Source organism: Beta vulgaris, chromosome 7 (genome assembly GCF_026745355.1).
Source record: "Beta vulgaris subsp. vulgaris cultivar EL10 chromosome 7, EL10.2, whole genome shotgun sequence".
In the NCBI taxonomy this organism is placed as follows: domain Eukaryota; kingdom Viridiplantae; phylum Streptophyta; class Magnoliopsida; order Caryophyllales; family Amaranthaceae; genus Beta; species Beta vulgaris.
In genome coordinates, this window is record NC_079208.1 from 5,946,973 (window position 1) to 6,015,266 (window position 68,294).

Below are 68,294 nucleotides of genomic sequence, written 5' to 3' on the forward strand. Positions count from 1 at the left end.
GCATAAAATTGTTAAATGAGCAAAATCATAAAATAAGTAAAACAAAAAATGAGCAAAAATATTATGAAATGATCAAAATCTTCATAAAATGAGGGAAATTGTGTGGTTCTCACGTCCAAGGCCTCAAGCCCTCAACTCTATTTGCTTCCATGGTATCTTATGTTTCAACCCATCAGTAACTTGGTCACTTGTGTCAACCAATGGGTAAGAATTCCATTATTACTCAATGGATATTGTACTTAGCCTCAACTTGTTAAGTTAACTAACAAAATTGGTCACTTGATCAAGCTGGATCGTTTTACCCTTCAAAAAGATGACAAGGCGCACTATGCGCGAGTTTGTTTGAATATAAGCATCTCCTCTCCGATCCCTCATTCCATCATTATAGAAAAGGAATAAGGGAACTGATGCAAATGCATAACAAGGCGTTCATTGATTGGTTTCATAAACGAGTAGTGAATGATGTGGATGAAAGTGTTCCTGAAACAGTCAATTCGTTAACATTTGGTCCTCGTAAAATTGTACACTCTTATGAGGGTTACAATATTAATGGGTATACGTTTTGAACAGAACGTCAAGATCTATGTCCATATTGCAATAAAATAGTGGTGTTTTACTTGTGGCGTCATCTACACAATACACAAGCTCGAAGGATAAGTCTCCCATACTTGCTGACACTAATTATTATGGGCGAATTCAAGAAATATGGGAGCTTGACTAATCCAATTTTCATATTTGCCTCTTTTATTGCAAGTGGATTGACAATAATCAATGTTGCGTAAAAAAGATGATCCTTGAGGAAGATTCCTTGCTGGCCACAGTAGTTGAGTATGGATACTTTAAAGGATAAAGTTCGAAATAATGTGCAACCAGAATGTAGTATAATTCAAGGGATTGTAGATGAAGAGGTCAATAATTTTGCGACTGAGTATTTTTCTAGTGTTGGTCCTGTTGGACTTTCGACATCTCAACACAAGGGCAGACTTGAGGGCAAGAGTACAATTGGTTCAAAATTAATCTCACCTTCTGTAAAGAAGAGTACACAAGCTCACTTATTTGTGTTACATCACGTAGCAGTTGTCCATCCTTATTTAAATGAATATATGGAGGAATTATGTGTAAGCGACCCTGGAAAAAGGAATAAGGGCACTGACGCAAATGCATAACAAGACGTTCATTGATTGGTTTTCATAAACGAGTAATGAATGATTTGGGTGAAAGTGTTCCTGAATTTGTCAAGTGGTTAGTATTTGGTCCTCGTGAAGTTGTAAACTCTTATGAAGCTTATGGGAGATTTCAAGAAATATGGGATCTTGACTACTCCACTTTTCATATTTGCCTCTTTTGTTGCAAGTGGGTTGACGATAATCGATGTTGCGTAAAAAAGATGATCCTTGCAGCTTCACTCTTGTGGACATTGGTCGTCTACGTCAAACTCAAGAGTCGTTTGTACTTGCATCACAAGTTAAGCAAGTATTCTATTTAACTAATCCTATTGATAATAAATGGTCAATTGTTATACCTGGCAAAAGGAGTATCCTCGACATTGTTGATGTTGAGGATGAGGGTGAGTGTGATGCATTTGAGGACATCTCAACTTTTACCTATCCTAAAAATAGTGTGGAAGATGATGTGGATATGTCGGAGAACTATATGCGTGTTGATCACATGGAAGGGATACACGTTGTTGAAACTACTAAGAAACGACAGAAGGTTAATAAATCATGAGACGTATACTCAAGTATGTCTAGTTTGGCAGATTTGCGTTAAATTCGTACTTCACGAGTCATTTAACTCCAAATTATTTTTGAACAGGGTAATATGAGGTAGCTAGTATGTAGATTTTTTAGGCTTGCGTTAGGTGTTGGTTGAATTTCAGGAACATAAATGTGATTTTAGGCTTATTTTGACCAATTCGCATCTAATTCGTATTTCTCAAGTCATTTAACTCCAAATTCTTTTTGAATATGATAATATGAGGTATAATGTAAGTTGCATGTAGATTATTAGGCTTGCATTTGGTGTTGGTTGGATACGGATGAGAGCACGGGTAGTGAACACACTACCGAGGATGAGTCATATGATAAGAGAAAGGAACGGGATAAAGGTGATCTCGATGATCGGGATATTGAGGGTGAGTACATTACTAGGCTTGAGGACTTGTCGGATGAATGCTGTCATGGGAAAGGATTATGTGCAAGACATACCTCGTCGTGAAGAACTAAATGCACAAAGTACAAGAGTTTCACGACAAATGGGTGGGAAACCATTGGCGACAAAAAAAAGAAAAGGAAGGGGACCTACAAAGTCACTAGGGAAACACATAACTATAACTTTGGAGTACGATAATATGGGCCGAACCTGTGGAAAGTGGCGTCGGACGTATGGCATGCATATTTGCCTTATCATGCGGAAATTCTCCATTGTGCAATCATGGAAAGAGGGACACGAGGGTTTGAAGAAGTTATAATGGGATGATACTATAGTAAGTTTAGTTTCTTAATTATTTTGATAAATATATGTGTAATATTAATGATCGCATATATATTACAACAATTGCGGAAACTAATTTGTGAAATGCTTTTTTTTGTAGAATCTTTTCAATATCGAAGATGATGAAGCCAATAAGAATCTAATTCTATCCGCTATTGCTGAGAGATTTAGAGATTTCAAGGCTCAGTTAGTGTCTGTGTGGATCATTAAGTGGAGGAAAGTAGTAGGTACAAAGAACAAGAAAATCTACAGTGGAGAAACGTCATCCGGATCTCAGGCTTCACTGGAAACATAATCTGAACCCTACAAATTACCATATCAAATATGGAAAAGTATCAAACCTAAAGAGTAGGAAGCATTTGTTGCCAAAAAAATTACCCATAAGCTATTGTAAGATTTTATTAATATTTACTACACTTAGCTCCAGTATTATTGTATAACACCGTATCTAACCTTTGTTTGTAATTGTGTGTTTTAGGCAAGACGTGAAAAAAGTAGCGCGAGTGCAAAAGTTATGAAGTATTATCATCATTTGGGTGCCCATTCGTACAATGAGGCCAGAGAGAAGTGGATGTTTGTCCATTACCCCCACAATGGGTTCGACAAAGGCAATATGGACTAGCTCTACTACCACAGTTACACCGGCTCGGCAACCAGATAGAGTCCTCGATTGGTGGTGTTCTATAAATGGGGTTGATACAAAAGGAAAAAGAGTCTTCTCTGATCCCGATATAGAAAAGATAGCCAACGCAATTGTAAGTACACACAAAAAAAAGGTCTTTTTTTGTATTCCAAATCATATTACCACATTTTTGTGTTGAATATGATAATATGAGCGAGGTAGAATGCATATATTTACAATAATCATGTGCCCTATCAACAAGCTCTATTACTCTAGAGTATAATCTTTTGTTTTTTCATCTTTTCCCATTTTTAAATATCAAACTCAAGCTGAAGCAATTGAAGGTTGATGGCAATCACTTTTTCAGTTCCTCAAAATTCATTTTTCAAGGTATCTTATGCTAGTTTTGCAGAAGTAGCATTCATTATAAGTGAAAATACTTTGCTCATGAGGTAACATTCTCCTATATATTTTTCTTCCCTATGTGGATGATCTAATAATCACAGGAAACAATTGATCTATGATAGCTACGTTAAAGCATGATATAATGAGTCAACTAGTTTTTAACCCCGGAATATGCCCCGGGTAATTATAATATTTATTTGTTAATATTTTACTCCCTCCGTTTCCTAAAGATCTTCCCTCTTTCCGTTTAAGGGCGTTTCCAAAAGATCTTCCCTCTTTTGCTTTATTTCTTATTTGGCAACACGAATTTCCCTATTTACCCTCTCATGTCACTATCATATGGTCCACCATTACATTATTAATTCAATTTTACTCCCTTTCTCTCTCCTACTTAACCCCTTTTTATTTGTTTATTTATCTTAACCCCTTTCTCTCTCCTACTTTAGTCACACCATGCCCCACACAACTTGATTTTCCTTGGTATCTGTAGGAACCAATAGTGGGAAGATCTTTAGGAAACGGAGGGAGTACTTTATAAATATTTTTTTTTAACCAGAAAATAAAAAACTAGGGTGGAACCCAAGAGATAGGCCACCCTAAAGCATCCTTTCGGATGATTACAGAAAAACTAGGATCCGGAGAATCAAACCAGCAAGTCAAATTTGAACAGGAATGGCCCCTATGGGCCAACCAATCCACCGCTGCATTCCCTTCCCTAACTCCGTGATTAATTTGAACCTCCGAGAAACGCTTTAGGTCCTCCTTTGCATCCAAAATAAGAGAGTGAATAGTCCAAGGAATTTTCCAAATTCGTTTAATAGCTTGGATAACACTAAGATTATCCCCTTCAATGATTAATTTCTCTAAACCCAAATTACAAGCTCCTCTAATGCCCTCCCTAAGAGCCCAAGCTTCTGCCACCAGAATCGAATGATTAGGGGAAATAGGACTAGCCCCACAAACCTTAATAGCCCCCAATTCATCCCTGATGATGAACCCTAAAGAGGCCGAGCCATCTTGCAACTTTGACCCATCAAAATTTAACTTACAGAACCCAGAAGGAGGAGCAGACCAAATAATGTCTTTTCTGGGAAGCTTACGAATCCGTGGAGGCATAAAAGCGGTTAGGAATGGCGACTTAACCCCATCATAGTCCCCAACAATTCTAGAATAAAAATTCCAAATCATGAGATTGGCCCCAGTGGGTGAGCACGGATCATTACGGAAAGAAACCTCATTCCTAGCATACCAGATAAACCACCAGGTTATGGCGATCTTTGCAATATCATCAAGCGAAACATAATTATTCATAGCACTAAGAAATTCAACAAACGAAAGATCCGTCGGCTTAGGAGGGAGAGCGGGCCAACCATGATTTGCAACAAGGAGTTCAAAGACATCAATACAGAAAGGGCATTCTATAAATAGGTGAATAAGATTTTCTGAATGATGGTTACAAAAAACACATTCAAGAGGTAAGAAAACATGACTAATCTCTAACCTTTTTTTGTGGGCAGACCATCATTACAAATCTTCCACAAGAAGAACTTAATCTTAGGGGGGATATGAAGATTCCAAATCCACGAGAACGGAATAGGAATGGGCCGAACCAAATCAATCCCATAACCCTGAATTAACTCGACCCCCGATTTAACAGAGTAACAACCATCAGGAGACAAGGCCCAGACAAGTTTATCTTCAATACCCTGTCTTGGTATAAAAATACCTCTAATAGAGGTGGAAACCTCCACAGGGACAAAATCCGTCAGACGACGATAATCCCATTGGTAATCTTGGTCAATAAAATGGGCTACAACCACAGACTCAGAGCCCCTGACCACTGGGCATATCGAGCTCAAAGGGTACTGAAAAGCCCAATTATCAAACCAAAACGAGATCTTCTCCCCATTTCCCACCACCCATCTCAAACCTTTCTTAAAAGTTTTTCTAAACTGCATCAGCTTTCGCCACTGCCATGATGCAGTGACCTTCACATTATGGTCAAACAGAGACGAATCTTTTAAATATTTTTTAGACACCAAATCGACCCACAGATTCCCCTGGCTAACCAGAATTTTCCAGAGAAGCTTGAATTGAAGTGCCATATTCATGACTTTAGCTTTCCTCAGCCCTAGACCACCCTCCCGCTTTGACTTACAAACTTTTTCCCATCCTATAAGATTAGGGGATTTAGAATCTGGAGATTTATTCCAAAAAAAATTCCGGTCACTATTTTCCAGGGAATTCAAAATATGCATAGGTAGAGAAAAGCACTGCATCTGATAATTAGCTTTAGTGGCTAGATTTGACTGAATCAGAACTGTCCGGCCAGCTTGAGAGAGAGAATTAGCTTTCCACTTAGACAACTGGCCTTGGACCTTTTCCTGAATTTCCCCAAACGTGTTATTAGTTACCTTACTATCAATAATAGGGCACCCCATATACTTACCTAGAGAACTAGCTTCACCCATCTGCATGACTTGAGCAAAGGCAGAAGCTATGACGGGATCAGTATTTGGAGAGCATTGATATGCTGATTTATTGTAATTAACTAACTGCCCAGACATTCGGCAATAAGTATCCAGAATCCCCCTTATTTCACGACAACTTTCAACTGAGGCTTTAGCAAAAATCATAGTGTTATCCGCGAAAGTCAAAAACGGGATTTTGACACCAGAATGACCTAACTTTACTCCTACAAGTTTTGGACCCTCAGTGCTAGCGCAAAATAACTGCCTAGCCAATAACTCTGCACACAAGATAAAGATATAAGGCGAAAGCGGGTCACCTTGACGGATACCCCTAGAAGGAGTGAAAATTTCACCTGGGATACCATTAACCAAAACAGAAAAAGAGACAGTAGAAATACATTCTTTCAACCAGTCAATCCAACGATCACAAAATCCTAACTTCTTAAATACTGCAAAAATAAAATTCCATTCTAATCTATCATAAGCCTTTTTCATGTCTAGCTTGATGGCTAACCATCCACTTGACCCAGACTTTTTCCTAAAAGAATGAAACACTTCATGGGCTAAGAGAATATTATCTTGGATTAATCTTTCAGGCACAAAAGCCCCCTGTAAAGGGTGGATGATCTTTCCTAATACCACTTTTAGGCGAGCAGCCATAATTTTGGCAATAATTTTATAAATAGTAGAGCACAGACTAATCGGACGAAAATGATTAGGAGAGGATGGAGCTTCCACCTTTGGGATAAGAGTTACAAAGGTATGATTTACCTCCTTTAATAACTTTCCCGAATAGAAAAAGGCTCGAACAGCTTTAAACACTGAATTACCAACTAATGACCAGTACTTTTGGAAGAAAAAGGTGGGTAGCCATCCGGACCTGGGGCCTTATCGGGACCTAGATCAAAAACAGCCTCTCTTACTTCATCATAACTTACCTCAGCACATAAGCGGACATTATCCTCATCAGATATAATAGGGGTAAGAAGACGAAGATCAATCTCTTCATCAAAGTTACAGCTAGGATTCGAAGAAAAACGGCTAGAGAAAGCAGAAGTAAAGCACAATTCCACTTGTTTCAGATTTGAGATGGTCACTCCTTGGTCATCTATAATAGAAGAAACAAAATTTCGATTCCTTCTAATAGAGGCACAAGCATGGTAATATTTAGAGTTGGAATCACTAAATTTCAAGTGAGTAGCCTTAGCTTTTGTCCGCCAATGCATTTCTTGAAATTCTAGCAGCTTAGTCTGTTTAGAAAGGAATTTATTTTGTCTAGCCACTAAAACAGGATTATTACAATATGCTAATAAACCATCTTGAATGACCCTCAACTTGGTTTTAACTGTTTTTAGTTGTCGAAAAATATTACCAAATCTAGTCATTGCCCAATTCTTAGCCTTACTCTTAAGAAGTTTGCTTTTTTTTGTAAGGCAAAACATATAGGACCCCTGGAACCTCGTAGTCCAAGCTTTCTTAATAATTACTTCAAAATCCTTTCTAGTTGTCCAAATTTTATCGAATCTAAACGGCGGAGATTTCCTACTTTGGACTATATTTAAATTAAGAGATACTTGACAATGATCTGATGAAGTGAACACATGGTGTTGTAATTTTGCATTAGGAAACAGATTTACAAATTCCAGATTAGCTACCCCTTTATCCAGTCTTTCGAAAATATTACCTGGTCCGTTTCTTTTTTTTTTCCAAGTAAACATTTGTCCAGAAAAAAGGTAACTCAATACAATCTAATTCCGCAAATAATCTATTCATATAATTCAAACGAGCAAAGGAAAAATCAGCTCCTCCAATTTTATCATTACTACTACTTAGTTCATTAAAATCGCCTAGAATGACATAAGGCCCTGATATCATACGAACAGTACTAATCAACTCCTCCCAAAATTGTAGCTTAATAATGTTATTAGGGGGAGCATAAATAAAAACAAGCTTAAAAGAACAGTTCATCTCCAGTAGATGCACATTACATACCATAAAACGATCAAATTTAGCATCAACTGAAAATAAAAAAGGATTACAGGGAACATCTTTCCAAAATACCCACATTCCTCCTGCCAACCCAAAAGATGGGAGGAAATCATGATGTTGAAACCCACAAAACCTAACAAAAGTCTCCAATGGAGGAGAAGAGGATTTGGTTTCACATAACATCATGATCTGTACATTATTTTTATTACAACTAAACTTGACTTCCTCCAAAGCAAGAGGTCTCTTACAACCTCTAATATTCCAAAAGCAGATATTCATAACATGGCAGGTGGAAGATAGGACAAGAGCTAAGTCCTACCCCTCTTCAGATTTGAAGTGGATGATTCTTCATCAGAATCCAACTTCCTTCTTTTAGATGAGCTTGAAGCAGAGATGTTTTCCTTGGTGCTAGCCCCTTCAACTCCCATCCCCTCAATCTGTTTAATGATTGAGGTCTCAGAATGGAGAGAGTGAAAAGAGCACTCCCGTTGAGAGACATAATCCCCCATCATATCATCATGAACATTATCTTACAGAATAAAAGTGTCATCAACAATACCAGATTGAACACCATCCTCAGCAAACAAACCATTTTCATTTTCTAAAAAATCCTCCCCATCAGATAAAAAACCACATTCTAATAGTTCAGAGGGATAAATTACCCTCAGAGGAACTGGGGACTCCACATCATCCTCATTGACAGAGGGAGGAAGGAGGGGCATAGCATCAATGGATGTCATCTTTACTGGATAAACCTGCTGAGCTACAGCAATATTATCACAAGCTAAAGAGGGAGGGATAACAGAAGAGACCACATTCTCACAATCATCATCAGAGGACTCCACTTCAATAATAGGGTGAGCTATCATCACCCCCTTACCTTTACCTGAAGGACTAGCCAGAGAGAGAGCTGCAACTTTAGGATGAGAAATACCCACAGATTCTTTGATGGACAAACCACCAGCACCACCAACATTTTTCTTACTAGTAAAAGTTTTTCCAGGAAATTTTTTCTTTACAACAGACTGTTTAGAAGGGGGTTTAGCATTGGAAAGAGGTCTCACAATGTGTCTAGGCCTAGCCTCTACCACTAAAGCTTGCTCAGCAGTGGTAAGGGGCTTTGCTAGCCTAGTAGCACTTTGAAGGAACTCAGCAAGCCACTGTTTCTTAGGATGTTTCATCAACATAACTTTAACTTCCTTTTGAGGAGGGGATAAAATTAAACAATCATCAATGGAATGATCTTCACATCCATAAAAGGAGCAACCAACAGATTAGTCCTCATACCAAATAACATAGCCACACTTAACACCACCAGCTCTAGAGACTTCAGCATACTCTAACAAAGGTTTAGTTATATCAACTCTTATACATGCACGTGCAAAACGTATTTTATGTTTGAGAATAGACCTTGAGTCTAGCTTAATCAAGGACCCAATATTATTAGAGGCCATAAGATTAGCAATTGAGTCAAAATTCAATAATTCAGCAGGAAAACGAGGAATCTTAACCCATAAATCCACATACTTAATATCTTCAACATAGGGGTCAAAATGGGGCTTCCAAGGATAAATAACAAAAAGCTCACCTTGTACATGCCATGGCCTTTCGGCCCACACAAGATATAAATCACCAGGATTAGCAAACTTGATCATAATCCAGTTATTTCCCATGTCCAAATACTCTACATCCCCCTTACAGAACTGCCATTCTGCTTTAGTTCGAAACATAATAGTTCTTAAATCAACAGCAGCACCCAACATCTTACCAACTAAGCATGTTTTAGTTAGGTCATCAATATCTTGTTTTACTTGAGAAAGCTCATCTAAAATGATAGATTCAGGAAAGGTAGAAGGACCCGGTGGGTCACTTACAAACTTAGCCTCAGAATTAAGGGACTGGACAGCACCTTTCTCAGCCACAAAATGGTCATCACAAGCCTTCATTTGGGGCTGATCAGACTCAGCTTGCAGCAGAACATCCTTAAACGATTGCATCCTCACACAGCAACACAGGAGAATAGAACAACTTATCAGGAATTTTTTCGACTGAGAAAAAGAAAGAGAGAAGAAAAACCAGCTAGAAAGAAAAACCAAGAACTGCTTCTCAATAATACTAGCTACTGGCCTTAAATACATGCAAAAGAAACCAGAGATCCAAAGGTTTAAGCTAAAAAACCATACCTGTATAGAGACTTTTCCAATCACATTAAATGCAAACTCTGGAATAATGGATAAAAATCCAATATTATCAAGAAACCAAATTGAAATCATAACAAACACTCCCACGCTACCGAAATCAATGATGACAATACCTCCAAAACCATAAAATAACCCAATTAATACAACAGAAGAGAACTGAACCATCACTTCACTCTCCTGACAAACCTTAGGCCTCAACCCTAATTTGAACTTAAAACCCCTAAAAATGAGCCACCTCAGCCACAAAATCTGACAATTAAGGAGAGATTGACTTAATCCAGCGAAAATCACTGCACTTACTACCTTAATAACACGCCATCGACTAACTTTTGGAAATCGCTGCTCATAATCACTCGCAGACCTATCCCTAATTAAATTGGGGTTAGGCTGGAACTTAACCATACGCAATAAATTAACCAAATCATCTGAAAGAAGGAGAACTGTAATGATGAAAAAATTCACCAGTACGAAAAACCTAACTGGGAATTGAATTGGGGCTAGGAGTTGGGGATTTTTCGATTTTCTAGGGTTTCTTGCGATACTTTTGAGCTGAGGCCTAAGGTTAGAGAGTCTCTCTCTAACTTTCTCTCTCATCGCTCTTGTATATTTCACTTATGAGTACTTTATAAATATAACACCAAACATTACTTGGTTTGGTGGTTAAGGCTTTAGTGTATAAGCTTGAGATCATGGGATCAAATCTTATAAGATTCATTTTCTATTTTTATTTTTTTATTGTATGTGTGTTTTCATAAATAAACACTCTAAGGGATATTTCTATGTGGTGTAGTTTCTTGCTTAATTACTTAATATGCATTTTTTTCCATTTTCAAATATATTAAGAAAAACTCAACATTTAAAAGGTACAAATATAATAATATAGACACTTAAAGCATAATTAAATGTTGCTTAAGATGGTAATTATGTCACATATAATATCAAGAGGTCACGGGTTCAATTCTTATTGGAAGCTAATTTTATTTTTCTTAATTGACATGATTTATGTACACATTGGGCAATTCTATGGAGTAATAGAGGTGTCACGTGACGTGTATATATTGTTACGCACGCCTTTTAATATATTTATATAGGTTTGAAATGACCAATCTTGGCTTAATGAACTACTTTCTTGACATGGAAATCAAGAAAACAGAAAAAGGGTCTTCAAATGTCAGAAGAAAAAGAACCTATGAATAATGAAACTTTCATTTCGTCACTTCCATTTCTTTAAAAATATTTAAGATAAAAAAAATAAAAATAAAAAACCTACCATACCCATGGTACCGATTCACCATAGGTAGCGTCCCCTTTTCCTCGGATCGTATCGGGAAACGTTGGTCCTTCCTAGATACTTTCTTAGGAAAATTCGACAAAACTCTCAATCGAGTATTGTTGAATCTTATTGGTGTCACATGTGAGTGTCTTATATTGGAGAGAGATGAGAAGCTAAACCACTTTATAAGTTTTGGAGTTACTCTTTCTAGTTTCTATCACCAATTGGTTTTAGGATGGAACTTCCTTGGGCTTGTAAGTGAGCTAAACTCTCCTCCTCCTTATTGGGATTTCATATAATCTGAAAATTAACAAGTATATTTTAGTACTGAATTGTATGTGGTATAATATAAACTTTTCCCTCCCAAAATACTTCCTCCGTATCACAATAAATGAAACATTTTCCTTATTTGAAATAATCACAATAAGTGAAACCAAGCTCCAAATGGTAAAAAAAAGTTCACTCTTGACTTTGCATCTTTGGATACGCCTGAAACCTTCAGGCAAGCTATTCCTTTTGCAGCTCATTCCCAGCCAGAATTTGACCTCCATCAAGCAAGCTTTTGCTAAAGTTGCATCCGCAAAATAAATGCAAATGACTTTCAACTGCATATTTCTTGTTATGTTCATCTCAATGCGTACTTTTTAAATATAATTTTTTCATAATTTTTACTAATACATGACTAAAGATATTAATGATTAAAGTAGTGCATCAGGGAACGTGAAACTACAAGTGCTGCATGGACTATGAAATATAGGAAGTGTATTAGAAAAACTATGTATTAGTGCTGTATAAATAGTCATTGAGATATATGAGAATACTTAAGCTTTTCTCAACTCTTTCATGGTATTAGAGCAGGAAGAATATACAACCTATTTTTTCGGCCTCCATACCTTCTTTCCATGGCAACCTCCACCATCCCGAATGCCGTTGAGCCTAGCCGTCCTCTCGTCGTTGTGACCCTCACCAATATCATCAAACTCACCACCACCAACTACCTCTCTTGGAAACTCCAACTCCAAGCAACCCTCATTGGCTATGGCCTCTTCCAATACCTTGATGGCTCTCACCCACGACCATCCACCACCACCACTTCCGCCACACCTAATCCCGCTGCCGTCACATGGGAACGCCAAGACAAACTGCTCTTTGGTGCTATCATCGGCACCCTAGACCCTACCATTGTACCCCTTGTCTCCCGCGCATCTACGTCCAAGGATGCTTGGGACATCTTAGCCCACACCTTCGCTCGCAACTCCCGTGGCCATGCCAAACTTCTCAAAGCCAAGTTCCGTAATATCACCAAGGGAACCAGTGATATTCCCGCCTACATGAACGCAATTCGTGTTTGTGCCGATCATCTTGCTCTTCTTGGAGATCCCGTTTCCCCCGAGGACCTCATTGAGCGGGTCCTCGATGGCCTTAATGACCCTGCCTTCACCTGCGTCGTTGACGCTGTCAATGCCCGTGATACCCTTATCACGTTTGACGAACTCCACGAGAAACTGTGGGTCCGTGAAGTCAATCTCACGAACACTGCCACCCCCGCATCCACTCCGCTGCCTGCCACTGCCCACTATACCACCACTCACTCCCCATCTCCTCTCGTGCCTCTACCAACCCTCGCCCCTCTTACTCCAAACCCTCCGGCCCCCCCCCAAACCAAAATCCACCAAACCCGGTGGCTACCAAGGCAAGTGCCAATGGTGCCACACACCTGGTCACTCTCTCTATCGATGTACCGCGTTCCAAGAACGCTTCCCAACTGCTCGACCCACTCTTCCCCCAACCACTCCATCCCCTTCTCCGCAAGCTCATACTGTTGTAGCACCCGCTACTGCCTCTTCGCCCACGTGGCTCCTCGACTCAGGTGCGTCGCATCATATCACTAATGATCTTTCCAACCTTGCACTCCACAATCCCTATGATGGTTCCGAAACCATCATAATTGGTAACGGTATGGGTCTCTCTATCTCTCATATAGGCTCATCTACTCTTTCTACTCCTACAAAGTCCTTAACTCTATCTAATGTACTTTGTGCTCCCACTATGACTCGCAACCTAATTTCTATTTCGCAACTTTGTCATGACAACAATTTGCTAATACAATTCTCTTATCATTCTTTTGTCATGAAGGATCAAACCACGGGGAAAATCATCTTCCAGGGAGCCCCTAATAATGGTGTTTATGAGCTCCCTTCATTCCAGCCAATTCATGCACTTGCTGCCTCCACTTCCTCTCCACTTGACTGGCACCATCGTCTTGGGCATCCGTCCTCAGCTATCCTTAAGCAAATAAACTCTCAGTTTCAACTTCATGTCTCTAGTATTCCTAGTTTTAATTGCAATGCTTGTCAATGTAATAAGAGTCATAAACTCCCCTTTTATCAATCAACTTTAGTTTCGACCTCTCCCCTTGAACTTGTTTACACTGATTTATGGACATCTCCTGTTCTTTCTATTGATGGCTTTAAATACTACGTAATTTTGTTGATCATTTTACCAAGTATATTTGGTTCTATCCCCTCAAACGAAAATCAGACACTGCCTCTATATTTATTCGTTATAAGTCTCTTGTGGAAAAATACTTTGACAAGCCAATTAAAACACTATACTCTGACAATGGGGGGGAATATGATGCTCTCTACAACTATCTCACCATTAATGGTGTCTCTCACTTAACATCTCCTCCTCATACTCCACAACACAACGGCTTTGCAGAACGCCGTCATCGCCACATTATTGAAACTGGGCTCTCCCTTCTTACCCACTCTCATCTCCCTCTCTCCTTTTGGTCCTATGCCTTCACCACTGCTTCTTATCTCATCAACCGACTACCAACCCCCACCCTAGCCGGCAAATCGCCTCATCATTGCCTCTTCGGCACCCCACCCAACTACCTTAAACTACGCAGATTTGGCTGCCTCAGCTATCCCTGGCTCAAACCTTACACCAAACATAAACTCGAACCCAAATCCCACCCTTGCATTTTCATTGGTTACTCTAAAACTCAGAGTGCGTATCATTGTTTAGACCCTCACACAAATCGCATCTACACATCTCGTCATGTTTGCTTTGTCGAGCATGACTTTCCCTACTCACGCCATCCCTCACCCTCCTCCTCTCTCGCTCCGCCTCATGATGCATGGTACGCACCTCCCCTCTCCCTTCCTATCCTCCAGCCTGCTACTTCCCCCTCCCCGCCAACTCTTACCCATCCTAACACCCCCCCTCCCTCCCCTACAGCCCGCACCCCTCCCTCTCATCCCTCCAGCGCCCCTTCACCTCCCACGCCTGCCCCTACTCTCTCACCCTCGTCATCCCCCGACCTGGGTGCCTCCCCTACCTCCCCCCTCCCCCCCGAGTCCCGGGGTATAATCACCCGCTTCATGAACAATATTCGCAAACCAAATCCTAAATACGCCTACTCCACCTCTCTACAAAACCGGCCTCATGAACCCACTACCGTCAAACAAGCCCTTCATGACCCCCTATGGAAACAAGCTATGGACGCCAAACTCACTGTTCTCCGTCATCTCGGCACATGGGACTTAGTCCCTCCCGATTCCACTCAAAACTTGGTTAAGTGCAAATGGATTTTTCGTATAAAATATTCCTCTACTGGCTCTATTGACAGGTACAAAGCGCGGCTTATTGCTAAAGGATTCCAACAATGTCCCGGCATTGACTATACAGAGACATTCAGCCCGGTTGTTCGTCCCGCCACCATCCGCACACTGCTTGCCCTTGCGGTTACTCGTGGTTGGCATCTACGGCAACTTGATATTAACAACGCTTTTTTGCAGGGCACACTTAGTGAGGATGTTTACATGGCTCAACCCCCTGGTTTTATTGACACTGCTTTTCCCACTCATGTGTGTAAACTCAAGAAGGCTATCTATGGCCTCAAACAGGCTCCCCGCGCCTGGTATACGACCCTCTCCACCTTCCTCCTTGGTTTGGGGTTCAAGCGCGCCATCTCCGACACGTCACTCTTCATTTTATCTACTACTCCACATCCTATTTATTTAATTGTATATGTTGACGACATCATCATCACCGGCCCCGATGCATCTACTCTTACTACTTTCATTCACACGTTGGCTAACAAGTTTGCTTTGAAGGATCTTGGCTCCCTGTCCTATTTTCTAGGTGTTGAAGTCATTCCTACAAAGGTTGGTCTCTTCCTCAATCAACGCCAATACATCATTGATTTACTCGACCGTCTCGGCATGGTTGATGCTAAACCAGCCCCCACGCCCATGGTTGTCTCACAGCCCCTCGTTCTCCACTCCGGCACTCCCTTAGAGGCTCCCAAAGACTACCGTGCCGCTCTTGGAGGTCTGCAATACCTCACGCTAACACGCCCCGACGTTGCTTATGCTGTCAATCGCCTCTCTCAATATATGCATCGTCCCACCACCACTCATTGGTTTGCGCTCAAACGTCTCATGAGGTATCTTTGTGGCACCCTTGACAAGGGCATCATGATTTATCGCGATTCCCCCCTGCGTCTTCACGCATTCTCGGATGCGGACTGGGCTGGTGACAGGGATGACTATGTATCTACCATGGGTCATGTCGTGTTTCTGGGTCGCACCCCACTTACATGGTGCTCCAAGAAGCAAACCTCTCTCGCTCGCTCCTCTACAGAGGCGGAGTATCGCGCTGTTGCTTCTACCACTGCTGAAATCATGTCTACACAAAATTTACTTTCTGTACTTGGCATCTCCTCCTCCACACCTCCTGTGATTTATTGTGACAGCTTAAGTGCCACTCATTTATGTGCTAACCCGGTTTTTCACTCCAAGATGAAGCACTTAGCTTTGGCCTTTCATTTTATTCGTGAACAGGTTCAGCGTGGCCACCTTCGTGTCACGCATGTTTCCACAGGTGATCAGCTCGCGGACTTTCTAACAAAGCCTCTCACACGTCCTCGTCTTGATGTTTTATTGTCCAAGATCGGACTTCATGATCGGTCGTCCGTCTTGCGGGGGCATATTAGTGATACACGGTAGACTTGGTCTACGTTATCCTTTTTGTTGTAACTACTAGATATTATCTCCTGTAATTATGCTAACTATATTCTTAAGGTTGTTATTCTGTAAACTTATCTTTTCTTGTTGTACTTATCTTTTCATACGTAGCTTACTATTAGTGCTGTATAAATAGTCATTGAGATATATGAGAATACTTAAGCTTTTCTCAACTCTTTCACTATGGTCAAAAGTAAATATTATAGATAATACTAAAGTCAAAGTGTTGCAATTATAAAAGACGAGAGCAATGTTTATCTACGAAAGGAAAATGTACAACTCTAGCTAAGACTCCAAGTGCATGATTAAAATTTCCTATAATTTTCTCTACTACTATAAATCAGTACAAGAGATTGCCCTGTTTCAACAACCTTTAAATGAGCTTTAGAGGAGTTAGCGTCACCACTTTATCGTGATCAACAAATATCTTACGAATTTGACACACAAGAGAACATACCTAACTCACCACCTCCATGCAAATCTTAACAACAACTTACCAAGTGGCTCTCATAAATCTGATAGGTGTCGTTTAAAAGTCATGAAAGTGAGCATAAAAAAAGGCAAGTGATGCTGATAACATTGCCTCGTCTAAATGCGATGTGAAAATGCGAATCTCAACATATTCCACATATGCCTTCATCATCAAATGAAACTTATGCATGATCTTATTGATGCGCGATCCATTTATAAATGTTAATATTACTGAGAACTACTTTTCGGGCGATCTGATATGCGATAATAGTTCGTGGTAATGGTAATAAAATTTATAGTCAATCTTATAAAATACGTGTTATGCCAATCAAATATTGTAAAGCTCGGGTATTTATTACCAATCCGAATTGGATTATAACGGAATTTCAATTTATACCATTACCATAATATCATATTGGAGAGGAAGATCAGTATTAGAAATTGATAGAAAAGCAAGGATATGGACTCGGGTGAGTAGAAAACATAAAATATCTATTTTAGTTCTATCATTAGCTATGGTTTCAAATGTTAGAGATGTTTTGAATAATGTCTTTTACCGAGAAATTTTCTTGTCTTTACTGACCACCACCCCTATATCACCCCTCCCTCCAATAAAATGAAACCCCTTATCCACGGCTAGCAACTCTTTATAAAATTACATACAAATTGGTGGTGAGTTATATATATTGTTCCGATTGTAGTACAGTTTGCGGTCTTGAGAAGATTTCGCCAAGAAGTGGAGTAGACGGCCGCTAGTGAATAGCTGTAAAGAAGCAAATGTAAACTACCCTCGATGCGGGGAAACTCCCTCCAATGCTCAAGTCAATATGTGTCTTGTTAAGGATTTAGAGAGAGATAAGAAAATAGTGTTGAGAGAATGTATCTGCAGAAAAGTACTAATGGACTATTTATAGAAGCATTATTCCTCTGACAGGATGTGTAATCCTTTTACATGTGTATGGCTGTAATACGTCTAACATAAGGGAAGATTCATCTATTTTGTTTTGTTCGGCGACCGCCAATAATGTTGTCGGACCATATTAATGAACTGACCTCAAGCATTGTTGATGACGTTTCCTCGGTCGCGTCCGGTATGACGTTCGCGGACCCTTCGGCAGATCCGCTAATGTACTTGAGTTATACCCATACATATATATTATCTCGACTCTTGAGTAGACTATATGTATGTTAAATCGAATTGTTGACGAATTAAATCAATGAGAAGTTACATAAAAGTCTCTCTTCCATTTGCTGCTTTACAAACACAAACTTTTCATGTTATCTATAGGAACACTATATATATACAAAAATAAGATGTATCTAACTGTTAGACGTTTATCATTCTTCTGTTTTGGAGTGCGAAGACAACCCAACAAATCAAGCACCGTGTTGAATCAATCATACCTCCCCACTTTTTTCCTGCCTTCAGGGCTTCAAGTGGTAGCATGCGCGTTCCTTGAACCTGTAACGTAAGGTTTGTGTCTAAGTATTATAAGAGAGACAAACAAGGAAGCAAACAGAAGAGGAAGGACCACACTACAGTCTACATACATAACATTACATGAATACATGGGGCACCACACCACACCACACCACAACCTAATTCTTTCTTCTTCTTTTTCTTTCTGTTAATCAATGCTTTTGATGTGCATCATAATTCATAGCATACAGCCAAATAAAGAGATGGAAAAGTCCAATGACCTAATTTTAACTTTATGTATGTGAGTTGTGACCTTATTTTTACCTTAGTAGCACTAGTGACCTTATTAAATCTGTGTGTGTTACCAATGCATGGAAAGTTGCATAACTTAACTGCAAAAGTAGGTTTTTTTAACTTTTTTTACTTGTTTGCTATCAAGTATTCAAGTTTTACCACTTCACGTCGGCTGACAGTTACGTGATAGTTACACTACTTTAGGGAATCAGGGGGCTTTTGTCATTATTGAATTTGAATTAATTAGAAAGGAAAAGTCCTTAACAATTCATTTTTATTTTATAACTTCACTATTTGTGGGTACAAATCTCTGTTCTTTTCCAATGGAGTAACTTTCAACACTATCACATTGTTGTAGGCACAAATATTTTGTGGATATTCAACTTGTTTAAATGCCTACTCCCTTTATCTAAATGCACTTGCTATAACATTTTCCATCATGGATGTTTTGTTTACTTGCTAAATTTCTTTATCGTAATTCAAAATATAAGAGATTCACGCTTTATGAAAATTTACTTTGACCACAAATATCCCTCATAATATGATAAAAAAAAAATTATAAAAATAATACCGTTGGATTCGTCCTGAAAAACACTATAATAACATCAATTTTTAAAAAATTTTATCCACATAAATTGAGAGTAATTAACAGTCAAAGTTCGACCTTGAACATCGTGCGTGTCTTATATTTTCCTTTATTTTTGTTAAGTTTCTACCTAGAACTCCTAGATATTTGTCAATTTACGATGCAATTATGATACCAACATCTTTTTGCATCTCTAAAATATTTGTGCCTACGACAATGTAGCAAGTAAATGTAAATAGAAAAAGTGTTTTCAAAACACTAACTTTTCATAATATTTACTACTCCCTCCATCCCATAATATAAGTCGACTCCCTCCGTCTCAAAATATAATTCTCATTTTCCTTTTTTCACGGTAATTTATGCAAGTAGAATATAAGAGGGATAATAAAGATTTTTTGTTTATTTAAATAAATGTTGTATGGGAAAAGATGATTTTAGGAGAGAGAATGGAGAATAATTGGTAAAAGAGCATTAATTGTAACATTTTGGTTGAATAAACAAAGGAAAAAACAAAATTCAAGAAGAAAATAAATGATGGGATACGGTTTTTCTAGACAAATTACGGAAAAATGTGGAAGTAAATATGAAAATGGGAACTATATTTTGGGAAACTCAAGATGGAAATGGGAATTATATTTTGGGACGGAGGGAGTATTTATTTATAAGGTGTCCTAAAATATACTCCCTCCGTCCCAAAATATAGTTCCCATTTCCATTTTGGGTGTCCCAAAATATAGTTCCCATTTCCATATTTAGTTCCACATTTTTCCGTAATTTGTCTAGAAAAACCGTGTCCCATCATTTATTTGCTTCTTGAATTTTGTTTTTTCTTTGTTTATTCAACTCAAGTGTTACAATTAATGCTTTTTCACCAATTATTCTCCATTCTCTCTCCTAAAATCATCTTTTCCCATACAACATTTATTTAAATAAACAAAAAATCTTTACTATTCCTCTTAGATTCTACTTGCATAAATTACCGTGAAAAAAAGGAAATGGGAACTATATTTTGGGACGGAGGGAGTAAGTCTTATTTCTATTATTAATCAATAAGTATGTCCAAAATACCCTCATAAAAATAATTGAATTTCCAAAATATTCTCATAATTTCATATGCACCATTATTAATGACAAAATGACACATTAAACCCAAAGCGTGGATTATAGACTAGAGTGCACAATGCTCATTGTGAACCCAAAAAGAACATAGAATTAATATAAAAGAACACAAACTTTTTTCAACAACTTTTCTACTTTAAAAAAGAACACACGGCTTAAAATTAAAGAACGTGTAAATCTATATTTATAAAAGAACAAAAATGTTATAATGAAAAGAACATATAGTAAATGAACATCTACACTTAAGGTAAAAGAACATATACCTTTTAAATTTAAATTTGAAAAAGGAATCTTTACTTGCAAAATTTAAGGAAATAAATAACAATAATTTTTTAAAATTATAGACTCTAAAAATAATAAAATGACGTAGTTTAGAAAAAGGTGCACCATGCTCTACATGCACTTGGGTGCATGTACTTATTTGCGCATTAAACCATGCAACATTAATGTTCACTTTTTATTTTTTATTAGAGAGATAAAAAACAATTAAATGTGTTTCCCAATAAAAATGAATCTTTGTTTCAAATAAAACAATAGTCCACTTTACCTTAATTCTTGTGTAAAAACAGATGCAGAACTTATATTATGGGATGGAGATAAAGATATTAATAGTCAAACTGACACATTAATAAACATGACAAGTTCAAAATTATAGAGGTAAAACAGAACAGAATGACTATAATTTAATCAAATAATTATTTTAAACATAGCGAGCCCTAACTCCTGAGTACTGCTCTCTCCTTCCTACACAAACATGCATAAATTCCTAACTGGATCTTTGAAAAAAATTGTAGGACCTTTTTCAAACTTACTCTATACTTCATACTCCCTCCGTCCCATAATATAGTGCTCACTTCTCATTTTTCACGAGAATTAAGAAAAATGGAAAGAGTTTTAGAATTTCACAAAAATATATACTTCCTCCGTTTCTAAATAAGTGCAACATAGAGAAGTGGCACACAGACCAATGCTCCTAGAGAGAGAAAGATGGGGACCACACTCAAAAAGAAGTTTAGGCAATTTAATTAAATAAAATATCTACCCTAATTACCAATAATTTTAAAGCCCAACCCCTTTCACTTGCCATACACCACAACAACGCCACCACCGACCATCGCGACCGCCACCACCGCCGCCACCACCACCACCAGCAGATAATTTCTTTCCCTCTCTGCCGCCTTTGCCCACCGGAAAGCACCGCATTTTCCCTCCCCACTCCCGAAACCAACACCTCCCCTTCGAAACCACCCCCGAAATCACCACCATCCCCTTCGAAACCACCCCCAAAACCACAACATCCCTTCGAAACCACCCCCAAAATCGCCATTTCAACTTCAGCAACCACCACCACCACCATCGGATGCGAAAATCGCGTCTGCAGAATTCGAATACTCCATAACAAGATGAGAAAAAGAAGAGAGAAGAAGAAGAAGGAGAAAACTAGATTCGCGAAGTCAGATCTAAAAATTTCGAACACTGTTTTTGCAAGAAACTACTGTTCTTCGTGGTTTAGAGAAGAGAGAAGAAGGAGAAGTGTAGATTCGCGAGGTAAAAAAAAAAGATCTCAAGAATCGAATGTAAATTTTTCTAGAAATTAGGGTTCTTCGTGGTTTAGGGTTTGAGATGCTATGTGTTGATGAATTAGGGTTCTTGTGGTTTGGGGAAAGTTCCAGATGAGATGAGATGGAGAGAGAGAGAGAGAGAGAGAGAGATATGATCAGATGAGATGAGGAGATAAAAAAAAAGGGAGGGAAGAGTTTGGGTAATTAATGTGGTTTATGTTGGTAGATGGGGAGTTAATTGAGTTGTTAAAGATATTAAGTAATGGCACTTTTGTAATTAAAATGAAAAAAAAATTCCAAAACAAGCTTGGTAGCACTTATTATGACATTTCCATTTTAGGGAAATGTTGCACTTATTTTGAAACGGAGGTAGTATTTAAGTAGATGTTTATTGGGTATTTTTGTCTTGGAACTAGTTTTTTCTTCTTTTTCCTTTAAAATAAAATGAAAGAGCAATAAATATTCCTTGGAATGGTGTAAAACAATAAATAGGGGCTCATATTTTAAAAGAAAGTAGGGGTATTTTGGAAAGTTTTATGTAGAAATGAAGGATAATTTAGTCCAAAACATAATGATAAAAAAGAAATAGGCACAACATTTTGGGACACCCAAAGAGGAATGCAAGCACTATGGCTATGTTTAGTTCACCTGAAATTTTTAGATCTGAACTTATCTGATCTGATCTGATCTGATCTGAACTTATTTTTTCTGATCTGATCTGATCTGGTCTGATATGAACTGATTTGATTACCAGATCTTATCTTTTAGATTTTTCTCAATATATAAGAAAAAATATAGTCATGTAGGGTATTGTTTGATTCGTCTCAATGAATACTTTATTAATATTTAATTATTATAATTTTTACTAATATGTAATGAAAGATATAATGATTTTTAAATATAAGCATGATCTGAACTGATCTAATCTGAACTGAACTTATTTTTTCTGATCTGATCTGATCTGATTAGATCTGAAATAAGCAAAAATAAGGTGAACTGAACATAGCCTATATTATGGGACGGAGGGAGTCTACAGCAACATACTTAGTACTGCAATATCAAATAACTATCAGAGCTTTGTAATGGGCCGAGTCTCAAAGACTGGATGAGTATTTCAGTGATGTATTTGAGGGTGGGTGATGGATTCCTCTCTACAGGGTGTGTCTAAACACTATAAAAACTTCCTTCGTCTAAGAAGGGATGCCTTGTTTTGAGTCTCGAATCCCTCTCTCTCCTGAGTTTTATTAATGAAAAGCCAAAGCTAAATTATCAAAAAAAAAAAAAAAAAAAACTATCAGAGCTTCGCCTAGTGGTAAAGAAAAAACATTTCAGCCTTAAGGTTAAAGGTTCGATCTTCACTAATGGTACTATGAAAGTAGATCTCCCTTACCATCCTCCACTCTCAAAAAAATATCTCACTGCAAGCTCAGACCGAATAAACCTACAAAAAATTTCAGTTTAGCAGGATCTTTCCTCTAACCATAGGATCCCTAGTGAAACAAAAAAATATCTCTATTATATAAGGGAAGGGGGGAGCAACGGTGTCCTCTTTTAAACTGACTATTTTGCCCTCCTTCCCTTTCTAAATTACAAAAGGAATCTCAATAAAAAAAATGGGGGTCAAACAAAGCCACCGGAAATTAATTTCAACAATCACTCAGAAATCACTTATATGAGGAAACTTTACAAATCACTCATAGAATTGAGAAAATCACGCAAATCACTCAAATGATCAGGAAACTTTACAAAAACTAAAAATTAACTTACAAACTAAAACTAATATACTAGGACGTCAATACATAGAAAAACATTCACAAAATTCACTTACAAATCATTGTTCTCAATAACCATTCACAATTACGTACTCACAAAAATTACCTATAAACACAAATCTGAGAAAAACATAAGATTTTGACGGTGATATCACACATTCGTCCATCGGCGATTTGCGAACTTTCAAACAGGTACATAATTATTTTAATCTTCAAAGTTATTTCACATTAGTCGACTGTTATGTAGTTGAAAAAATGGAGATAATAGGAATTAGTTGAGAAGGGCTTTTATATAATTAGACTTAAATTTGATTCATTTTCATATAAAATCTGAAAACAAGATGTGAATGAAATTTGATTCATTTATGACACTGATGAAAAAGTTACAAATTTAGTTTTTTAAAAAAAATTCCAATATAAATTTTTGTCCAAAACTTTTGCAAAATATCCATGTTCAGAAATAAATTTTGAAAAACAAAACAATATCAAACCTTTTTGTGAACAACTTTTGCAAAAATCCATTTTAAGAAAAAAAAATTTACATTAATTTGCGAAATCAGATTGTGTATGAAAATTTTAAAATATCATCTCACCTATATTGAAACTCAAAGTGTTAAAATTTAGAAAAGGAGAAAAATAAAAAAAAAATGAACATTTTATGCGAAATCAGATTTTGTATGAAAAACTTAAAATTTCATTTCAAATATAATTGAAACTCGAAGTGTTAAAATTTAGAAAAGGAGAAAAATTAAAATGACCATTTCATGGAAAATCAGACTGTGTATAAAAAATTTAAAATTTCATTTCAAATATAATTGAAACTCAAAGTGTGAACATTTAAAATGATGAAAATTTTTAAATATCAATTTGTGAAATCATAATTTAGAAGTTAGACAAGGAAAAAAAACTGAAATTGTCTTATACTTTTCGGTTACAATTTTGGGCTCATAGAGAAATTACTGAAATCCATATCAAAAATTATTATAAGTTACCAAAATGAATAAAACCAAAAAAAGAACATGACGATATTTAGTAAAGAACATCATACTGATTATAAAAGAACATGCGCAGAACATCATACTGATCATAAAAGAACATCCGCATATAAGACTTGAGAAACAAAAAACTATTCAAAATCACAAAAATGAATAACAACATAAAAAGAACATGAAAGAATCTTATTCACAAAATAGAGGTGAACATAAATACTAACTTGCATTTTCAGTTTGCTTACTACTTAGTATTAGGCCTAAAAATATCATCGCACGCATCGCGTGGACAAAAGGTTAGTATCAAATAACTCAAGGGTAAGATATTTCAGTACCTTCAATGGTTGCGAGGCGCGTAAAAAACTTCTATTATTAGGCGACAAGAGTTTTTATAGTATCCTTCACCTACCCGCTTCCTTCTAAGCTGCCAGCTTTGAAAATTTTTTAGTGCCAAAGGATTTAAGAGAAGCATAAGAGATTAGCCATCGAAGCAAAAGGTGAGGTTTAGAAGAAAATCTACTTTATAGTCCATTTTAGCTAGTTCTACAAAAAAAAAAAAAAAAAAAAAAAAAAAAGGCTTACTACAATTTTACCTTGTTTATGCCATATTACTATTTTATCTCAAAAAACATGTATAAGGACCATATTAATGTGGCTAAGGCACATAAGATTAGTTGATTTTCCAAGCTCGAATGTGCCTAAAAAAATCCATGCACTTTAATTTTCATCATAACCGTTTCTTTTTACTTGCAACGGTTTGACTTTTACACTATTCACCAACTCTACTTACTTTATGTTTAATGATTTATAATTAAGGAAAAACATATTCATGTGTTATCTTGTTAGATTCCTCTAAATGTATATTTTCCGAATATATACTTTTTATAATTTTTATTTATCGGTAATTAAACTTATTGATAGTTGAAATTATGCATTAACAAGTGTGAAAGTCAAACTGTTGCAAATAAAAAGAAACAGAGGGAGTATTAATAATTAAAGAAACACGTTGGGTTGCGTGAAAAAACAAACATTGAAAAAGTATTTATTTTAATATATTTATTGTAAAATTTCCAAAAATGACGAGTGTTTGCAATTATTTTAGCAATGTTCAATTGTTCATACACACCCCCTTAACAATTAGTAACTAGTATATTAACTATATGAGGAACCATGACAAGGAAACACCCTCTACTTTGAATGCGATAGTTTACCAAAATCCTTTTACCAAAGACTAAAACCATCTATGATATAGCCTCTTTACAAAGAAACATATAACTTCCAAATTAAAACAGCCCAAAAAAATATTTTCTGAAAAAAAAAATCATCTTTTCAGTGGCAATCTTCTGAACTTCTTTTCAGAAAAACTAATTTTGTTGAGATCTTGTAAAATAACAAAAGTGATTAGCCAACCTTCATCGACCCCAGGAAAAATAAACCAAAAATCAATTTACAATTTTGTGAATTCTCCAAGAAATTATCCTCCCTTGTTTTCACTATGTAGCTTAAAATGGGACAAAATTGCAATATTAACAATTTGATAACTCACTTCTAGAAAAAAAAACTAAATCAAACTAGTTTACAGACACCAACTGCATAAACCACTTATATGAAAATGTTTGTTAATGGCATAAAACACTAATAAACATATGGCAATATTCTCCAGGGCACAAGTTTACGATACTCAGCCCAAATGTCTTTGTACTTCTCTGCACATCGAGCTTCATCCCTTCTTTCTCTCCATATCAGCAATATAAGAAGATATGTAGGATAAAAGTAAGGGATAGGCGAGCTGCAAACACGAGACAACAAGTGAAAAGAGATAACAGGAGCACACACATTTGCATTACCTCGAAATTAAGAGCGTGAACATTACCTAATTCCACAAGGTAGACTGAAGGACAGTGCCAATAACAAGTCTCCTAGATAGTTACAGTGTCTAGCGATTCCCCTGTGATTTGCAAAGCAAGGAATTAGAGTATTGAATGAATCATTTTCACAGGAGCTTTTTTTTTGCTACTCTTTCCATCCCAACTTAGTTGCCACAAATGCTCTTGACACAAGATTCAATGACTGAAAAAGTAAAAGGAAAAATATGGATGGGTGACTGTGGGGTCAACTTTAGAGATATGATTGAGAAAGAGTTTGCCAAAAAGGATATATTGAAGCTAGATTGGGACTTCTTGTAATGGCATTGATTGCAACTAAATCGGGATGGAGGGAGTATTATCATGCATGCTTATGTATTGGCAACGGCTAATCTTCAATGCATGCGTTCTGTTCAAAATCTCTAATTTTTATACCGATATCATACAGTCCAGGTTGAACATGCAGTATATGCAGAAAACTCTGGCAATCTATCACCTACTGCTACTGTTGACAATGTACAAGATACACGAGAAAAATGCGAGACTCCTCACAAATTCTAGATGATGAACACTAATTGCACAGTGCAAGTGTTCCAATTTAGTTCTAGGCCATTGGCAGTAATCTATATAATGTGAGAAGCAAGAAGTTGGACAGGTCTGTACCAGGATTAGCTTCAGTAATCAAGTATTTTCTAACAATTCGCAATCAACAATTCACACAGATCCAACCCCATTCAACTAATGAGTTCTCAATCTCAAATATAATATGTTTCCTTCTTTTCTTGTATTGATATTCAACTAAAATTGAGTTGAATTTGCAATCAACAAAAACTTACCAATAGCCAGAAGCAAGCAATTTACCCCCAATGACCTTTGGAGGTTTGCCCCATATAGGTGCTTTGGGATTCTTCTTAAACACATGCTTCTGCTTGTTAGCGCCCCTAAAGATGCGGTACCTGTTCAGATTAGAGCATGAAATTACTGAGCATTTCAAAGCAAGCAAGGGGGACATTATCATATAATTTTTCCTGCTGAGGAAGCGAATTTATGAGGAAACATAAAGATAAGACAACATAATAGAAAATTGGTAACGAGAAAGCACAAGCAAAAAAAGACTTTACCCCATTAGGAAGCCAATGCAATTTGCCACAACTGCAGCAGTTGTTAGCTCCACATTGTTTCTCAGAAGCCACCAACCCTGTAACAAAAACAAATTAACATTCATGAGAGTTAAAATTGCATTTTCTAAATTCAGTAACTTACACTTGATGTTGCCATAAATAAAGAATTTCAACAAATAATGCATTAGTATGGTGAAGAGGTGAAGTTCACATAGTGAACGACAGTTGTGGTTCTTCACCTCATTTCCTTTTAAAAAAAACCTAATCTAAATAGCGGTAGCCTATTATTTAGGGACCAAAGGAGTATTACATATTTTCCATAGATTATTTTACTAAAATTATCTTTGAAAAAAGGGAACAGTGTTACCATCCCTCTCTCCTTCACAAACCTCCATGCCTCCCATATTGTTCTTTTTTTTTTTGTTTTGTTTTCAGCAGCCTATGTCTTATCGAAGGTTGAAAGAAAGAGCTCAGTCTTCTTTTACTTTTCAGTTGGTCTCTTCATTTTGTTTGATGTTTTATAGTCTATTTGTGAATGTAAGCCTTTGAGGAGAGTGAAAGAGAAGCTGTGCAGCACTTTGACAAGTTGGGGTTAATGGAAATGTCGTTGGATAGGTTCTAGGGTTGGAGGATGCTAAGGCAGATGAGATGGAAATATGATGGGTGGGATACCTAGGGTTGGTGATGATAGCTGGAGAGGCAGAAGCAAGGGAAATGAGGAGACATGTTACTTAAAACAGGAACACAGAAGGAGAGAGCAAGAGGACACAAAGAGGTCAACAAGCTAACGATCTTACATGGAGCGAGAGAAATGGAGGAAGAATTTTGGGGGGCTAGGATAGCCTAAAAAATCAATGCTGACTGATGAGAGTACAAGGATAGTAGATGGAAAATATGATGGTTCACAATGGGTGTTATCAACTTGTTATGGTTACTAATAAGGGACAGGGGAGAGAAATGGAGAACATTTCCTTTTGTTTGAAAACAAATTTCTAGATTTGAGGAGGAAAAGAGAAAGAATAGGTTTGCGCCACATGATCAATACTCTGACAGGTTTGCCAACAGCATCACTTCCCACAGGAGTCAAACATTTTCAAAGTTTCAGACATAGGGAGTATCACATAATCCAATAATTGGTTCTATCTTTGTTGGATTCTTTTTTCAATTTCCTCCCTTGGCAAATTCATTCCAACTCAGAGAAGAGTTACTGAAGGAATGAGAAAGAGAAGTGCCACAAAAGATTTCACATAATAAAAACGACAAATGACCAAATATACCTGGATGCTAAATGTGAAAGGAATCCACACAAGATCCCCAAACACCAACATAAAGCCCAATCTCTCCGCGATTATGTCCCAACTACAGAAAAGAGAAGATGAACAACTTAGAAATTTATTGTACTCCAATTATCTCCAAATCACAAGTCATAATCAAACAAAAGCAGAAAATTGTAATGAATAAAATGTGGGGAAATGAGTAACTAAAGTCCAGGTTACAAGTTTACATGCCCCCCAATAACACAATCTGAAAGAATCGTGCAACGCAAAATGAAGAAAGCACATATTTTACTGTAAAACAAAAAAAAATTAAGCTGCGGCATGCATGGTACTCAGTATACTCGGATATCCAATAATACTAATCCAAAAGTAAAGACCTGAATCTATTAATCTATATAAATAAATGTCGCATCTTCTTTTTCTCTCAGCTTTCTCACTCCTTTCTGGCTCGTACTTAAACTCTCTACTACTGCTTCTCCATTCAAAACCAGAAAAATTACTGCTTCCCTGTTCAATGATCAGGACTCAAGTGGGCAACTTACCTCTTCCTCTCTTCTCCGACTATGTCCCGCTGCTATCTAGGTTCATGCACTCTTAATGAACAGAACCAGTTTGTGAAGTGGTTCATCATCAACCTTTAGGAAATCAAGCAGCTCTAATAAACACTTCCAAGACTTTGCTCGAGGCAAATGATGTTTGTCTCCTTTTCTTAGACAGCAGGTGGTATTTTTTTATTTCATAATCGACCTCTGATTGTATAGGACCTAGGTAATATACTAGAACTAGTTTGCTTCAGTATTAGTCTATTACATATTGTAGATATTTATTAAGGAAAGGTTAACAAGACTACACATATTTTAGATTAAATTGAGTTCCAATCTTATACTTCCTCCGTTTGGAAATAGTTGCACCCTTTCGTGTTTTCAAGCTTACCGATGCATGATTTCAAACATTAATATCTTTAATTATTAATAAGTAAATATTATAAAAAGTCGATATTAATTAAATATACATCAAGACGAATTTAATAAGATCCCATATGACTATGTTTCTCCTAAAATATAAATCACCAAAGACAATCAAAGTCTAAGATGTGAATAGTGAACACTATACAAATGGTACAACTATTTCTAAACGGAGGAAGTATTTCTGATTAAGAATTGGATATCCAATCTTATATTCTGACTAAGAATTGGATATCCAATCTTATATTTTTGATATCTGGAAACCTGGATATCTAGATCAATATTTATAAATCCAATTTTTTCAGATATTTGACATTTTACTTCGGGTAGATATCCAGTTTAAACAGTCCCATGAGGGGCTCTTGAACCACTACCCCACTTCTGAGTTGTATTACACACAAACACTGAGGTAAGCTTATATAAGCAAAAGATTACTCTTTTTTGCTTTCGAATCAGGCTTCAGGATGAAATGATAAAGAAACTGCTAGCCATTTAGGAACAATAATATTAGCGAAATTAGGATTAAAAAAATTGGATTCAACTTCCCAAGATGTTGTTGAAGATTGTAGTTTCTCGATCAAAAAAAAAAAATAGACATAGAAACCCCACTTCTCAACCCCAGGGAAGGTGGAAGGAGAGAGTCAAGGTAAAAAAATATATATATATCCACCTCTTTAATTCATAAGACTCGATTCTCACAAGCCAATAGCTTCTAGGGCCTAAACATTACATGAGAACTTTAAAAGCACTATGAGAAGAAGATGTGCTTACGTGGAAGTCATGTATTCTTCATAAAAGAAGTAGTCCAGTATGTAAAACTGAAAGAACACATGAGACAACGGAATTAGCACCACTATCCAGTGAAATAGCAACAGTCTCAGCAGAGGGTCAGAAAGGAGTATTACAGAGCAAAATAACTGGTATAGAATCATCGAACGATTGAAATGGCCGTCTTGGATACTTCTAGCCAACAGTGAAAGGTTAATAAGTAACCATCCCAACATTCCAGCTCTCACGAAAAAGAATCTGCAAAGGAATGCTAAGGCATGAGACATGTTTATTTCAGCAAAGATGCTACATGCACGGTCACTAACTCACTGTCTGTATATGAATTCAGGTGTCAACTGTAACACACACCTCATCTCTGCATGTTTTGAGTAAGCATGACAAAATTATCTTTTGTTAAAACAAGTGGCACGCATTAAGGCTCATACAAAATAATATCAAAAAATTAATTAAAAAAAGCAAGGTGGAAGCAAAAGAAGCGAACAAATACGAAAAAGTATAAAAGTGAATAGTTTTCCCAAAGTTCAAGATAGTGAATTTGAAAGTCAAATAATTATTTGAGAGTTGAGAAGATGATGAAACCAAGATCCAATACTTTCAGGTGTGCAAGTTTTTTGGTCACAAACCATAGATCAAACCATAGATCAAACCAAAGAAAACAATGCCTCATACCAACATGTCAAAGAGTTTGTAAAGAAGTGAACTTTATTACTAATGTACAAATTGCAAAATACTAATGTACGACTTGCAAATACTATAACTTAATCAACAAAGAACATTTCAAGGGAGTGAAAAAGACATACTTAAGATCAATGCCCATAAAATGAGGATTTAGCTGTATCCCAAGCCACCTATTAAAGACCAGAAAGCCCAATAGCAAGAATGAGTGGACCAAATATTATGACCAAATACATAGTTAAAAATGGACTCATAGATACTTCATGGTTGAAAAGTCAAATCATAGTCTATGCTGAGAAATATCAGTCTTAATTTCAAGCACTCAAAGCACTCCAAACCCATTCATATGGAGCCAATATATTTATTGTTTTTGGCTTTGGATTAAAGTGGACTAAATAAACATCACTCATCAAACCATCTAACCTTCATATTTGTTGTGATGTAATATAACGTGATCACTTTCACATCAAGTGTCTATTGACATCCTCCCTATGATTCCAAGGATAAGGTTGCATCATGTTCTACCCCTTGCCCCATCAAGAGTAAGAACCTCTCTAAGAGCATGTACAATGGTTGGTGTCTCTCCAACTAGCTCTCCACACTCTCTCTCTCCTATTCTCTCTCTTCAAGCTACTCTCAAGAGCCATGTTTAAAAACACCCAACAACAATAAAACCCTTTAAAGAGCTCTCCATTCAACTTTTCATTATTTTGTGGTCCCCATGTCAATAAATGAACCTCATTTCAATATTATGATCAAAGTTATATAAATTAAGTTATTCATGTAAATCAAATATAATTACAAATTAACTTTTTCATAATTTAAGCAAAGTAGAATTTTTAAAAAACAATATAATTATGAGTGCTAATATTTAATTTTCATAAATTTGGCATGGAATGAAGAATTAACCTACAACATGAAAAACTAATTTTTAAATATCCAATATTAGGCTCATTTTATAGATAAAGGAAAATTATACTTGTTGGCATAATAATTATTACCATCTTTTTTATAATTTTTATAGAAAAGATCATTAAATGGTTGCATGAAGAAAAAAGAATTGAAGTAATTACAATAAAAAGTGGGTCCCACACATTGGAGAGCCATCTCTCCATCCCAAATGGTATCTCCCCCAAGAGCCCTTTGGCAAAGTGTCTCCATGAAGAGACACCCAAGACACACCCAAGAGCCCCATTGTTGGGTAAGAGGTGGCTCTCCATTTTCTCTCTCCTTGAAGAGCTAGTTGGAGAGCTAGTTGGAGAGCCCCATTGTACATACTCTAAGGGATTAGGTGATGTTGTCATGTTGATCTTGATGCATCATTTCACAACATATATTTAATTACGAACACGAACTGTCGAATTATGTTAACAACATAATGATTTCTTCCACTTTTCATCAATGAGCTAAACTTCTTTGAATTAACAGGGAAAAGAAGAATAAAAGGTACGGATTTTGGTAACAAAGGTGGTTATAGTGGACAAAAGCATGTGCAATGTGCCTAAGAGCAACCCCAGCAATTGTCCCCCTAGTAGGTTATGAGGAGAGAGAGTATAAAAGTAATATTAGTTTATTAGGGAGAGAAATTTTGGCCAAAAAACTGATACCAGCTCTTCATGATGGACCAAGAAAAAGAGGAGCAAAGAATGAATTGGAGGAGAGAGAAAATATGGTGGGGTAGCTGGAAGAGTGAGGAAGTAATAAAATAATTAATGACCATAAACTATAGGACAACCATTGATTGTGCTCTAAGGCCTTCTAGTAACATATCCCAAGGAAAGTGCCTCCACTGAGGCATCACAAGGCACACCTAGGACGCACTTCTCAAAACCAAAATATCGATCTTCAATGTCAAAGAATAACTTTTCAAAAGTCAATCATCATCTAATAAAATTCACAACACTACTTAATACCGATAGATTAGAGTTAGCTACATGACTTAAGAACTCAAGATCTTATCACCATTGGTCATCCACACAAACTCTTCATATTCTTTAGTCAAACACTATGTGCTCCTCCAAACCCAATTTTTTCATATAATTTCTAAGGCCCCCTATCCAAGTCGTATTTGGCGAATTGGCATCCAACTACTAATTCTAAAATCTCTAGTATCAACATTTCACATGTTTCTAGTTTGACCACTTAAGGTGTTCTCAAACATCCATCTGAGCATGTATATCTCTACTACTCCCATCTTCCTAATATAATCTTTCACTAATGTCCCGTTCTCATCCCCATATAATAACGCAGGTACAATAGTAGCCCTATAGAATTTTTTCCTAACCTTAGAGGTACACTATCGTCACACAAAATCTCGGTTGGTCTCTCCATTTAAGCCACCTTTATGTCCTATGAGTCACATCTTGATCTAATCCATTCCCCTGTAAGATCAACCCAAGGTACTTTAAACACTCACTAATGGGAAACTAATCATCTTTCGATGTTACTGCATCCTCGATTGACTCCCTCCCATAACTAAATTTCCACTTCATGTTTGTTACGACTTAGCCTTAATCCTCGAGATTCTAAGTTTGTATCCATCGCTCTAGTTTAGCAATAACCCCATCTCTAGTCCTAATTGACCAATTCTTTTCATGTCTCATTGGTCATAACATCTTTTCTTAGGAGAGTCTCGCTTCAGATTTCCCACAGATGGCTCTAGCAACTTTATATACCTTCATAAAGTATCTTCTTCTTTGAGTTGCCAAAAATACTAAACGTCTCTAAAATCTTGAACTCTTGTCACTCCATTATATTTCTCATCCTTTAACTCAAAAGGACAAAGAGAGTAATACGCTCAAAGAAAACTTTACAATAGGACAAATACAACACCAATAATATCCTCGTAGTAGTCAGTTGGACAAGAATACCAAATATATACAAACAATACTCCAAACTATTTTCTAAATGATGACATGAGAACCCAAGAATGACTTTTGGATTATGGGCCTTAAAAGCATATATTTTTTAAAACAAAGAGCAAGGTGTGCTGATGCAGAGATACTAACTTGTATAGTTGCTGAATGCAGATGAAGGAGTGATAGCATGTAGTATCAATTTAGGAATTCTGGCCAGTCTATAACAGTAACAAGAGACAGCTAGTTGATGCAGGCAATACTTTATGTCTATTAGGATTTATTGAAAAATGTCATGGAAGCAAGCCATTGCATTCTATAACTATATCATCTAACACAGCTTAAAGTAAAAGAGAAGAGTGGTATTGGGTACATGACTCATAAAGGTCTCCTTTTATATCATCATCCTATTTACTGAATTCACAACATAAGATTTGAGAGTTTATTGTTTACTTCATAGTTATGGTACAGAAAAAAGCAACATATAGAACCCCAAAGGTGCAATTGAGTTGTCTATCTCAAGTACCAGTCATGAATCAAATTTCCAGAGACATGGGGCTTCAGTGATGAACCTTTGTCACGCGAAGTGCTACCCACAATGTAAAGTAACAAAGTTACCTGAGATTTAAAACTACAGTATATAAGTAAATCATAGTATCAATCAAGACATCTGCAGGCGAAATGTTAATCAAACAAAACAGGATTCCATGAGCGATTGAAGAACTTCAATAAATAATAACCCCTATGTCCACTAAATTTTTTGAGTTTACATTTTTGGGGTCAGACTTTGAAACATATGACCATAAACTCTACAAATATATATGTAAACATACTATGGATCTTGTTATTTTCATCTTTATGAGTTTCTTCAATTATTTGGTAATACATAATTCAGGACAATAATGGTAAAATGTGCATTGGAGATCATGAAAAAGCACGCGGAAAAAATTGTAAATGGAGGGGGTAACAACTTTAAAGAATCCAGGTCATGTGTGATAACAGATGAATTAGTAATTATTACATCAACAAAGAACGCGTAATGCATAGAGCATGATATCATATCCTGGAAAGCACAACTTTGAACACCTGAGTTAGTCTATTACTTCAGTACAATTTGTTACTCCCTCCGTCCTGTAATGAATCAAAATACATGGAGCCCATAAACTAGATTAATGGCAGAAAATACAGATTATGGAAGTGAGAAAGATAATTAAGGGAAAACAAGCAAAGATATGATTGAATTGATGATTAATCACCGAATACAACCTAGCCACTCTTTCAAGAGGAATGGCACTCTCCCAAGCTAAAACTACTAATTTCTCACCAAAATTTTTAATATGCCTTCTTTCTCCCTACTTTCCTGTATTTATTTCCTACTCTCCCGTCTAACTAACATAGTCCCTTATTTTTGAAGCTAACCCTTAAAAAACTAATGTGCATAACTAAAAGGGCCCCTTCCCCTAGGCCAATCTATTAAACGTCCCTTATTATTCAACCTGTTTGTTTGCACAATTTCCAATGCACATCTTTGAACATTATAATAGTATGTAGGACTAGGGTACTTTAACACATATAGCAAAGAGATTCAAGAATCAGGCCCATGTAGCAGACTCGAAGTTGTGCAAGTGCAACATTAATGTCTTTAAGCACAAAGGTTCCACTCAAGATGAGCATATTGCAGATGAAATAATCAAGAATTTGAAAGGTCTTTTTTTTCTACCTCCTCCCTTTTTCTCGTCCTTTTTAGAAAAATATTGGGACTCAAATTGATATATTGCCTCAAAAGAGTCAAACTTGTTGGAATCTGCTTGGTCGACATTGTTAGGTCGAATGACCACACATATTTTGGATCTTGTCCTACTCTATCTCAAATGGATTTGTATATCAAAGGAAATAATATTATATAGACAATATCTTCACTCAAAATTACCTAGTCAAACAATGAAGCCAAAAGAAGTATCAACTAATAGAACTCGAAAGGGGTGGGAAAATCAATAATTATGGCGGACAAATTTAAGGATTAGCATGAGGAATTATATGGATATAAGTGCACACATATGGAAGCCTTCAACACACTTTTAGTTCGTCAAATGAAAGGCAGCACTTACAATGAAACTGAAAATGAAAGTCGCGGATAAAAGCTCAAGTCCTCTGTCTGCAATTGCCTGCATGTGAGCATTTTAGTCCAGTTACAACATGCAAGCCAAAATGAAACAAGCAACTAAAAATGCACACACAATCACACGCTCAAAGCTAGTCTTCATTGTTGCCGTTCTATTATTTACACACTCATTACATTATCTTGACAATACCTTCCCATGATAAACTAAATTTTCTCCTGACAACACGGCCTGCATCTATTAGGGCGTGCAAAGAGACCAACACCACAGGCCTCTAAGATCTTAAGAGGGACCCAAATTATGAAATTAATTGTTTAGTTTAGTAATATGATCACTGATCAGGTACTCTCATTTTGTAAAAGTTAAATTTATATGATAATCTTTTATTTTATAATTACGCATAATAATTTTAATTTAAGGGACTATGTCAATTATTAGCATAGGGCGTTTTCAAGACTTCCCTGATCACAACAAATACAGCTAAGAATTTCATAAGTCAAGATGGGCTATTATCAACTGGTAATGAAACCACAGTCATGGAGCTCTCATACAGAAAAATGTTCTCCAATAAAAACAGTTTAACAGTTCAACAAAAACCCAAATCAAATTACACCAAAAATTGAATCTTAAAATTGTAAATGCCAAAATCAAAAGAGATCACATACTGTGGGTGATACAAATCCAGCAGCAACTCCACCACCAAGAAGCAAAACCAACAAAGTAAGTGATAACAGGCCTAAAAACAACAACAACAATAATTTAATTTGATAATTACTTAACTGTGAAAAAACCAAATGTCATAGAATAAAAAGAAGACGAAAAAAAAAAGTAACCGTTGCATCGGTAATGGAGGCGAGTGCCATCGGCTAAAGTGACACCAGAAACAATCTTGCCAGGTAGAAGAGACCCAAAAATGGCCAAGTAACCAAAATATGAGAGCAATAAACCCACCTAAAATCTCCATAGAAATTATGACATTAGATCAAAAATGTATGTGTGAGAAACAAATGGGAATGTTGAAATTTGGGGTAAACTTACAGAGGTCCAAGAAGGGATGAAGAGGTGTAGATCCATTTTGTGACAAGTCCACCACTACGTCTGACAAGTGACAAGGAAGAGACTTAAGAGTTAAGAGAGAGAGACTGGGAATTGGGATGGACATAGGAGGCTTTTGCTGTTTCGCACGCGGCCATGTTCTTTTGGACTTCAGTTCAGTTTTAGTTTATTTCAATATCAGTTTCAATTCAGTTCAGTTTAGTGACACTCTGTAATTTAGTTCATTTTGGTTGAGGGTCTCTCAATTCAGAATAACAGGATTTTAAATGCACTTATCATATGTGTTTTTAGTTGTAAAAATATGTACAATAATTACTAATATAATTATTAGTTTTTATATGATATAATTATCTTTTATATAATTAGTTTTTGTATAATATAATTACCTTTTATATAATTAGTTTTTGTATAATATACTAAATTTTCTGATATAGTCAGTTTCGTATGAAATAGACGTTTTTTTCCAAATATAGACAGTTTTTGGGTAATAAAGTCCGTTTAAGGCCACAAAAATTTTATTGTGAACCCGATTTATCCGAAATATTACATATGAATATTTTAATAATTTCAAGAGTACAACCGATTGTAGCAAGTCTTCCCTGATTGTAGCAATATTTGTTTTTTGAAAGGCAATATTTTTAAAAAAATATGTCAAATATAGTTTTGTAAATATAGTAGTCTAATATACCTAAATGTAGTTCAGAAATTATTAGAATAGGCGGCCTAATTTTAACATAAAAGTAGACAAACCTAATACTTCTTCCGTTCTGTTTTAAATGAAACATTGGATGAAATGACACTATTCACTAATCAATTTTAAGTCCAATTTATCGCTATTATATAAAGAAAAACATAGTCAAATGGGATCTTGTTAGATTCGTCTCGATGTATACTATCAAATTATAACTTTTTTATATTTTTTACGTTTACACAACTAAAGATATTAATGACTAAAGAAGCGCGTTGGGTTGCGTGAAAAAGCAAACGTTTCATTTAAAATGGAACGGAGGAAGTATTGTATTTTTCTAACAAGCTCGTTCAATTTCCCTTTCTCTAACCTAACTATTCTAGATATCCCTTCTCTTCTCCTTTCTTTGTTTTCTTGATTCTCGAACTACACCTGACAATTTCAAAAAATAAATCGGTAGTGTTACGAAATAGATTAAACTAATCACTAAATAGATTAAACTAGTCACTAAATGGGTTAAAGAATATCATTATTGAATCGGCTAAACTAATGACTAAATAGATTACACTGGTCTCTAAATACATTAAACTGTGTTTGGATCCTCTAGAGTTGTAAAATAACTCAACAGGATAGATTTTGAGCAATATCAACCATTGAATAAAAAATCAATGACTTATATATTCTCTTTCTAAAATCCCCATATTTTTTCTCATCAAAATCCACCCCTTAATTTTTCCCTCCCACCAATATGAGCCCTTACGGTTCATATGCAACTCTACCTTGTAGAGTTTCACTAAAACTCTAGAGGATCTAGACTCATTAAACTAGTCACAATATAAAAAAAAAAAAAAAAAAATTGGTGGCATGTTCTTTTCTTAATATTGGATTTGGGTCGTGCCTAATTTTAAATTAAAAGTAGACGGTCTCTTACAAGACCAACTGAATATAATTTTGTATTTTGTAAATTAGGCGAGACAATATTATGTTGCTTAGAATTAGGAGTCATGCATGGTATTGTTATCATTTACAATATTAGGCATGAAACATGTTATTGGTTTTGTATATATTGACTTGCGAATAACAATCTTGAAGGAAAATATTCTATTAATAATACTAATACTGCATATCATTATTATTCTACTTGCTATTATTAATACTAGCATTTTTTTTGCACGCATCTGCTTGGATTTTTTTCGAGACAGAAGCTCGATTTTTTTCAAGATAAGTAAGAGCCAAAATTTGAACATTAGACATACGAAATATAATTGTTTTTAGTTGCAAAATTTGATTGGTTTAGTCTCTTTCACTTAAGTCTCTCACCTGTTTTTTTTTTTTTTTTTACTCTTCAAAGTTCAATTTAATGAACAAAATAGAAACTTTATTAAATTTATTTATGATTTCTAATATTATAATTTGTTTAGTTGATTTTTGAATTAAGTACATTACTTCATAAATCGTGAAGAAAGTGAACACTTTTATTTCAAGTCAAATTTTTGTAAATATTTTTGTGAGTACGTATTGATGTTGTAGTGTATTGGTTATAGTTTGTAAGTGAATTTTTTAGTTTTGTAAAGTTTTCTCATTTGAGTGATTTGTATAATGTAAATTATGCAATTCTATGATTTTAGTTGACTTGTAAGTGATTGTTATGATTTTATTTCCAGTCTTTTTATTTGAAGCCCCTTTTGATTTGTAAGTGAATTTTGTAATTTAGAAAGGAGAGATGGGGTAAAATAGTCTCTTCATTCGGGGACAAGATAGCTCCCCCTTCCCTTGTATAATAGAGATTACTCAATTCATAAGAGCATTAATATTATACATATTATTATTATTATTATTATTATTATTGTCATTATCATTATCATTATCATTATCAATAATGATAAAAATATTACTCTACATGTAATTATTAATAATACTCAATTCAGTTCAGACTTCAGACTTAGGGTGCTTTCTCTTCACCTTAATAAATTAAGTTTCAAGTTTAATAAGTTTAATTCAGTTCAGATAAGTTTCAATTTTGATTAGGGTAATAAGTTCCAATCAGGTCTAATAAGGTCCAATAAGTTTCAATCAGGTGCAATAAGTTTCAATTAGGTTTAATAAGGTTCAATGAGTTCCAATCAGGTGTAATAAGATCCAATAACCAAATAGTCAATGAACAATAAACATTTGTATTATTGTCTATTATTTTATTATTCATATCACTATTAGTTGATTATGTAATTATTAGAATTTCAATTAAAGTACCACAACAATTATATCTTATTATACTTGTATTATTGTCTATTATTTTTTAAATGTTTGTATTATTGTTCATTATTTTATTATTCATATTACTATTAGCCATTGTTGTTAAAATCCCGATCCTACGATTTTACGATCCTGGAGGACCTCACCGATCCCAATCCTACGTAGGATCTTAATTTTGTAGGATCTTTCGATCCTACCCAACCAAAAAAAATCACATGATATGATCTTAACACGATTCTACGATCCTACGACTCTATGATCAGATCCTAGCTACCGTATAAAAATCATAAAGTAATTTCACATATTATATTTCTCCTAATAGATTTTAGTCGCATGTTACTTTAATCTTATAGTATTGAAAAACTATCACCATAAAAAATTCATTATTAATATGTGTAAATTTTTAACATGAGGTTCTCACCATATTTTAGTATAATTATCTCTATTTCACCGAATTGTAGGATCTTATGATCCTACGACCCGATCCCACCGATTCGATTCTACCAACCCCTACGATCCAAAGTAGGATCCCGATAACAATGCTATTAGCTGATTATGTTATCATTAAAAAATTTAATCAAAATACCACAATGTATAATATTATCCTTGTATTATTTTACTATTCATATTACTGCTATTAACAAGATTATTAGATATGTTAATGGTGAAAATTGTATATATGCAAGTATATAAACAGTATATTTTTTTTGTTAAGTTGTTTATCATAAGAGCTAATTAATAATAATAATTTTTTTAAAGGGCATATTTTAATAATTATTATTTCATGATAAATGGGTAGTATTTACGTTAGATGTAATAAATAAGTTTTAATTACCAATAAGGTCTAGTAAAGTTTAATAAGTTTCAATTAGGTCTAATAAGGTCTAATAAGTTTCAATCAAGTCCAATAAGGTCTAATAAGTTTCGATCAGGTCCAATAAGGTCTAATAAGTTCCATTTAGGTCAATAAGTTTCAATCAGGTCCAGTAAGTTCCAATAAAGTTCAATCAAGTTCAGTAAGTTGAATCAGGTCCAATCAGGTCTGATAAGTTCAGTTTAGGTCCAATAAGTTCAGTCCACGTCCAATAAGTTCAGTTCATATAAGTTCAGGGTTATTCAGGTGAAGAGAACGCATTCTTATTCATTTCAGTTCAGACTTATGATGCATTCTCTTCACCTGAATAACCCTGAACTTACTTGAACTGAATTTGTTGGACCCGAACCGAACTTACTGGACCCGAGCTGAACTTATTAGACCTGATTGAACCTTTTTGAAACCTAGGCTATGTTTGGCAAAACTGACTGAAATGGAGCTGAAACTGATAAGGTGGCTGAAACTGATTAGGTAGCCGCTGAAATTGTTAAGGTACTGAAACTGATAAGCTAGCTGACTGTAGCTGAAATATCTTTTTAGACTTAAAAACATAAAAAGAAAATATCTTTTTAGGCTTAAAAAGATAAAAAGAAAATAATAATAAAAATAAAATTTCAGCACCTGATCTCAGAAGCTATATTTTACTCCAACTCAATTTCATTCAAATTTTGGACTTAAATCTTATTTAAGTTCCTCCACAAAACACCACTAATCATATAAGGTGACTTAAAATTGCAGCACCTTATCATTTAAGTCACCTGAAATGCTTCCCCAAACATAGCCTTATTAGATCTGATTGAAACTTATTGACCTGATTGGAACTTCTTAGACCTTATTGGACATATGATTGAAACTTATTAAACCTTATTGGAAATTAGTTGACCTTATTAGACAAAAAAATTGATGAGTTATAACATAAATATTACTCCTAACGTAAAATATTACCCCTCAAATTAAAATTTATTATAAAATATTATTATTAAAATTTATTATAAAATATTATTATTAATATTTATTATAAAATATTAATTATTAAAATTTTTCCTTTAAAAAAATTAATATTATTAATATCTCTTATGATAAACAATTTAACAAAATAAAATATACTATTTATATACTTGGCTCTACACAACTTTCACCACTAATATATCTAATAGTCTTGTTAATAGTAATATGAATAATAAAATAATATACCATAATACAAGTATAATACTATACATTGTGGTACTTTAATTTAAAAATTTAATAGTAGCATAATCATCCAATAGTAATATGAATAATAAAATAATAGACCATAATACAAACATTTAATAACATAATATACAATAATATAAGTATAATACGATATAATCATTGTGGTACTTTAATTAAAATTCTAATAATAACATAATCAATTAATAATGATATGAATAATAAAATAATGAACAATAATACAAATGTTTATTGATCATTGACTATTTGGATCTTATTGGACGTTATTGGACTTGATTAGACATAATGGAAACTTATTGCGCCTGGAAGTTATTGGACCTTATTATACTTGATTGAAACTTATTGCACCTGATTGGAGCTTATTGGACCTTATTAAAACTGATTAGAACTTATTACCCTGATTGAACTCGATTAAAACTTATCTGAAATGAATTGAACTTATCTAAACTGAACTGAACTTATTGAACCTGAAACTTAATTTATTAAGGTGAAGAGAACATATCCTTATTCATTTCAGTCTGATCAATTCAGTTCAGTTTAGTTTAGTTTTGTTCAGACCTATTCAGTCCAAAATAACATAGGCTTGATTTCTTCACTCCATAAGTGGAGTCTTGAATGCTCCATCAGCAATCAAATTCCCAACACATTCCCCTCCTCCGATCATCTCCCTTCATCAGAGCCCTACTTTTTGTCCTCCCATTTTTCAAACCATGATGAAATTCTGGGGTAATCTCTTTCTCTCTTTACATTCCGTTCCATATTTTTTCATTTGAATTTTATCAAATTGATCATATATTATTCGCTTATTATTCTTAGGCGTCGCATTCTAGCATCATAGGTTTTAGCGACATTAACAAAAGCTTCCTTTTTTCCCATCAATTACATGTCGATTTCTCTTTCCGTGGAAATACTTTCATTAGGGTTTTTTTTTTGTGTATTTGTTTTCTGTTTAGTGTTTATGGGAATTATGCAAAATCTGTACACATTTCCCCCCTTTTCCAGTTATTTACGTTTGTGAATTGTTGAAAATGCGAAATCCGTGTTCTGTTTAGCGGTGTTTTATTTCTGGTGTTTGGGATTTTGTGTTAGAGAAGCTTGAAACTGGAAGATGATGATATTCTTAAGGCTCTCTGAAATCAGTGATTATAGTATATTAATGTTGGGGTTTTTGGGTTTTTAAGCGGGTATTTGTTGATTGTGTGAACATGCATTGGTTTTTTAGGGCTCTTGGCTGGATGAAAATTATTTTCGCGGCTGCTTTTTGTTGATTACTTTCTGAGGACTAACTGACTAAGTATGGTGCTTGATCGAAATTTTATTTATGTTGTTACTGAAGATTTGGCCTGCATTTCCCTTTTAAGTTGCTTCGTTATGCTGTAGCTGAGGAACTTTCCCTTAACTTTCCCTTTCTTAACTTCTGTTTGTTTATGCTTTAACCATAGTATTCATGCTTGCATTTACTGTGGCAAACCTGAATATTATATATTTGTCGTTCGCCTCGTGGCCAACATGCAAGGCAAAGCCTTAGAAGGCCCCCTACGTCTTTCAATCAGGCTGGAATACTTTGCGGTTCGTGCAGCAGCATTCTTTCTTAAATTTTCCATCAGTGTCAGGCGCCATAAGGATACCCAAAGTCAAGTTTCATGTGTAATCTCTTGTGTCTATCTGTAGCATTGATGCTAGCTCAGGTTGGAGGAAGAAAGTGGTTGTCAAATTCTCAGAGGACTATAGCAAGCTTCTTGATCACTTATCACGATCGTTCATTTTGGCCTTGATTGTTACCAATTCTTTTCATCATTTTCTTTGTCCTCTTAAACTGTTGTACAATTCCATTCATTCTCTTGCATATTCTTTGCCTTTGTTTGTGTCTGATTTTAAAAAGGGTACTTCCATGTGGAGTTAGTTGGTAAAGTATTTCTTATATGGAGAAACTAAAAGGTGTCATAGCTCTTGTGTGAAATTAGGGGATTAAGAGATATGTAGTGAAGTATACAAAATTAAGTATTATTGTATTCTCTTTGGCCAGCATGTTGATCTGTCCCCGTTGTTAATTGGCATTTGTTGGACCCTAAACTTGTAGAAAACTGAAGCTAGACTGTGCCTTCTTTGCTGTTGGGACTATGTGGCTAAGAACATAAGTGGTGAATCATTTTTTATACTTATGAGTTATGACACTTCATAGGCTACTATTAGTATCTTGGTTTGGCGGTTAATTTGTTTTCCATCTCGGACAAGTTGATGTTAGGCATCATTCTAAATCTTCTGTAATTCCTAAATCTTCTGTAATTCCTGTGTTATACACTTATACTCCCTCAGTCGTCAAGTAATTGTCGTGTTTGACTTGTTGGGTCAAATTTATATATCTTTGACTATAAAATCTCACCAGTATAAATATCAAAATACAACAACTCAGCTCGGATTAGCTTCATCTTTATGTATAATTTCAATATATCCAAATTAAATAATTTTAACTAAGACTTTCTCCGTATTTTTATAATTGCATTATTTGGATTTGACTTTTGAGCACCATTCACATATTTATATGATATTTTTTTGTGATATACTTCCTTTGTTTCTTAATAGGTGCATCATATTGACTGGGTACACTTGCCGATGCACATCTTTGACCATTAGTATCTTCAATTATGTACTATTAAAAATTACAAGAAAATAATATTTTGAAAATATACATTGAGATTAACCGATCAACAATTACAATAATGACATTTATCTTTATAAATAAGTAATTATAGATGTTCAAAGTTGATATCCAAATAGTGTAAAATATCAATATGATGCATCTATGAAGAAATGGAGGAAGTATATTAAGTAAAGATATAGTTATGTGGGATCTTGTTAGACCTAAAATTTTTAAAATTGAATAATTAGGGATATTGACGGTCGAAATCGTGCATTGATATGAGTGTAACTTAAATGGTGCAATTAAAAGAAAACGGAGGAAGTATGTAATTAAAGATATTAATGCCTAATGGTCAAAATAGTGCATGGAGATTGTGAGAGTCAAACGGAACAATTATTTGAAGATAGAGAGAGTACTTAAAAGAGTATCTTTTTCACCTTCATCTTTACTTTAAGAAAATTCTTCCGGATTTCTGCTAAGAGAAGTTTAAATTTTTTTGGAGGAGTACGAAGTCCAATTAACTATAAGCATTAGCTTAGCTAGGAGAATCGGACCTCGGTTATATCCATAGACTTCATTTGGTCTAGAATCCCTTGCAAGTGTCGTTATAAAACCATATGGATGAGAATCAGGATAATGCAAAAACTCTGCATCTATATTCGTTTTATGTTATGAAACCAAAAACATTGCTGATATGACTTAAATGTTGAAATTAAATAATGTAGGAAGTATCTTTGTTCATTAGTTATGATTGATGCTTAGGAAGTCAGGTTCTGTTGATGTGAAATGATTACGTCCGTCACTGCATTACTTGTTTGATATCCAGGCGTTGAGGTGAAAAATGGAGGGCCTCTGAAGGTGCAACCTGGTGATGGTAAGCTTGTGCACCTCTCACAGGTAAAATACTAGATCCTTGTTTAGTTCCACTTAGTGCTGTCTGACATTTCAATTCTAATAATCTTTTGTTGCTTGGTTCTTCTATCAGGCCTGTCTTGGAGAGGTTAAGAAGGACAAAGGAAATGATTATATTCGTTTATATGCTCAGAAGAATGGTCAGAAGTTCGTCATAGGAATGCTTTCCCATGAAAGACTCCATAATTTAAATCTTGATCTGATATTTGAAGATGAATTTGAACTGTCTCATGATCTGAAACAAGGAAGTGTACACTTTGCTGGATATAATGTTGACAACTCAAGTTCATATCCTTTACTGCTTCCAAGATCAGATTTTCATTTTCTTTTCCTTCCTTTCCTAATTATTTATTTTTCCATTTAATTACACGTTATGGTTCATGCTACTATAGCTGTTGATAATTCTGGTATGCCTTTTGTTTCTTCCTTGACCTTGTTTGTCATTCACGGTGGCTGATGAGGAAGACTCTGGTAAGCGTTTACTTTTAGTATGACTTTTTATGCCTTCCATCTCAGTTTTCTGACATTCACTATAATATGCAGAAGATGATCTTGAAGAGCCTGTACCTGTTGATGCCTTGACCAATGGTAATATGTACATCAGTTCGCCTAGTAAAAAAAATATTATCACCTTTTCCATGTGAGATTTTGCTTATACTTTGAAATTTTTGCTGCTATAGGGAAGCCTGAAGCAACAGACTTGAAGGCTTCTGGTTCCAAAGCTGATGCTGGTGGGATATCTGAGAAGGCAGAAGGTAAGTCAAAGGTGAAGATTGTGGAACCCAGCAAAGATGATGACGACGAGGATGATGAAGATGAAGACGAGGACGATGATGATGACGACTCAGCTGAAGATGAGGTACTTCTAATAAATTCTTTTTAGTTGTATATCAGTTTGCAAGTTTCTGTAGATAGTGTGTCCATTTTATGCTTGGCTGATCAGATTGGTTTTAGGCTGTGAATAACTGTATATACCTGCTATGCTTTTTGGAGGCCAAGTTACCAGCTGAAACTTGATTGCTTCAAATTTTGTATTTACTGGGGAAACATGACTAGATGACAGAGTAATACCACATTTTCGTATTGTTTAGTTCCTTTTTCCTGCTATACCTCCCAGTCTCCAACTGACCTGTCTTTGGTAGAAAAATTATCTTCCAAGAGGCAGCTAAATATGATGAGAAACATATGCTGAGCTCTTTTGTGTTATTCTACAACTGCTTTATTGGTTTTGTGAGGAAATATATGACGCACACTGGTTACACATGTGTTTAATTGTAAATAACAAAAAAATTGTTTAATACACCGGACTGAGTTTTCGAAGTCATATTTTGCTATGGTTAGTTATATCTTGGTATATGTGAATAATATATGCCTACTTGTTCTCTGTTTTTCTTTATCGTTAAGTAATTCATTGTCTTACTTGCAGCTTTTAAAAGTATGCTGTTTACATGGATGGTTGTTTGTCTTGGTGCCTTATCTTGTTGTCACTCATGTGTGTTGGTTAGAGTTGGTTCTCTCCTGTATGTTGATTGAGCACAATTGAAGAAACTGGAAAAGAAGATAATATTTTAACTACCATCTTTGGCGATATCAGTTGCGATATTATAATTTGTTGAAATTCTTCTTTTATGTCATTGTTATTGTAAAGCCATTGGTCCCATCCCATTGCTTCTAGATTTTTTCATGCGTTGGTATTTTACCATTAACAAACTACAGTGACAGAGGTCTCTAGATTGTGATCATATCCATTTGGGATATGGCGAAGTTATATGGTTAGTCATGGTGTCTAGGAAGGTGTTGGTTGATGGTCTTTGTTGCAGGACATGGCTAGCTCTGATGATGGAACTGACGAGGAAGATGACAGTGACGAGGATTCTTTGGAAGAGACACCAAAGAAGGTAATGCTGCTGCTTGCTTAATGCTAAAATTTGCCCTTCTTTTTAGTGGACATGATGCTTATATGGCACCCTGCTTCAGCCTGAGACATCCAAAAAGAGACCTGGGGAATCCACATCAAAGACTCCTGTTCCTGAGAAAAAGGCAAAATTTTCTACTCCACAACAGAAAGCTGGTATGTGTTTTGCTCTGTTTAACATCCAGATCTTTGAAATTGGTGGGGGGGGGGGAGAGAGGGTGTTTGAAAAGGGTAAAAATACATGGTGTGGGAATTGGGCTAGATTTCTCTTTGCCTGATTGGTTAGTCCAAGGTGTCTGACTTATGCTTTTGGTATCCTATGCTTTATGCTCCCCTTGTTTCCATAGATATCCTACTTCCATGCTGCTTTGAACTGACGAGTTTGGCCCGAAAGTCCGGAATATTATAGTTTGTCTGGGTAGGAAGTCATGAAGGATGGGGAGAAAGGATAAAAAAATCTCTTGTTGGGTGATTCAGAAAGATAAGAGAATGAAGGGGAAGGCCTGTCAAAATAAAAGAATGGAGGGGAAGGAAACTACTTTGCAAGTCTGGTTTTATTTAGTTATGACTTTTTGCATCCTGTTTTGCCTCTACAAACTACTTAGCAGGGGAGTAGCTGGCAATACTTTTCCATGCTGCATATTGTAACCTTGTATTCAATCAAATAGTGATTAGTCCCAATACTTGATTAAAGGAAAACATCTAGTCCCCTCCCTCTCATTCTATCCCCCAATCACAATTTTATCCAAACAATGAAAAATAGATCTCTCACCCCCCCCCCCCCTCCATCCCTTTCCTTCCCTTCCCTTCAAATCCTTTTATTAAAAAAGCTGTAAGGAATTTTTGCAAGTGTCTTTGTGCATTTGGATAATCTTGGGTATTCCTTGTGAAAGAAGATAAAAAGCTTGAGGAAACTGCAACATTTTGTTGGAATATTTACTTGTTTTCACTTGCATGATGCTATGTTAACTTTTTCTTGTGTATGCATATTAGATGGCAAGAAGGTCAGTGGCCATGTCGCTACGCCATATCCTGTGAAGCAGACTGGAAAAGGACCTGCTAGTTCTGACAAGCCGACTTCCTCCAAATCATTTACCTGCAGTTCTTGTAACAAGTAGGCAGTACTTTCCTCCCTTGGCCAATTTGGTTAACACATCCCTGCAGTTGAATGACCTATGCTAACATATGGCCAACTTTCTTTGCAGGTCATTTGGCTCCGATCAAGCTGTGCAAGCTCATTCCAAAGCTAAACATAGTGGCAAATGAAATGAGCTGCACATTTCTGAGAACAATTATTAGTCATTAGTGAAGTGCGGCTTTATGGCGTGTCTTTTTGAGAATCCAACTACATGTGTACTGATCCTCCAAGTCTAGTTCTGAGTGTTTTTAGGGCTAGTTTCTTTTGGTAATTACCTGTAGAAATCTTGTAGACCTTGCCGTAGAACTATTTTGGTGGTTTGGTAGACAGGGAATATGATCTTAGATCTTCTATTGGGCACAATTGAATTACTTTTCACTTTTCAGTAGGAACAGGTCTCCTTGATCATCATGAATTACTTTCCTGTAGAGAATAGGCTCTCCTTGTCAATCATGGAGTTACCTCAAGGCAGAAGCATTTTGTCATGGCGTTACTATAAGTCCTTGAAATTTCGGTATGAGCAGGCCTTTTGTGGTTTGATGGTTTGCACTCTTCTCTTCTATAGGGTAGGAATAAAAGTGGTTTTCTCATTTTCACTTCTTTGGGTTGTAATTGATGGAGAATAGTTTTTGCAATGGTGATTTACAGTAGTAGTTATCTGTAGGATAGAAAAAATTATCCTTTTCATAGGGAGGTATGATATATTCTCCTCTCTATTTCTTGGCATTCTCTTTTTCATCTTCCAACCTATCTCCTCTTCAATCTTGATTCCATTTTTTTTCTACTCTACTTTTCTTGCTAGAGGCATTATGTTGTAGAATTGTCTTTTCATGGTGAGTACTATTTTTCTATAAAAAGCCATATTCTGTTTAAATTGTTTCAAGACAAACCAAGCACAGCCCCAGTTGCTCAGGTATTACTCATTGGCTGCTGTGACATTAGAATATTATATTAGTCGGTGTCTCAGGCCGCCTTTGAGGAGGAAGAAAATGTGCAATGAGTAATATACATATGAGTTTGTCTTGTAAGAGGCTGTCTACTTTTTCTGTAATTAGTTTAATCCATTTAGTAACTAGATCTACTTTTATATTGTTTGTTTTAATAGTTTCTGTATATGTATATGAAAAATGTCCTATTCCTTTCAAATATATAAAAGGTCACATAACAAAAGTAATAAATCTGTCTACTAACAACAACAATAATAATAATAGTATGAATTTTTTTCGATTTTTTTTGCCCCACTTTCTATCTGTTCCTCTACCCATCTTCATCTTCTTCCCTTAGTGTGAAAATCTCTTTCGTACTGGCTATTGATATGTTGTTCAAGTCTTCAAATGGGATCATTTGTTCGAGAAGGCCACATACTTAGATTATCCTTAAGTTGATCCTCGTCTTTTCATCGGAGATTCTCCAACATCTCTTGAGCTCAGCATCATTTGTAGCAATGTTGACATCATTTTTTTTTCTTTTCTTCACATGGTGGAAGGTCGAAAAGAAAGACTAATAATGTTTATTCATAGATTACATAAATAATCTTGGTTGGATTTCGATTAATATTACTTAATAGGTTGCGAACTTGAAAAAGGTTGATCGGGAAAACAAGAATGGAAATGAAATTGTTAAAAATGGTGAAATAAACAGAGATCTGAGAATCCAGAGAGAGACCATGAGTGAGCCCCATTTATTTGCTTTTCTTTTGACATCTTATGTACTTGTTCTTTCACTTCTCCTCCTTATGATATTAACAAATTTTTGGAGTTTTCATTTTCCAGTAGTATCTTTAGATTGCAGGTTGTAAAATGTTTCAAATAGACAATAGTTACCAAGTTCAAGATGTTATTGAGACTATTCAAGATTTATTTAGGCATGTGAAGATTTTGAAGGAAATCAATGTCACTGCTATAACATTGATTCCAAAAATCAGCAGTTTAGTTGTAGTAGGAAATTATAGATCAATAGCTTGTTGTTATGTGATTTACAAAACTATCACAAAGCTGATTTGTACAAAGTTTGGCAAGATTCTTCTTGACTTGGTTTCAGACACAGGAGCCTTCATAAATAGGAGAAGCATAATCAACAATATATTGTTATGCCATAATCTAGTAAAAAGATTTAGAAGCAATAAAAGTCAGGTGAAAGGGCTTCTCGTGAAGGTGGATTTTAGGAAAGCATATGATTCTGTTGAATGACAATTCATTCATGAGTTGTTGATAGCTTTGAACTTTCGTAGTCATTTCATTAAATGTATCATGGCTTGCATAACAACTCCGAAGTTTACTCTCCACATCAATAGCAATACTAAAGGCTTTTTTGAAGCAAAAAGAGGCTTAAGACAGGGGGATCCCATGTCCCCCTGATCGTTGTGTTTTGTATGGACTATCTTACCGGAGTTTTAGCTTATATTAGTGAGTTGCAGGAATTTAAGTCCTTAGTGGGCTGCTCTACTTTAAAGATAAATCAAATGTTCTTTGTAGATGATTTACTTCTCTTTTGCAAAGATGAAGCAAAGTAGGCCTACCTTATGTTGCAACGGTTGAAGTTGTTCACTGAATCTTCAGGGTTGCAGGCAAATAACAGGAAATCAACATTATATTTTTCAGCTATAGATGAAGCTAAAACAAACATAATTAAGCAATTATTGGATTTGTTCGAGAGAGCTTGCCTTTAAGGTACCTTGGAATACCTGCCAGTACCAAGAATTTAAATGTCGTTAATTGTGAAATATTAGTGGAGAAAAATGACCACAAATATAACATTATGGAGCATTGGGAATTTGTCTTTTACTGGGAGAGCCTAATTAATTAATCCTGTTCGGCTGAGCATTTATAGCTATTGAGCTTAGATCTTCATTTTACCCAATGATGTCTTGAACAAGATTAATGAAGTGTAGGAACTTTCTTTGGAGTTGTAATGCAATTGGAGGGAAAATTGGTCATGTGAAATGGACTAAAGTTTGTAATAAGAAGAAATATGGAGGTCTAGGCTTCAGGAATGTTCATTTGTGAAATAAAATTGTTGTGGGGAAACTAGTTTGGCACATAGGATGTGGAAAAGATGAACTTTAATCTGGGTTAAATGGGTTCATGCTATATACATTAAAGGTGCAAACTGGTGAAAGTTTCACACACAGCAGGAGCAAGTTTGGTAATGAAGTATCTATGCTAGGTGAAGAATGAATTACGACATATTGGTATGAGCACTTGGAGCATTCATAATCAATGCTCCATTAGCAAAGCCTATGAGAAGCTAAATGGTGATTTGCCCAAGGTGAGCTGGGCTCATGGTTTTTTTTGAATAGAATGTCACTACCAAAGCATAGATTTATTGCTAGTTAGGCATTCAAGACAAACTTTGAAAAAAAAAAAAGTTGTATCAGTACAACGTTTGTACATATAACCTCTGCCTTTTGTGTGGCAGTGCTATTGAAACTCATAATCACTTATTTTTTGATTTTGAGTTTGAGTTTAGATGGCTTGGTATCATACAGAGAAGAAGATCTTTGCAATAGTGAACGAATCAAGGCAAGAACATACTCAGACACCAAGATCATAAAACAAATATTTACACTGTACTAGCTGTAATGGTGTAGACATGACAATTTTGTTAAATGCCACATAATTATTATTTGACTCGTTTAGGTCAAATGTTGACTTTTACTAATAAATGGTCATCAATATTAATTAATTTGGGCTTATTAATTAAATTAGCCTATTTTAATCAAATCGTTTATTTTTGGATCAATGTCCCATTAATTGAAAGTTGGACTATCAACAGGGTTTATGTCAATAAGACACAATCAGCAAGATAGTTGGAAACCTTAGGTCAAGGAAATCTCTATAAGTGGAGCTCCCCACTTCATTTTACATGGGGAGAAGAAATCAAACTCCAGAGACATCAAGGAGAAAGACAGAAGGCACAACCTAAACCTCTCAAGTACTCTCTCTGCCAGTCAAGTTATAGCAAATACTCTCCCGGAAGAATGAACAAGATTAACCTTGGACGAGATCAAGCCGGAACGCCCTTATTCAATAAGATCATATTTGCTCGTGAGCAACAACAAATCAACATCAAATCTTTTTCTAGATCGAAGAAGAACAACAAGCATCGATATGTCATTCAACTCTATAATTCTACCTTGGACGAGGTCAAGCCTCAACGACCCTCATTCAAGAAAGTCAAGTCAATAGTTTCCAAATTCATTAAATTAGTTCATGAATTAATCAAATTCAAGTGGAGAACGAATCAGAGGAGAAAATACTAGAGAATGTATTCACAAATTCAAATCAATAAACTTGACTCTTTTGTTACATTTATTTTGACTATGTTTTGCAGACCATTGTTAAAATTTGTGTTTACGAGTGGTATATTAAGTTTGGAGGGTAAAGAACGAGGCTTATTAGAACTTAAAAGTACATTGAGTTGAATGTATAAGTAAAGAAATCAAATGTATGGTTAAACATAGGAGTAATTTTTGTAGCTCAACTATGGAGCACTAGAGATAGAGATTGGATTGCAAATTAATATGTAAGTAGTGGTATGTTATGACCACGTTGTTTTATCGTTGTTTTATCCCCTCTTTTGGGAGATAGGTTGTTCATGTGTTTTGGAGTGATATATATCTTACTTACTAAAAAAATGTTTATATTTTAAATTTTTTTGAAGTCTTAGTTGTTCAATCATCAAACCCACATAATTCAAGTTAAAATCATAAAATTTTGATCATATGGATGATCATGGTAGTCATAAAGAAGGAGATGAAGAGTGGGCCTTACCTGCTGATTTTTAACCTGTTCAGCAAGTCACAGGTCAAGAGAGTCCGATAAAAAACAATACTTTCTAAAGTTGAGACCTTTACGGTTAATTGATAGTTAGGACCTTTTAAAAATATCAGGCAATAATTGAGACTCCTGACATTACTATTATCTCAATTCAAAAATAATTTTCAATTCAATAAAACAAGTTGAGATCATACATATAATCAAACATATAATGAAAAAAGTTCAAATAATTGCAAATCATTAAAAATTCGTTAATCTAATGTTAATAATAAACTAACTCAAATTTGAACATAAAATATAAGCTCAAATCAAATTACATAAGAAAAATAAAAAGTACCTTCAATGTTCTTTTTCCAATTTGATATTTTTTTTTTGCGCTAAGAAAATAGCAAAAGTTGAGAGAATGGTAAGCCAACTTAAATAGTCAGACATCCCAATTATTAAAAAAAATCTCTTCAACGTCCCTATAAAAAAATAAACAAAAGGAGTAATAAGTTTATATCAAATAAAAGAAAAGAAGTTTGAATGATATTAAAATAGATTCAAATCACATTATATAAGTTTAAATAAGGTGAATAATCCATAACATAAAATTCTTAGTCACTCTAACTTTTGAAAGGTATTAAGGAGAAAATCAATTTTAACTAATAATAGAATTTAATAAACTATATGGTGTAAGAAAAAAATGCCAAATAATTAGTGAGATTATTATTAACAAGTTGAGATACAAAAAATCACTTAGACAATAATTGCGGTTATTTCACCATATACCTTTGACAATTTTTTTTTTGCACCATATAACGTTGCGAGTTTCCAAATTTACCATATATCCGACGTTTTAAAAAATACATCAAACTACCCTCATAACTAAAGGAAGTCTAACACAATTAGTCATTAATTCGTAATGTTTCCTCTAACCCTAACCTTAACCCCTAACTAACCATAACCACCCAACCACGACCCCTTCCCCACCCCTACACCCGCAACCCCCTCCCCACCACCCCCGCATCCCCTACTTCCACCACCCCCACAACCCTCCTTGCCTACTTCCCCCACCCCCACAACCCCCCTTCCTACACCCCCCGCAACCCCTCTTCCCCCACCCCATCCCGAAGCCCCCTCCCTCCCCCGTAACCCTACCTCCGAATCTCCCGTGCAGCTCCACCCCCACATCCCCCTCCCCTGCATCCCCACAACCTCTCCCCCTCCTTCGCAGCCCCCATCGCCCTCCACTATAGCCCCGCAATCCCCCTCCTCCTCCCTCCCTTGTAGCCCCAATTCGCGCATTCTCCTCTATTTTTGAACTGACAGTTCTCTGTTCTTAAACCCAAATTTTTGAATTTTTGAATTTTTGGGGCTGCGGGGGAGAGGGTGTAACACCCAAAACTTTGGTTCTAAAACTTTATAAAATATTCACTTTTCATTAAAATATCTGACCAAACCTTTAGGGTGTTACCGCCGCATCTATTGTTCAAAATAAATGCAAGGCTAATTATTAGAAATAAAAATTTTACTCACAACCAAAGTATCAAAATAAACCAAACTAAGTGTTTCTACTTTATACCAAAACAAAACTAAACAATCTCAAATGACAGTACTGTAGTGTTTATTAAACTAGGTGAACTTAAAAACTATAAATTCACTCAATCCTGCAACGTAGTCCCTTTCACCAACCTGCACAATATAAATAGGAAAAGAGCAAAGAAAAACAAAAACACAAAAATTAGCGAAAGCTAAATAATTACAGCTCCATCCCGTAAAATAATAATAATAATAATAGTTATATTTAAAAAAATGATTTTTATAGCATACATACAAATATAATAAAATGTATACAAGTATAACATAAAACAGACATGTATAACGTAATACAAACAAGTATATAACACACTTAATCAATTTGAATACTCCAAGTTTATATGATTCACACAACATCAAATTTAATTATTAGAGGGGAATTGAACGTCAGTAGGCCGGGACTAATCCCAGTAACCACCTACTTCAACATGGGTCGTCACCCAATAAATTAAGAGCAATGGCCAATATCGTTTTGCAGAGCGTCCCTAGTATGCACACCCCTCACTAATCTAATGGGTATCCGCAATGCGCACCAATAGTATTAGGAGGAAGACAATAAAGAGTTGTAACATAATAAAATCAAGTACTGTTCATCACCTATGGAGGATCCAAATCCACAGGATAATTCCCTCAATTCCCACTTTACGTGATTAATAGATTTTTAAAAGTTGTGACACATCAAACATCACATTAACATTAGCAGAAACATCTTCAGTTCAATAAATACTTTTCACAACTTAACCACTTAATAAAATTATAATAATCAACGTCCATAATTCATAGTAACCAATTTATCCATCATTAGAGCCTCATAGAGTCACAATATATATCAACTTATAATACCGTTCGTTACATCATTAACACACTAGTTATACCCATTAAGTACATTATCAATATTAATATAATTTTAATACGATAGTATAATTAGGTACATTATAAATCCAAATTCATAACAACAATACCATTAGATACATATATATATTATACGCAGGTATACGCAGGGATAATAGTACTATAGTAATAATAATAATAATTTTAGTCATAGAAAGTACTATACGATTCTGGTCACATAACATACATCTAACATAAACATAGAATCACATAACCGCATATATTACACATAGCACATACAATTCCTAACGGGATTCTAGTTGTTGATGGACATTGTGAATTACCTCAAACGCGTCCCAAGTATATCAATATCAACTAAAATTCGCCTCCTACGAAGTTTCCGTCTACAACAATAATATCACCTCAAGTTAGTCACTTAATATAATATCCCGAAAATAATTAACCAAAGTTACAAAATTAATAATGTCAAGGTTGAAACTTGAAAAGAAAAGAAGAAAAAAAAAGAAAAAGAAAAGGAATTGAATAAAGAAACGTGACAGTGCACAATTTTGAACAAAGATTTCAAAACTTTTCTGTGACAACATCCATCACTCAGTAATACATAATGACAAAATTCCGCATAATGACAAAATTCCTTAATTTTGTTTTTGTTTTTTTTTTCTTTAAAAAACCCAAAACCTGAAATTATTTCCATAAATTAAGGAACTAAAGTTCCACTTTTTTTTTCCTTTGAATACTGCTACTGCACGCATGACGCAGACGAGAAACCAGAAATCCAGAAGGAAGAGAGAAAAGAAGAAAAGAGAAGAAAGAAGAAGAAAAAGAAGAAGACCCGTGCCGGATTCCGGTCAAGTCGTCGGAGTCTCGGTGTCGGGTTTTAATATAATATTTTTTTTCTGGTTGAAACCTTCGAAACACAACAATGGTGATTCTAGATCTGAAATTTAGAACTTACCAAGAGATGAAGAAAGTGAATTACGTGAGAATTTTTGGGTGTATGGGGATATATATATGTATGTAAATCTAGGGTTTTACTAAAGATAAGTATTTAAAAAAATTTCAGAATTTTCTTTTCTCTCCATCTTTCTTTTTTTTGAACGAAAAAAAAATCTGATTTAAAAAAAAAATCTGATTACGAATTTTTTTTTTATTATTTTAAAAAGATAAAATCTGATATAATAAATAAAACAGTTTCATAAAAATTTGATTTGTTATAACAAAATAAATTTATAAAATAGTTACAAAAATTTGGGATATTACATCTACTCTCCCTTAAAAGAAAGTTCGTCCTCGAACTTTAACGTTATCTCGCTACTAATATGCAACAAAAAGTTAGTATCACATTCTACCCCCTTAAAGAGTTTCGTCCCCGAAACTCAAGCGTACCTGCTGAAAAAGTTCGGGATATCGATTTTTCATATCATCTTCGGCTTCCCAAGTAGCCTCTTCAGAAGTTTGACTTGACCATAACACCTTGACTAGTTTTACCGCCTTGTTTCGGGTACTTCTCGTTTTGGTATCAAGGATCCTAACTGGGCGTTGCTCAAAGGATAAGGTTTCATCTAGTTCAATGGTTTCAGGTTGAATGATATGGGTAGGATCATGGACATATTTTCGAAGTTGAGACACATGAAAGACGTTATGGACATTAGCTAACTCCATTGGTAAGGCTAATCTATAGGCTACTTCCCCAATTCGTTCCAAGATCTCATATGGTCCAATGTAACGTGGACTCAACTTTCCTTTCCTACCAAATCTCATGACCCCCTTTGTTGGTGACACTTTTAGCAAAGCCTTCTCCCCAACCTCAAATTCCATCTCCCTTCTATTCTGATCTGCGTAAGCCTTTTGTCTATCTTGAGCTGCCCTCATGTGCTCCTGAATAAGCCTAACTTGTTTCGTTGTTTCTTCAATCATCTCAGGCCCTAAAGTCATCGTCTCACTTATGTCACTCCAACACAAAGGACTCCTACATTTTCGCCCATACAATGCTTCATACGGTGCCATCTTTATGCTTGAGTGATAACTGTTGTTATACGAAAACTCTATAGTTGGCAAATAATCATCCCAAGATCCTCCAAAGTCTATCACACATGCTCTCAACATATCCTCCAATGTTTGAATTGTTCTCTCTGTCTGTCCATCTGTTGCAGGGTGGAAAGCTGTACTAAATTTGAGCAATGTCCCAAAGGCTTGTTGTAACCTCTCCCAAAACTTGGACAAAAATCTCGAGTCTCTATCTGAAACGATATCCTTTGGTACTCCATGCAGTCTAACAACCTCTCGCACATATGCACTAGCCAACTGTTGCATACTCCATGTATCCTTCATTGCTATAAATTGGCCGACTTTGTCAACGATCCACTATAACCCATATGGCATTCTTAGCTGACTTAGTAAGTGGTAATCCCATCACAAAATCCATTGAAATAGACTCCCATTTCCAACTCGGCACTTCTAAAGGTTGCATCATTCCACCAGGTCTCATATGCTGAATCTTCACTTTCTGACACGTCAAACACTTTGCAACAAACTCTGCCACTTCACGTTTCATGTTTTTCCACCAAAAATGCTGCTTCAAATCCTTATAGAGTTATCTCCTCCAGGATGCACAGAATATGGCGTATTATGAGCTTCTTCCAAAATCTTTCTTTTAACTCCTCATCCTTAGGACACACATCTTCCCTTGTACTTCACAACACCATTTTCATCAATGTCAAACTCGATGACAACTCCATCTTCTTTCATTTTCTTTATCTTCACCATCCACTCATCACTACTTTGCTTCCTCGAATCTCATCGAATAAGGTGGGTTGCACCATAGTGCATTCAATTGAGCTTCCACTTGCCCTTGCTCCATGACTTCTAAACTCATGCTCCTGAAATCTTCACACAATCTCTCAGATAACACCATCATGTTCATCGAATGACTAGTCTTCCTACTCAAGCATCAGCAACTTTATTCGCTTTACCCTCATGATACAAATCTCAAATCATAATCCTTAATAAGTTCAAGCCATCTCCTCTGTCTCATGTTCAACTCCTTCTGAGTAAATATATACTTCAGACTTTTATGATCAGTGAAAATCTTACATGACACACCATACAAATAATGCCTCCAAATCTTCAATGCGAATACTACAGCAGCTAACTCTAAATCATGAGTAGGGTAATTCTGTTCATAAGGCTTAAGTTGTCTCGAAGCATATGCTACCACCTTACCATGTTGCATCAATACACATCCTAACCCATTCTTAGAAGCGTCACTATACACCTCAAAACCTTCTAATCCAGATGGTAACGTCAAAACTGGTGCTGAAGTAAGTCTTTGCTTCAATTCCTGAAAAGCTTTCTCACACTCTCATCCCACTGAAATCGAGTTGTTTTCTTCATCAAATTTGTCAAAGGTTGAGCTACTTTTGAGAAATCTTGCACAAACCTCCTATAGTAGCCAGCAAGTCCTAAGAAACTTCTAATCTCAGTCACATTACTAGGTCTCACCCATTCTGTTACTGCTTGTATCTTTGATGGATCTACAGCAACACCTTCCTTCGAAATCACATGACCTAAAAATGCAACTTTCTCAAGCCAAAACTCACATTTTGATAACTTAGCATACAACCTTTTCTCTCGAAGTATCTCCAAAACTTTCCTTAAATGACCTTCATGCTCTTCTTTGTCCTTCGAATACACCAATATATCATCTATGAACACCACCACAAATCTATCTAAATACGGCTGAAATGTCTATTCATAAGATCCATAAATGCTGCAGGTGCATTAGTAAGTCCAAATGGCATCACTGTGAACTCATAATGCCCATACCTCGTACGAAACGCTGTTTTGGTATATCTTCCTCCGAAATTCTCAATTGGTGATACCCAGACCTCAAATCAATCTTAGAGAAAATTCCAGCACCCTTAAGTTGATCAAATAAATCCTCAATCCTAGGCAATGGGTACTTATTCTTTATTGTACATTATTCAACTCTCTGTAATCAATACACAACCTCAAGGTTCCATCCTTCTTTCGAACAAATAACACTGGTGCTCCCCAAGGTGAAACACTTGGCCTAATGTACCCTTTCTCCAATAATTCCTCCAATTGCACTTTCAACTCTTGCATCTCTGCAGGTGCCATCCTATATGGTGCCTTAGAAATAGCTCCAGTTCCAGGCACTAGGTCAATCTTAAAATCCATTTCTCTCACTGGCGGCATCCCTGGAATTTCTTCTGGAAAAACATCTTGGAACTCACTCACCACAGGTATTTGAGATATCTCTCCATCCTCCACACTCACATCCTTCACATGGCACAAATATATGGGTAGCCCTTCCTAATATAGGTTTTGAATGACATGGCTGACACAATACTGACTCCAGGTTTAGAAACAATTCCTTGATAGGATATTCTATTTCCCTTTGGCCCCCTAAGAGACACCTTTTGAGTATGACACTCTATCCTAGCTCTATACTTAGCAAGCCAATCCATTCCCAATATTACATCAAAGTCGGGTAAGGTCAAACTGAATAAGATCAGCGGCAAATCAGATCCTAATATGGTAATGGGTATGTCTTGGTATAGAGAACTACAAGGAACTACTTCTCCTGAAGGTATTGTAATGAAAGTTTGACACAAGATTGAGGGTTTTAGACCTAACTTTTCAACAAATGAACTAGCTATGAAAGAATGAGACGCCCAGAATCAAAAAGCAAGTAAGCAGGGTTAGAGTTTACGAGGAAAGTACCCGTCACAACATTGGCGTTGGTGTCTGCTTCATTCTGGTTCATAACATAGATTCTTCCATTGTTGCCTCGAGCACCATTTCCATTGCCGTTCTGATTGTTGTTTCCTCCATTTGCTCGATTGTTATTCTGACCATTATGCTGAGTATTGTTCCCCCTTGAGCATTCGAAGTCTGACCCTGGGATTGTTGTTGTTGTAGGGACGGTTATTTGTTATTCTGGTTCTGATTAGGCCCATGACCATTCCTATTCCCCCATTGTTTCCATTTTGTCCATTATTCTGACGCTTGGGACACTGATTAGCCTTATGCCTTTCTCTCCACAAGCATAACAAGTTATTGGGTCTCCTTGACAGGTAAATCCTGGGTGGCTTTTGTTACACTTTCTACAAGTAGGGTTCTGGGTACGGGATCCTTGCTGGTTTGATCTCCCCTGACCTTGGTAGTTGCTACGATTCCCTTGATAATTACCACCACCATTAGTGTGATTATTGCCCCATTATTATTGTTACCCCCATATCGAGGTTTCTTGTCATTTCCATGGTCATTTTGGTTGTTAGGTGGGTCTTTTCTCTTATTCCTCCCCATAACTTCCTCTTCACGCCTCAAAATCCTCTCAATATTAGAAGCCTTAGCATAAGCCTCCTGAAAAGTTGCAGAAGTTGCTCCCCCAAGTCTGGTCTGAATTCTAAATGCTAACCATCCTCAAACTTTTGAGCCTTAGCTCTCTCATCTGGCACAACATTAGGGCAAAATCTAGCTAACTCATTGAACTTTTGGGCATACTCTTGCACAGACATAGTACCTCCCTGGTTAAATCTAGTGAACTCATTGTATTTCTGCCTCCTAATATGTTCAGGGAAAAATCTATCCTTAATAGCAACCTTAAAAGCATTCCAATTAAAGTTTTCCTGAGCTCTAACAATAGGTCCTTGACTCTCCCACCAAGTGTCTGCATCCTCCCTCAAATAAAAGGTAGCTTGGTCTACTTTTTGAGCTTCAGGTGTCCCAGTAGCAGTGAATAACTTATCAAAGTCTCTTAGCCAGTTCTCTAAGAGTAAGGGGTCTTCCTTTCCTACAAAATTGGAGGTTTAAGGGTTGCTAACTTCTTTGCCATAGCAGCTTGTGGGTCCTCTCCACCATTATTCCCTAATTGGTTTTGTAACACTAAACCCATACGTTGCGAAAGTTGTTCAAGAGATCTCAATCTCTCAAGTAGTTGTTCAGGGGTTTCAGCCATTTGTTCAAAAGTCCTCCTACGAGATCTAGTGTATACTTGATAGGTTTGCATACAATTCCTGCACATTAGCATTGGTATTACTACATCTATTCACCCATACATGGTCTTGCACATCGTTTTATTTACTCAATACAACTTTCATCATAAGAAAATTACATGACTCAACCAAACTATATTTCATCATAACATTTCAAGACAACCTTTGCATGCTTCCATCAAATTTGACAAGTAAACAACAATTATAACAAGAACTTAAACTCTATTCAACTCAAATAGTCAAGTAATAAGATTCCTAATAAAACACATTATAGGAACTTAGAAATTTCCTACTACTATAAAGAACTTAGTATACAAACCTTATTAAAAATAAATTTCTAAATTATGGTTACGGTCATCCGACACAACATTTTCTTGTAGTTACAACATCTAAACATACAAGAACGAAAAGAAACAATTAATAAGCACTGAAATAAGTGTTTCACATTAAGGCACATAAACCCTTTTGATCCCACTCTCACAATTTATTTTAATGTTTATTAATACCTATATTATTTAACCTTAGACTCGTAATTATTTCACAAATTTTATTAACTCCTAATTTATATTTATTTATTATAACCTAAGCTCTGATACCAATTTGTAACACCCCAAAACTTTGGTTCTAAAACTTTATAAAATATTCACTTTTCATTAAAATATCTGACCAAACCTTTAGGGTGTTACCGCCGCATCTATTGTTCAAAATAAATGCAAGGCTAATTATTAGAAATAAAAATTTTACTCACAAACCAAAGTATCAAAATAAACCAAACTAAGTTGTCTACTTTATACCAAACAAAACTAAACAATCTCAAATGACAGTACTGTAGTGTTTATTAAACTAGGTGAACTTAAAAACTATAAATTCACTCATTCCTGCAACGTAGTCCCTTTCACACAACCTGCACAATATAAATAGGAAAAGAGCAAAGAAAAACAAAAACACAAAAATTAGCGAAAGCTAAGTAATTACAACTCCATCCCGTAAAATAATAATAATAATAGTTATATTTAAAAAAATATTTTTATAGCATACATACAAATATAATAAATGAACAAGTATAACTAAACAGACATGTATAACTAATACAACAAGTATATACACACTTAATCAATTTAATACTCCAAGTTTATATGATTCATCAACATCAAATTTAATTATTAGAGGGAATTGAACGTCAGTAGGCCGGGACTAATCCCAGTAACCACCTACTTCAACATGGGTCGTCACCCAATAATTAAGAGCAATGGCCAATATCGTTTTGCAGAACGTCCCTAGTGTGCACACCCCTCACTAATCTAATGGGTATCCGCAATGCGCACCAATAGTATTAGGAGGAAGACAATAAAGAGTTGTAACATAATAAAATCAAGTACTGTTCATCACCTATGGAGGATCCAAATCCACAGGATAATTCCCTCAATTCCACTTTACGTGATTAATAGATTTTTAAAAGTTGTGACACATCAAACATCACATTAACATTAGCAGAAACATCTTCAGTTCAATAAATACTTTTCACAACTTAACCACTTAATAAAATTATAATAATCAACGTCCATAATTCATAGTAACCAATTTATCCATCATTAGAGCCTCATAGAGTCACAATATATATCAACTTATAATACCGTTCGTTACATCATTAACACACTAGTTATACCCATTAAGTACATTATCAATATTAATATAATTTTAATACGATAGTATAATTAGGTACATTATAAATCCAAATTCATAACAACAATACCATTAGATACATATATATATTATACGCAGGTATACGCAGGTAGGGCTGTGCAAAAAAATCCGATCCGAATGATCCGATCCGATTATCCGTCGATCCGATCCGATTTTTCGGATATCCGATCCGATTTTTAATTTTCGGATATTTCGGATCGGATATCCGATAAAATTATCGGGTTTTCGGATCGGATACGGATCGGATTTTTTGACATGTCGGATATCCGAAAACCCGAAATCTTAAAACAGTGTAAAAAATTTCAAAATGGGCTGGTGCCTCCTGAGTCCTGCCTGTGCTAGCCCAATAGATAATAAAAAATTTCAAAGTTTCTTCTGTTCTCTCATACTCTCACGCCTCACGCAAAACCCTAGAGGCCTCTCTCACGCCTCACGCTGTTGCTCACGAGACACGAGTCACGCCTCTCTCTTCAGTCTTCACTTCACGGCTGCCGGTGCCGGTGCCGGAGCAACTGAATGGAACGCACGACGGGGAAGTTATCAGATTCGTCCAAGCCTGGGATTTTCGCACTTCATTGCTCTGCTCTCTCTCTCTCTCCATTTTTTATTTTTTGTGTTAGATTCGTCCAAGTCTGGGTTACTTTTTTTGAGAAATTTTCGAGCTAGAAGTAGTACAAATCTGCAGATTCAGTGGAATTGTGTTACTTTTTTTGAGAACTTTTCGAGCTAGTAGTCTCCATTTTCAGTGTTGCTATAATGCTAGTTGCTTCAATGCTATTTTTTTTTGCTGTTCATATGTCCATATTTCGAAATTTGGTGTGAAACTGTGAATAACTTGTTATCCTTGCATAGGTACGAAATATGAATTGTATATAAGCTAATATAGTTTGAGCTTCAGAGTTTTTTTAATATGTTAAATGTTAATGTCTACTTGTTTAGTTGTCTAATATGTCTACTGTTAATATGTTATGGACTTATGGGTTTTGCTTTCAATATCTAGCATCTATCTTAAGCACAAGTAGTGGGCCAAATGACAATGGCTTGGATCAAGTGAATGTTTGTTTCGGATTAGTTTTCGGATCTTCGGATCGGCGGATCGGATATCGGATCCGATCCGATCCGAAAATTCGGATATCCGGATTTTTCCGGATCGGATTCGGATCGGAATTTTGCCGATCCGAAATTTCGGATATTCGAAATTTCGGATCGGATCGGATCCGATATCCGACAATGCACACCCCTATACGCAGGGATAATAGTACTATAGTAATAATAATAATAATTTTAGTCATAGAAAGTAATATACGATTCTGGTCACATAATATACATCTAACATAAACATAGAATCACATAACCACATATATTACACATAGCACATACAATTCCTAACGGGATTCTAGTTGTTGATGGACATTGTGAATTACCTCAAACGCGTCCCAAGTATATCAATATCAACTAAAATTCGCCTCCTACGAAGTTTCCGTCTACAACAAATAATATCACCTCAAGTTAGTCACTTAATATAATATCCCGAAAATAATTAACCAAAGTTACAAAATTAATAATGTCAAGGTTGAAACTTGAAAAGAAAAGAAGAAAAAAAAAGAAAAAGAAAAGGAATTGAATAAAGAAACGTGACAGTGCACAATTTTGAACAAAGATTTCAAAACTTTTCTGTGACAACATCCATCACTCAGTAATACATAATGACAAAATTCCGCATAATGACAAAATTCCTTAATTTTGTTTTTGTTTTTTTTTTCTTTAAAAAACCCAAAACCTGAAATTATTTCCATAAATCAAGGAACTAAAGTTCCACTTTTTTTTTCCTTTGAGTACTGCTACTGCACGCATGACGCAGACGAGAAACCAGAAATCCAGAAGGAAGAGAGGAAAGAAGAAAAGAGAAGAAGAAGAAAGAAGAAAAAGAAGAAGACCCGTGCCGGATTCCGGTCAAGTCGTCGGAGTCTCGGTGTCGGGTTTTAAAAATATATATTTTTTTTTTCTGGTTGAAACCTTCGAAACACAACAATGGTGATTCTAGATCTGAAATTTAGAACTTACCAACGAGATGAAAAAAGTGAATTACGTGAGAATTTTTGGGTGTATGGGGATATATATATATGTATGTAAATCTAGGGTTTTACTAAAAGATAAGTATTTAAAAAAATTTCAGAATTTTCTTTTCTCTCCATCTTTCTTTTTTTGAACGAAAAAAAAATCTGATTTAAAAAAAAATATGATTACGAATTTTTTATTTTTATTTTAAAAAGATAAAAATCTGATATAATAAATAAAACAGTTTCATAAAAATCTGATTTGTTATAACAAAATAAATTTATAAAATAGTTACAAAAATTTGGGATATTACAGAAGGGTTGCTGGGTGTTGGGGAGGGGGCAAGGGGGTTGCTGTGTGTTGGGGATGGGGGCTGCGGGGGTGAGGGAAGGGTAGAGCTACAAGGATTGGGTGGAGGATGAGTGGTGGTTGGGTGATTAGGGTTAAGGTATTAGATTAGGGGTTAGGGTAAGAAAGAGTTAGGGTTTAAGGGAGTTAATGAGGGTGAGAAGGTATAATTAGGGGTTAATGATTAACTGTGTTAGACTTTCCTTAGTATAAGGGTGGTTTGATGTGTTATTAAAACGGCGGAAAAAATAAAATTGTCATGGGTATATGGTGAAAAAACCGCAATAATTAAGCAAAGTAGTCGATATTTAATATCGTTAGTGTCTAGTGAGAGCTCATTGACGTAATGTAATTTCGAGGCGAATCAAGCTACATATTTCAAGACGAATCTTGGTTATTCCAACCAATCTTTTATTTATATTGTTTCTCTTCTCATAATGATGTATTAGTTTTTATGCACGCGATGCATGCGACGATATTTTTGGGCATAATTGTTACTCAGTATTGAAACAAAACATGTAAAGAAGAGATAAATACAACTAATCAAGCTTGATATGGATTGAGGTTCATGCCAAATCATGTATAGAGGAGCCAAGATAAATATAATTTGTTTTCATTATTTTATGTAATATTGTTGTTTCACTTATAGCTAACTGAGTATGATTAACATTAGTTGTTTGTTAATAGTAAAAAAAATTGTAGCCAAAAGCCTCAAAGCCACCTGTATGCATAGTAACAAACCCACATAATTTTATCCACCTACCATATATACGACTATCAATAATGCAACCTACGTTATAACTATATACTTCATATACCCATATGATTGATGTATATCATTTTTTTTTTCTATATAATCCTCCACAATTTCATCTTCCTAATCCACCTACAACCTTATATCTTCCCTTCCATCAAAAAATTAGAACGACTCATCTCCTTATTCTCATTATATTTCATATCTCATTCAAAAAGATTGAGATTTTATATACATATCCACAACAAACACCACATTAATAAGCAAATTCTAGTGTCAAAATTAACTCCATCAATGCTCCATTAAATTTTAGGGTAATTTCGGTCTCTGTTTTTGTGGGTCAACGTTGTCGGGAATGGGGTTGAAATTGGAGTTTATTTGGTTGACGATTTAAGTAGGGGGCCTCAAATTTGAAGGTAATTCTTGACGTTTTATGTTCCTGATTTTGTCCCAAAAATGTAATTGTCAACTAAATTTCTCAAAAATTCGGTTATATTTTATTTGAACTTTTATATGTGAAGATGTTTTTTTTAAGAAATTTGTGGTTGAAGTTCTTGAACTTTTTCTTTCCCTTTGTTTTTTTAAGATTTCTTCTGCTCCTTTTTCTGGGTTTAAATTATTTATATTTCATAACTCCTTTTTTTGGTTTTTAAATTATTCATAAGAATTTCAGTAAAATCAATCGTTTTCGTCGATTTTCAATTTCACTATTTGTTTTGGCAAATTAGTGTAATTTCATTTTTAGTTTGAGTTTTGTGTCATTGTTATTATGTTCGAACTTGATTTATGTTTTATAATGCTTTTTTTTTTTGTTACAAACATGTACTGATTTTTTAAATTATTATTTCGAAATTTATACCATACAATACAAACTTAAATTATTCATGTAGTTCGAATATAAGAGTTGTTAGTTTTTTTTAACTAATTTAAATAACTTGCAGGATTAAAAAGAATTATGTAACTTTTTTTAGAAGTTCGCAGACCGCCAATGGACAAATGTGCATCTTCTTGTCAAAATCGTATGTTTTTCTTAGTTTGTAATTTGTATTGACGTTGTAGTATATTGATAATTTTTTTGAGTATGTAATTGTAAATGACTCTTGGGAATAGAGTATATAATTGCTAATGGGTTATAATTTGTAA

General features: G+C 35.4%; 2 protein-coding genes across 2 annotated transcripts; one reads left to right on the forward strand and one right to left on the reverse strand.

The window, feature by feature from the left end:
- Nucleotides 1–26,134: 26,134 nt before the first annotated feature.
- LOC104898491 (delta(14)-sterol reductase) lies at nucleotides 26,135–37,566 on the reverse strand. The gene is made up of 13 exons (XM_010685579.4): nucleotides 37,409–37,566; nucleotides 37,204–37,321; nucleotides 37,036–37,106; nucleotides 36,359–36,415; nucleotides 34,777–34,868; nucleotides 31,521–31,568; nucleotides 30,837–30,957; nucleotides 30,703–30,749; nucleotides 28,967–29,048; nucleotides 27,690–27,766; nucleotides 27,405–27,524; nucleotides 26,577–26,651; nucleotides 26,135–26,492 (listed from the first exon to the last, which is right to left on the reverse strand). The coding sequence occupies exons 1-13, from the start codon at nucleotides 37,442–37,444 to the stop codon at nucleotides 26,339–26,341; spliced, it is 1,098 nt and encodes a 365-aa protein (XP_010683881.2). The 5' UTR covers nucleotides 37,445–37,566; the 3' UTR covers nucleotides 26,135–26,338.
- Nucleotides 37,567–43,032: 5,466 nt separating this feature from the next.
- On the forward strand, nucleotides 43,033–49,447 carry LOC104898492 (histone deacetylase HDT1). Its single transcript, XM_057396209.1, has 10 exons — nucleotides 43,033–43,179; nucleotides 45,921–45,991; nucleotides 46,080–46,293; nucleotides 46,454–46,477; nucleotides 46,550–46,594; nucleotides 46,687–46,865; nucleotides 47,827–47,904; nucleotides 47,984–48,077; nucleotides 48,915–49,035; nucleotides 49,127–49,447. The coding sequence occupies exons 1-10, from the start codon at nucleotides 43,164–43,166 to the stop codon at nucleotides 49,185–49,187; spliced, it is 903 nt and encodes a 300-aa protein (XP_057252192.1). The 5' UTR covers nucleotides 43,033–43,163; the 3' UTR covers nucleotides 49,188–49,447.
- The last annotated feature ends 18,847 nt before the right edge of the window (nucleotides 49,448–68,294 follow it).

Excerpts from the sequence above, each read along its gene's own strand:
- LOC104898491 (XM_010685579.4), bottom strand. The coding sequence starts at position 37,444 with ATGGATCTACACCTCTTCATCCCTTCTTGGACCTCT. Across the intron at positions 37,322-37,408 it reads TCATCCCTTCTTGGACCTCT|GTGGGTTTATTGCTCTCATA; the intron begins GTAAGTTTACCC and ends TGGAGATTTTAG. Across the intron at positions 37,107-37,203 it reads CCTCCATTACCGATGCAACG|GCCTGTTATCACTTACTTTG; the intron begins GTTACTTTTTTT and ends TGTTGTTTTTAG.
- LOC104898492 (XM_057396209.1), top strand. Across the intron at positions 46,294-46,453 it reads TAATGTTGACAACTCAAGTT|CGGTGGCTGATGAGGAAGAC; the intron begins CATATCCTTTAC and ends GTTTGTCATTCA. Across the intron at positions 46,595-46,686 it reads TGTTGATGCCTTGACCAATG|GGAAGCCTGAAGCAACAGAC; the intron begins GTAATATGTACA and ends TTGCTGCTATAG.